At 43.5% G+C, this 60,948-nt stretch overlaps 1 protein-coding gene across 1 annotated transcript; it reads left to right on the forward strand.

Annotated features, from left to right (window-relative positions):
- Positions 1-18,292: 18,292 nt before the first annotated feature.
- Positions 18,293-60,218, forward strand: LOC131290086 (acetylcholine receptor subunit alpha-like 2). The gene is made up of 9 exons (XM_058319471.1): positions 18,293-18,517; positions 21,648-21,692; positions 24,094-24,203; positions 32,463-32,643; positions 53,603-53,762; positions 54,343-54,746; positions 56,064-56,245; positions 58,135-58,336; positions 60,018-60,218. The coding sequence occupies exons 1-9, from the start codon at positions 18,293-18,295 to the stop codon at positions 60,216-60,218; spliced, it is 1,710 nt and encodes a 569-aa protein (XP_058175454.1).
- The last annotated feature ends 730 nt before the right edge of the window (positions 60,219-60,948 follow it).

Here is a 60,948-nt window from a genome sequence, read left to right on the forward strand (position 1 = left end):
TACATTCGTCCAGCCCAGCGAAACCGTTTTCCGCCAGGAAGGTGATGCTACTCAGCAGCAGGTTTGGAGTTTTGCTACAATGTCCAAATGTCAAGATGGGGAGCAAAATATACAACGATATAAAACCTCCACACAAACCCATTATAATAATGGAGTGAAAATGGCAACGGCAGCATTGCTTTTCCAGCGAACTTCTTCCTCCGTCCTAAGAAAAATGGGAAAGCATTTAAAAAAAACCCACCAACGGTCGCTTTTCTCGTCAGCCAAAGATTGCGATTCCGAGAACCTAGAAGCAACAGTAGAAGCATGATTAATAGATTTGCACCGGGAGGCCACGACCGGTCCTAGCAGTGGCTCGAACCCGAAGCTGTCGATAGTGCGGGTTGTAGTTTTTATTTGTTGCCTGACGCCGCAGGTGGACAGCCAATAAATCATCGTGTTGTCGAAAAACATTGGATGCAAAATAAATCACCCAAACGAGATTAACAATTGAACGACCATTTTACAGGAGGTCAATGGCTTCGCTTTTCATTAGAGCTATGAATGCTTGCTTGTCACAACTATCCATTTTGGAGCAGTCTCTCCATATGGAATCATTATTTCAAATTCTTTGACCTTACAAAATCCTGCAAGATGGTAGAATCTCTTGAGTTTTGTGAATTTTTTGTTCTGTTGGGTAAAAACTTCATATTTATTCAATGTCAATGTAAGCTAAGTGATATGTAGAAAATTTGCTTTGTCTCAACTGCAATAATAAAACATACAGTAACTTAACAGTGTGTTTTGCTTAGCAAAGATCTCATTTACTAATAAAATCCAAATCATCATGATTATTAGTAGAGTAGATAATTTTCAAACTATTGATTTTTAGAACTGAACAAAATAACAACTGATCAAAGTAGATCTGCAGTGGAAAGTCGTTTTGCCACGTTATGAACCTCACCTCGAAATATAATCTTCTCCACTGGCATAATCAGGGTGCCTTGCTCTCAGTTTGTTGGATTAGTTCAATGGTATTGATATTAAAATTTGCAATTAAATCAGATACCCTATTTGATATGAAGAAAAACTGTCTCATTTACTAGTGATCATTCTGTTGTTTTCTTCTTTCTTTCATGGTTCACTGTTTCATGTCATACTGGTTCTAAATAAAATCATCAAAACATTACATATAAGTAGAGCTCTAGCTGATTATGTATTAGAACATTTCAATTCATTCAGCTATTCATTATTGATAACGAAACAATCATACCATTCTATCGCACATCGCATTCTTCAACAATATTTCGTAAGCTTTTGTTTCATATCGCTTTTACTAAAATGCCCAAGAATATTCCCATAATGGATTAAATTAAGATCACAGATAGGCTAGTTCATGTACAGATCAAACAAGCTTTTTCTTAGCTGGAAATATTAGCCAGTACCAGGAATCGGGGAAACGCCAACGACGCAACCTTAATACATTACCGCCAGCCAACTCGTATTTCATATGTTTCTCCTTGTGTCGGAACCGGAGAAAAATGCTTAAGCAAAGCTTAGCAAATACATAATGCTGCTCGCGGGAAAAGTAGCGTTCCCGCTGTCAGGCTTTAAGGAAAAACGTTTCCCTAGCCATTCGCGCGGCGGCTGGTCGAGGGTTCGTACCACTCAATCCAAACTGCTTCGGCAGCGACACGAAACCTTCGTCGTAGGACGGTGGCAGTTTGTTTTAGTACAAATATCCCTAAAGCACCACACATCTCCAGTCCGGTGACTAACACGCCCACTGACACAAACCATACACATACACGCACACACACACAAAAGAGCACTTCCAAAGCCAGGCACGCTTGTTTCCCCCAAGCAATTCCTGTAATTCATGTCCTGTCCTTTCACAACCTGCATAGGGATTCCATCTTTTCGTCCCCGCCAATGCTTTAGCCGCATCTTCTGGTAACCAGCATACCGATGTTGCCCCCCGGGCCATGGTGATGTTTCACAGCGATCGCAAAAGCATACCCGGGACGCAGGCAACCCGTTGGCCCTGTTAGCAGTTATGAAATATTCACGGAATGTTTCCCCCAGCTTAACGAAAGAAGGACGAGCGTGGAAACGGACTATCAGGTTTGGGGGCGAAACATGGGCCCCTGAAGAAGGAGGTAGAGCCTGGCATGAGCCAAGTGGTATTTTCCTGGAACAGGCGAGATGCGGAGATAGCGACACTGAAGACCGAATGCGTCCGTGGGAAAATGTCCTACCCCAAAAAATGGAACCAAACACCAACGGACCTTGTGTACCGAAATGTTTTTAAAGTCGAAGAACGCACTGCGAAAAGGCGGCAAGGAAACGATCGGGTCGGGTGCATAGGAAAAAGGTGACTAAAATGAAAGCACTGAAGTATGTTGAGGAACTAAACTCCTTGTTCGTTTTTATCGGGTCGCTCCGGAAACGTCGGTCGCTAGAAAATGAACGAAATGTCGCACGATGGAAGGGGTCATTGCATCGAAAGTCGCTCGTCCAAACTGCCACTTTCGGCATTTGCTTTTTGCTATCTTAGCCTAGTTATAGATCATCGAAGATCAAAAAAGTTGAGAGTAACCGGAAAGGCTAAGAAGGCTTAAGAAGTTTATTTACGTTTTTTCACATCATTGAGAATTTTAAACAAACTCAATAAACTGACATTCCCACAATAAACTCCATTCCCTCAAAAAATTATTAAAAATTCATTTGTAAGGGAGTTTATTCACAAATGATCAATTTGAACAAATGATAAGACACAAGGTCTACTCAAAATAAGTAAGAAGCAATGTTCAGTTTTTGCTGACATTTTAGAACAGTTTAGCGCAATTTTCCATCTAAATACTACTCAAACTTGCTGTCTAAATGAACAAAATTCTAATCTCAATGGTACGTAGATGTGCTGAGGTATAAAAAATAGTTTTCGGAACGTAGGTTTTCGTACGCGAATTAATAGCCGGAGAACTGAACAACCTAGTTTAGTATCAACCAACCTTAGAAGTACAAAGTAACCAAATAGTAATTACTAAATGATAAATACGAGCAAAATGCGACAAATCGATACCTCTGTTCTTCTCTGAACGCAAATTCCAGCATGTGCCAATATTTGCGGCACTGCTTTCCCCCTAAGCCCTTTGCGTATACATGCGTGCATTTCTAGAAGTTGAATGCAGTCATCATCCGTTCGAGAGTCAATATTTACAATCTCTTCGAAGCAGTTGGATTCACCGGGAATTATTCGTCACATTCCCCGGATACCACTGTTGGGTCGAATTCCGGATCGGTTCTTGTAAGACAAATCAACACATCATGCCGATTTCTCCATTTCCCTGTCGACTTACAGACCCTTTCAGTGAAATCCGAGCGTACCGGATACCGGATAAATTCATCCCTCTCCATCTAGCGATAGTAAGAAGAAGATTGTATGCTTCCCCTGCTAGATGACCCCATCCAAACAGGTTTCATCACCTCCGAACCGGACCAACTCGAACGACTCGAACGGTAAACTCATCGACATCGACCGGCTGGATCCGTCCCGAAGGGATTTTCATAACGCAAGGATATTAAAACCGCTTCGGAACCTGCTAACCAAACCACGCTAACGTCACACAATTTAGTCAAACTAAGCAAGATTGGTCCCGTTCCCATAACCCTTCGGTATGGCGAAAGGTTTTGGCGCCTGCTGATTGTGGTTGAAAAAACGTCGTCATACCGATACCGGTGTGTCACAACGTCACCTGCTAACCACGGATTAACGAGAGTCCTCTACCAATACCTGTCTCCTTTGGGATTTTCCTATACAACATGCGGAGACCTAGACTATTTAATTTTCCATACTCACTTTGGTATTGATATGTGTGTATAGTAGTTTTCTTTTAATATGTCGTCAAATTACTTTTAATTATAAATTGGAGATAATACAAACTATAGAAGAACCACGTAATACCTTGAGTAAAAAACCTTTGCTAAAAAAACCAAGATTTTTCAAAGTCTATAAGTAAGCGCTACAACGTATAACCAAATTTTGGTAAAACAATGCAAGAACGTACTATAAGTGGTAACCTCAACTAAAATCACAAAAATAAACGCTCTAACAGTGGATAGACTCTTTCAAAACAATAAAATTTATTTTGGCTTAAGTTTTAATTCATCAGGTACCCTAACGAAAGGATCCTTTCAATAAAAATTTAAAATAACAATTGAATGTTGCGTCGAGACAAAGTTTTTAAACATTCCATAACAGCTAAGAAAGGATGCAAATTTGAATGAAAATCTAACAAAAGACATTCTAGGTAACATTAAAGGCATTCCATCATACTACGTCGGTCTAATTTGCAAATATTTATTCCATTGTCAAGCTGTTGAACATTTTTTCTAGTACAATCAAAAGAAATACTTCTGGCAACAAAACCGACCCCTGAAGAGCGATTGTACAAAATGCGGGGCCTTAAAAGGTGTTAAACAAAAGACTCCAATTGTGCCCATAGTTTTATCGCACTTCCATTTGCATACTTCATGAGTTCTGTTTTAACGAATGAATTATAAGAACTTATTCTTCGCAGCATTTCTTCCGGATTGCGGTTGAGCCGAAAGATGAATAGCCAAACTAACTTTCCACCGGGAAACAATAAACGTCGTCGCAGCAGTAACCAATAGAACGGAGTTGGAAAAAGTTCACATCCTTTCTTTGCGGACAATCCAAACCCGGCGCGCCATAACCTCATCTGATCCCCGAGCGATACTGATAAGACTTTTCCGTTTCGCACTGCAGATGCCTCGGCTGACGCCAGAGACCGGCCTGTCTGAGAAGGAAAAACCTGGTCAGCGCGTGCCTGGCGGGACGAATTCCTGGGAGAATGGATCACGAGAACGAACGGCCAATTCGAAGTAAGTTGGAAAATTCTTCCGTAAAAATCACTTTACCCATTACCCGCTACCCAACGCCGGCGAGTCGATCCCAGCCGCCCCGCCCCCGGGGCTTGTACACACTCTTCATCAGCACGGAATGGAGGCTTTGAGCGACTGAAAAATAAAGAACTTAAATAAACCCAGCCTGTACCGGCGCTGGTTGACGTTCACCAGGGGACACATAAAAACGAGGCCTTACGAGAAAAACCCCATTTCATTACAGAAGAATATTTCCCCGTCGGCAATGCGGAACGTGTACCCACACACACACTCAAAGCCACGCACGTGTGTAAGAGGTTAGCGTGTGTTTGAGTGCATATTTCAGAGTGCGCCGTCATCGACCAACTTTGCAAAGGGAAACTTTGAACTGCCGTTCCATTAACAAATTGTATACTAGTTTCGAAGGCGAGCCCTTTTGAAAGTGCCTTCGACACCGATGAAACATCGTCTGCTGTGCGCTTCAATGGAAAGGACACAAGAAAAAACATGGAAGCTTACTCCTACGAATTCGATTCTGCACAGAGAATGCTTCTCAGAAGGGGTAGTAAGCCAAGCAAAATCGAGGGGAGAGTTTTTCTTCCCGCGAAGTGATGTAGTGCCGGTTCAAATTGAGCAAAACAATTTTAAAATAACTTTCACATACTTTCACAGCATTAAGGGGTTTCCATTTTGTTGGACCGATTTATTGTGGCTTCAATTATTGCAGTATATTGTAAAAATATTATGAGCATTGTTATTTCATTATAAGGTAAAGTATCACACGAATGATTCATGTTCTATATTGTTTTTAATTAATAGCACAGTTTTTAAACTACAATAAAAATTATTATTGTTTGTGTGAATTCAAAAATAACACTATATATCATTAGAAGTAAAAAAATGCAAATTGATTTAAATTATGTTATTCAAAGAGAATAAAAGTAATGAGCTCAGCCAAAAAATATGCAATATGCAATTTAATTATGATCCCATAAACGCATATACAACTGTTATGATGCAATAAAATAAACAATAAACAATTAGTTTTATTACTGCATTTTATCACCCGTTCTTGTTTCGTGCATAGCAACGTATGTAAATTACAAAACCTACACTTCACCTAGTACTAGGACAATGTCGTAACTACGTTTGTGTTAATACTTTCCTAGAGCAGAAAATAACACGATAAGCTGCAGCGTGGAGGCACTATGCATCGAAGTGCACAACTCGCAAAACCGTGCATAACTTTTTATTAGGCTTATGTGGTACATGCCCTCCGTTGTACACCGCCCCTTTTCTTTCCGGTATCGGAAAGTTTTAAGTTTTATCTCTGCATTATTTACGGAAACGTATCAAAGAAAACAGAACACGACCCTGCCAGCCCGGGGTGGCAAGGAGCCCGACCAACTGAACATCCAGCCTTCTCTCGAGGCGAATTGTGGTAACCGAAAGGCTACACCGGCCACCATACCCGGACGCGGTACAAAACTTCTACAATTGGATTAGCTTTTAATCTGTGGAATCGTAAATCAGGCCCCAGCCACGGGAGGCTCCCGCCCTGGGAAAGTCATTTCCTTTTGATGCAACGTGAGACTTTCCCAGCGCGAACCTGGCAGAAACTCTTGTCATGGATTTCGGGAAGAATTCCAAACCCATTCACATGAGAAAGAACCGGGATCAGGATTTTGCTATACCTGAATGTTCAAGCAAGCACTCGCAACTTTGTACAATTGTATTTGAATTTTTCGAAAATCTTTCATGCAAGGCGATATACGTGAAATATGCACGGATTAGGATTCTGATAGACACCAAATATGTGATATATGCATACATTTTTCCTCAATATATCCATAGAAATAAATATGTTTCACTTGATAATGCATTAATTTTACTTTTGTAGCCGGAGCTGAAATCATCAAACCGATCATTCATGATCCGATACGATAACATTAATGTCCGGGCCCGTGAGTCCAGCCAAAGGAAAATGGATCTTGATTAAGGAGAAGGAAATTATACAAAATGGTGGGGAAAGCGGAAAAACGGCCCGTTTTTGTTACAAACCAATCGGGAAAACAAAGTAAAATGTTGGATGTTTGACCAACTTCCTAAATTTTTTTAAAATTTTGGAGCTTGTAAAAATTCATTTTGACTAATAAAACGCATCCGATTTCCGAGAAGGAATTGGAATTTGAATAGTTTATATCAGGAGTCTCCAAACTACGGCCCGCGGGCCGCATGCGGGTAGACTAAGCATAATGCATAGCATAATGCATGCTGTGAGTTAGCTGTAAAATGCTGTCAGATGGGCAGTCAACTGTCAAAGTAAGCGAAAATCTGTTTTTCGGTCGGCGAGTGAAAAACAGATTTGCAAAAATTTGCGCACCTGGTATAGAGTGCCGGTGGATCGAAAATAGTTGTTTTTGATAATCTACAGTGGTTCTTGAAAAGATTACAGTGTACACAATACCTCTGTGCTGTTTTTTTTTTACAGTTAAACAATCAAAACAACACTGAACGCGCTTACATCTGCATCGGCGCACGAATAGCAACGTCTACACGAAGCGAAACAAAGTGACAGAAAAAATGATATTTTTGCCTTTGTTTTCGGAGTTTTGCGCCTCGTGTAAACTAAGCATAACAGAATCACTGAATTAGCGTCTTTATGATCGGTCCCGATGCGCTTGGTTCTCGGTTTGAAGTCACTAACTTGCCACGAATGTTTAGTATTTTCAGTTTGTCCACAAATATGAAGCATGAACAAACATATCGAAGCGTATTTACTTTTGACGAAAAGTACCGACAATTACATAGCATTGATTGTTACAGCAACCAGCTTGATTAGAGAAAGAGTAAAGATACTTGGATTAACAAAAAACTTTTTATGTTGAAATTGTGTTTTGAAGCAATTTAAAATTTTCGCGCGGAACCGGGCCCGGGCCATATGAAATACGTTCAATAGAGTCAAGCAAAAAAACATACTCGACACCGGGTAACTAGCAATGGTCCATCACCAACAGAAGTGATGGCGAATTACCTTAGAACTGTTTTCTCCAATACACGATTCTTCAAGTGCTTCGAAACACATACAAAACACAAATTCATATAAAATACAGTCACACACAAAACAAAAATATCGCCATGATTTACAAATCAACCAGAATGAAATCCAAAGCTCACTCCGATGGACAAACACGAGGAAACTGAAGGATCTAATTGATCCACATTTCTTAGCAATAAATATTTCAAAGCTTCCTAAGATTAATATGAAGTCGTACAATACCGATTTAAATGGTTTAACAAGTGACTTGGACGACAAGTGAACAAGTGATAACTGGACTTGGAATACAACGTTGAATGATATGTTTTGACTAAAATTTCATATTCCACCTCCTAAAAGATAGCCTTCACATGAAATATATTAATAGTGCCCGTGTAAACGGGCAAATAAGCTAGTATATATAAACAGTGATAAAAATGCATTTTTTCATGTATTGTAAATGTTCCGGTCACTTTCAATCAAAAGATATATAAAACCGTCCAATTTTCGATGTAAGAGCTAATTAGTAACAGACAGAAAAATCCATACGTATCTCTGAGTAACGGAAAAAAGGCAAGGAAATGCGATCAATTTTCCAAAACCCATTAAATCAGTTCTAGGCCCCGGAGTCGGAAGTCGGATCGCGTTTGCTCCGATCCTCGACGCCCACCAAACCGCGGTTTCATCCGGCTCACCAAGCCTTTTCCCGACCCTTCCCGAAAATGGCTGGCATTCTGACTAAACCAGCGCGAGTGAGTGGCGCTGAGTGGTTCTCACCGGCAGCTCTGCGGATACGTCGGCCGAAGTAAATGCGTTTCTGCGCTCTCCTACGTGTCCTGGACCGGGTAATTCGGTATGCAAAATGTACTGCTGGCTACTGCGTGACTAGAATTCCTCGACTCGGGAGCCTTATAACCCGGTATTGCGCTACACCAACACGCGTCGGATGCGAACGCAAGGTGTCAGAAACTATCGCAAGTCACTTGGCCACCCGGAGACAGACGGCTGCTGCTGGGTCGGCCGGGCACTGAGTCCTGGGCACAATTCGATTCCGCCACCGGCTGTTGACACTGTGTATCCAGGGGAAATGGAAGCGCTCTGGTGTTTGTTTGGCGCTGGCCTAATAAAACCTTTTCTTTTTCCCTTCCCAAAGCGACACATTGGCAATGCTGAAGAAAGGGGTGAGGGAGTGGCATGGGGGAGAGAATAAATGTTGCCACAAAAAAGCGGCTGTCTCCACCATCGATCGAGGCAACTTCCGAAGCAGTGCGCCCGATGAAAGTTAATTTTGGAGGTAAATTTAACAAACAGCTTCGTGCCGCAAATCAACAAGCAGGTTTGAGCAGGACAAGCGTTGAATGTGACCTCTACGGAGCGTCTAAAGGAGTTGAGCACGGGGCGGAAAACACTGGCGAGAAAATTAGTTTTTGCCCTTAGGGAAACCGTTCATTTTGGCTTTAACGAGCCATATCGTTGTGGAGAATAATAGAAAAAATTCTAATTACCAGACTATATATTATTAACAGTTGAATGTTTCTATTCGTACTCAAAATTGTTTTCTTGGTATCATCAAGGTTCACGATGTTATATATATTAAGATTTTTTGAATATCTAACCATGTCAAATTTATTTGCTGCATTTCCATAAATCTTTATGGTCCAAAGGTCATAAGCTACAATTTAAAACGTTACAGATGGAAGCCGAGCAAAACTTGTTGTTTTGTAGACCGCGTTGTACAAAACTCCATTTCCTACCATTGCAAATGGAAGAACAAAAGCCGAACACGAATGCTTGATTTCTAGCTCAACGACCTTACAATAAAATTTATCCACAAAGCTACGATATGCTGTGCAGTTTCCATTCGGCTTCCATTGTTTGTGATATTTAAGCTTGATGTAGCATGTATTCTACACAACCATCCTGTACACGGGAAAGGTTTTATTTACGCACTGCGAATGCCTAGAACAGGCACATTTTCTAACAAAACTGTCAAATGTTCAAACATAAATTTACCTCCTGATTGCCGCCCAATTGTCGTTGTGGGAGAAGTGAAATTTGCTGGAAGGGAACGAAAATGTGTGTGGCACCAACAAGAAGGATCGAAAAAGCTGGTCGTGACTATTTTGGCAATTCTTTTCAACTTCAAACCGATTGCCATTAGTTTCGCATGAGCTGTTTCTATTTTATTTTCAGTTTCATTTTTTATTTGCTCCTGAAAAAGGATGTACAAATGTGTGTATTTTCTTTCGCTCAGATGGCTTTTATTCAGCACGGTAGGACTGAAACCGGATTTTTCGCCAGCAAGCCGCCCTTTCCACAACAACCATACAGGCGTAGGTTTATGTTCGCTTTGCAAATTTTATACAAGGCAACAAATACTCACAAATAAATACTATGGAATACTGGAGAACTTGATGAGAAGAGGTTGTTACTGGGGAGTTATGCATGTACATGTTTTGCTTCTAAACTTTTTCCGCAACACTACGAGTTGTCCGGTGCGGGCAAGCGGAGCATTTTAAGCGAAAAGATAACCTAATCATGGAGAAACTTATCACCTAATGGACTCAGAATCGTGCATAACGACAATTTTGCTGAGATTCAACGGGCCTCTTATATCGGTATGAAAGCAAACTTTAGAAAGAAAGGCTGGAGCACATTTTCGTCATCTGGATTTCGTGAAAGCCGCATTATTGGCCGGTGTAAAATAGTTTTTACCGAAAAATGACGTGCACATGGCAATAAAGTGTCGAAAGTGTCCTTGTGGCAAACAGAATCAAATTATGTTCTATTTTGGCATTATAACTATAATTCATTTTTTTCTTATCATTCGTTGAACAATGTTTATATTACCTTCCTTATGTAATGGTCTTGAGTTAAAATGTTTTCTATTGTATTTTATACAACAAGGAACCAAATTACACATCTATTATAAGGTTGTCAAGCTTAATGATAATTTGACAAATTTTCCAAAATATACCTTTCACCCATCACATCAATTCTTGCAAATCATTTTCGGACCCTTTTAACTCTCATTATCCTTGAATACCTTAAACGATGCGTCCGAGATAGACAGAGAGCGAAAAAAAGGATCTTGCACATGTCGAATCCGTGCAAATCGTGAGCGTTCACGTGAAAGCTGTTGGCACGTTTTCATCATTATCTGCGGATGGCTCGAACCATTTTTCGAGCGCCATTCATTTCCCAGGTCCAAAGTGCTGCAGATAGCGATTGCTGGAAAGTTCACGGGTAAGAGGAAAACGAAACTTCGATTTGAGAAGCGGGAAAACTTCTCCCCGTTCGATCACTTTGTTCGACCTGCTCGATACGGATCTTAAATGTGAATGTTCGATTGTGTTTTTATTTTTTATCCCACTCAAGGGTACATCTCATGCCGACACTAGCCTTTCATACTAAATGGAATGGGTTTATATTTGATTTTATTTCTTACTTCTTTATTTATACTTTCTTTCACCCATATTTGCGTTGTTCGCTGTCGTTTGATGTTCGCTCGGAACGGCATACGTGAAAAAGGTCGATGCGAAAAACGAGGAGCAACAACACATTACAGGGTCCGCAGTCATACAATGGCAGGCCCCAACCGGTACAGGGATTCATGAACGTGCTAGGGGGATTGCCTGTACCGGTAGAGGGATATCCGCGGGCATATAATTGCAAACCGCGGTGGCTGAGGGGAATCAAGCTGGCGTATTGTTGCGATTGTCAACCGGTCGCAAAATAGTAGGTATCTGGCAACCGTGCATGATTCAAATGTGTCGCACAAATGACCGTTAGATGGCGTGCTAAACAACTAATCGAACACGTTGAAAGGAAATATCAAATTTAGTTTTTGATATAATATTTTTTCCGTAAATACTAAATACGAAATTTCATTTGAACGTAGTTTTTCGTCGTTTTTACTTGAAATCTAACGGTTACTCATGCGATACATTTGAGTGTGCGGTGCACAGCACCGCTCATGCACTGTTGCCAGATACCTACTATTTTGCGACCGGTTGACAATCGCAACAATACGCCAGCTTGATTCCCCTCAGCCACCGCGGTTTGCAATTATATGCCCGCGGATATCCCTCTACCGGTACAGGCAATCCCCCTAGCACGTTCATGAATCCCTGTACCGGTTGGGGCCTGCCATTGTATGGCTGCGGACCCTGTATTTATATAGTTGCCTTAAACCAAACGTTCCACTCAGGCTTGGAAATGTGCTGGTTATATGGGCTACGTGCGTCGGATGCGTTTCTTGCTTGCTACTGAAGAAAGCCTAAGAACATAACAACGTAAATTGCTCATCACTAATGGTACGCTGTTGGCCTTTCGTTCAACAAATGTTGTTCTAAAGTTGATTATTTTTATTTGTTTCCTTTCACAATATTTATTTGACCATATTCTATACCAAACATTAATTACCAAACATTATTTTTCAGACAAAGTAACAAGTAAGAATAACCAAACATTTGTAAATCTGATAGTATTTTAAATATTTTTTTACACCCCACTTCATTTGGACTTGTTTGATATGGAAATTTAACATTTGGGACTTGTTTTAAAAACTTTCTAAAATTCATGCAAAGAATTTCGTTTACTTTCTCTTTCTTCATCTGACGTAGGAACAATCTACACCATTGATAAATTATCTTTATATCTAAATTAAAGGAAGATTTCGAAAATCTGCTTTACCATATTGCATTAAATAGCTACTCACGTAGCTCGTTGCCTCACTTAATATCGCTGCATTTTTATGCAAACGCCGCTGGAAATATACCGGCGACAGATTATAATTAATAGCGCACACTCATTTCCAGTCTCATCATCTTCCGGTAGGGCGCTCCGGCTCCACGGTCCTCCAAGTGCCACTCAAACAAACCATTTATGGCGCATTCCATCCGCTGGAGGCGCGTAAATCTAGCGAGATATTAGAATAGAAATAAAAAAATCCTCGCTAACGCTTTTTACCGCGTCAAACGACAGAACCCGCCCGACTCCCGGGCAAAGTAAAGAAGACATCCGTTCTGGGGATTTATTTTAATTAAATTCGCAACCCCACAGCGAGGCACATCTCACGACGACCGGGCCCTTGCGGTACCGTGATGGTTGGCGACCGAGCGAGACCGATTGCTTCGGCGTTGGATTCAGGATCGTTGGGAAAACCGGCACTTTCCGGTGCGGGAAGCGGCTGTCGGTTTGGAGATGCAAATATCTTTCGAAAGGTTCTCACTTACCACCTTCAAGCACGGAACCGGCTGCAATTCCTTTCGTATTCTGCTCAGTGTTGGAATGACCTTCCGATTTGTTGGACCAACTCCGTTCTAACCAATGAACCGAAAGACCTCTTGATAAAAGCATTTGAACAGTAAACAAATTATCCAAGCCCACCGTTCGGAAAAGCGGACCAACCATAAGCCAACATTTCCGCAGTCCTCGACAGAAACAACAAATCGATTGTCATCCTGGCGGAAAACGCTTCCACTTCGAATCGGGTGTGGTTTGGTTGAATATTTCCTTACTTTTATGCTTGCACTGTTTGCAGAGCGTGACTGAATGACAAATGGCGCTACATCTGTCTGGGAGTGCGCCACAACGGCTCGCATTATATAAGCGTACGTCTCCCGCCCTCTGTTCATCATCATCCACCGTAAACAAATGGCAGGAATGTGTTTATATGAAAAATCAATTTTAATCCACCAAACCCGGACCGATACACATAAAAAAAGAATACCCAAACTCTAAGGACCCAGCTGGGGTCGAGGTTTATGTGGTGCGATTTGCATAACGGAATCAAACGACGCCATTTCGAACGAACCGGATACTGGACTGTGATTGCGGTGCGGTTTTTAGTAGTTCATAATTCGATCGCTTTATGCCCAGCATGACCACTGATTTGTACCGACGCGGCTAATATGCTGTTTATGGACACGGTTTACAAGTGATTTCATTACGTGCCGACCTCAACTGCCCCAGCCCACATCCCCGCGTGCGGCGGTCACAGGACTTCCGAATGATGGGCGGAACAGCTTAAGGCATCTCATGTTACATATTTTCATCCCACTCAGTCCGGTTGCGGCCAGCCTGCCAATATGGCCATACTTGATTGAGTTCACCCGCCGTACGGTGCTTGCCGGTGCAAGCCGGGGACAAATAATAATGAAAGCCCATTAACAACCACAAATCCATCCGTGTTCCGTTCCGTCATTTCAAGCCATCCCCGGGACGCCATGGCCATGGGATGAATACCAAACGCAACGTTCCTTCGTCAAAATCCCCACTGCCGTACTGAATGTATCGGCTTCATCCGTCGCCGCATTTCATTGGTATGCGACTCCGATCCGGCACGGTAGTACATGTGTGTCATTTTACGATTCATCAATCGGCGAAGCCGGAGCAAATGGAGGACCCTGGAGCGATCGTACATTCCGGATGCGTACACTTGCGGAGCTATTGGTTTTCAATATCGTCCGTCCGGAAGGAAGGAGCTTCATGTGGATGCTTTCATAACGGCGGGGCTTCTGGGTTAAGAATTTTCCCCAACGCTAGGCTCAGCAGAATTACATCTCTTGACACAACATTTATCCTCCTGTAGTAGGGCATGTGGGGGGTTTTTTGTCAGTGTTTGTAATTTAGACTAAAACTAATGTTTTTAGGTATCACCATGATTTAAAGCGGAAGCCCCTATTCCACAGTTTTAAACCATCGAAAGTTATTATTACTTCAATAGTACAACAGGTTGTAATAATGAAAGCAATAGTTTTGAATGAGTTGATAAACTTCAGTTCTGGTAGCACACTCACGTCCTCCTGAAGTTTGTCACATTTGAAAAAAGTAAGGAATAAATGCAAACAAAATTCAGAAACATGTTGGTTTTCTTAAAGACTTGGTTGTTATTGAAGATATCGTCAGATAGAAATTATCCTTTTTTTTGTGTTGTTGTTTTTAAATGTTACCAATTTTTACAAAAGGACCATAAGAACATTGATCTAAATCAATTGATTTGTATATACATAAATCAACATCGAATCGCGTAAGCATTAAATCGACTTCGTTAATTAAAAAAAAAATTGGTTCGTGATTTGAGCAAAATTACAAGAAATTTTTTAGTTTCATCGCTTTCCTTCATTGATTAATAAGTTAAATTCGTTCATTCCTGCAAAGGTTGTATGTTATTTGTGGGGATGCAGTACTAGCGTAACGAAAATACCCGCCTTTATCCTCTAATTCACGATTGTACACACCGTCAAAGGCATTTCAACGCCTTTCTTAATTCGTTAAGTTTTTATTTTGAAAACGAATAGTTTGAGTATGGAGGACCATTTATTTTTTTTTCTAAGGTAACCCATTACCCATTTCATTTACCGTATCTATGGGTAAACTGATGTCCTCCAAGGTTTGCATATGTTGCACCTCAATCATATTCCAGGAAAAATTACATACATACTTGAGGTAAGTGTATAATAGAACACGTTTACATATAAATTGCGAATTCACTCAATTTGCGTGAAAAGCGTCTGCAAAAATGTGCACCCTCAAAGGCAGTTCTCGAAAATTACATTTATTTATTCACTAACCAGCACGGTACATTACCCCAGCGCAACGAGGGGCGTCAAATATTCATGAGAATTGATTGATTTGCAAATTGAAAACGTTCGCATTACGTTCATAAATGGCTTTCATTATTCCCGTAACAGCAGCAACAACAACAACGAAAAGCATCGAAACAAAAGCGTTACATATTTAAAAACTTCCATCCGTACAGGGGGGCGCCTATTTTCACCGTGGGCTAATTTTTCCATCCCACCCCTTGGGCTCAAATTCAAATTCATTTTCCACGCTTTCCACACCAAACCAGGCTGCGACTCAATTAAATACTCATTACACGCAAGCCAGATGGTGGCCATTAATTTTCACTACACTTTATTTACAAAAGTTAGCTGTTCGGTTGGTGTCTGTCTCGGTTGTTTTTCCGCCGGGGCTTTTCCTACCCCGCATTTATTTCCTTTCGATTTTCGGCAAATTTCGATGATCACACTTCCATCCATCAGCCATCAGGGTACGTTGAGGGGGTGGGAGCAAAGAGCGTCAGCTGTTGACAGTTTTTAATCTATTTCATCTCTGTCGGTAGGAAAATTTTCACCAGCATGTCGAAACGATCGTTCGACCTGGTGGTGGTAAAAGTTTTGTGGACGCCACTCCACAGTATGCTCCGAAAAAGGCAGTGCGAGATGGGATGGACGAGCAAGATTGACCTCTGGAAAAACATACTGCGGCCTTACCTAATGATGCGCGAGCGCTCTTCAGAAGCAGATCGGCTGCTCGGCTGAGGGAGCCCACTCCCGGAAGCAATCGAAGTCAGCTTCCGGTGACCGTGTGCACGGTGGGCCAGGGCAAGAGTCAAACGTCACCGTCGCCACAAAACACACGAAGGTAATCGTGCATTAGGTTGGCGAAGGAGGAAAAGAAACGACAGAAAGAAAGCAACACACGACAACAACGAAAACCGCAAGAAACCAGCGAGCGGTTTCCGGTTTCCCAGCACGCTGTATTGGCCCCCACGTCGGCTGCCGGAAGTCATTTCCCGGCATTATGTAACACTCGCATGGTGGCTGCATTCATTTCCGCCATGCAGGAATGTCGTTCGCGTTGACTTCTACATTCCCGGCAGCTGTTCCGGCGGCTCGGTTTGGCTCAATTCATTTCGACCAGCGAACAAACGCGAAACCAGCGAACCGTTGCCAACCATTTCCGCCCGTCCGTCCTTACGCTCGGAGGCCCGTTGTTTTTTTTTCTTTGGTTTGTTTTGCTTCGTTTCATTTTTTGTCCACCGTCCATCCCACTCCCCACGGCGTCCGTTTTTCCCGCCTTTTCCCAGCTGCACGGAACGGCCAACCGACCGACAATAAATTAACTGACGGTGACGCGTGCACATCGTTCAGGTTCCTTTTTTCCCTTCTCCCTTTAGGTGGGTCCTTCCGAGAACCGTTATAGTACAACGCCACGACTACGTTATGGTACGTATGATAGGCAAGAGTGTGTGGTGGTGTGTATATATGTGTATGGCTCCGATTTCTGCTCGCGGATTCCCCGAAACGGGATGGAAAAGTTGACTCGGGCAAACCAACGTCAGCAGGAAAACATTGCCCTCGCGGGCTAATCCAGGCATCCTGGGCCAATCTCCACCTGTGCTTGATACCACAATCTGGAGAACGATGGCACTGCGAGAGCGATGTGAGCTCGAAGTGAGATGAGAGTGGGCTCACGGTGAAAAGCAAGGCGCCCACAATTTCTCACAGCCCAACGCCCTACACGTTACGGAGCAGCCGAAGGTTCGCCGAATCCTTCGGCAACATTCGACACATGCGCACGCTGAACATTGTTGCAGAGAGAACGGACGGCCAGATCCTTCGCCGAATATGCCCAGCATCCCTGCAAGGATGCGAATGGCGGCGGCAGCAGCAGCAGCAACAGTATCCTGTCGTGAGCGCGAGAGAAAGAGATCTCCTCCGATCCCGCGTTCTGAACTCGCTCCATCCCCGAGCGTCAACGGGGACAGCGGAAGGCACAGGTGGACGGGCGGGGGGTTGGTGGGAAAAAGAAGCACTTTCGACAGCACAAGCGACGCCCGACGACTGGTGCGCCTCTAGCGGGCAACAATCGAGCGAAACGTCAATTGCCGAGCGCAGAAAACGTTTGCGGACGTGTATACCTCGCAATGTTCGGTCCGGGCATTTCTAGAATTTGATGTACGATTCCGTGACAAGTGATCCGTACACCGTGTAGCACTGGAGACTGGAGAAATTTTCGCAACACCAACCTCAACGAGTGTGTGAAGGCAGCCGCGTCCCAGCATCCCCAGCATCGCAGCAGGCAGTGTTTGTTTTACATCCAAATGTCAAACGGTGAGCGCACGCACTTTTTCCGAACGTAATCGACGCGTCCAAGCAAGTGACAGATGAATCGAAGGTACCGCCGTGGAGAACCGGAGGCGCATCCCATCGGAAACGGGCAGCTGGCTACCGTGGCAGTGTTGTGGGTCTACTAGAGAAATACTCGTCGTCACTATGTGCCATGCCGGTGTTCGCTTGTGTGTGGTAAGCTCGTGCGTGTCCGGCAAATCGTGTGTCATCAATAATATGCGGGCAGCATCGGATGCTGCAGGTGATGGTGGTGGTTCCGCCACTGTTGGAGCCGCTTGGATGCAGTGAACCAAAAACAGCAAACCGAAGCAAACATTGAAGCAGAAGTGTGGGTGTACGAGCTGCACTGGATACACCTGGCCGTCAGTGTGCGACGGTATCGGCTCAGGAGTGGAAGTTGGTTGTGCTAGTGTGCTTACTCGGTGCTCGGAGGACAAGTGTTTTAGCGATGGGGAGACTGCCGAACTTCAGGCGGACCATCGCCGACCAGTGGATGACGATCAGCATCGTGCTGCTGTGCATGGTCATCGGAAGTGTTTGGGCCAACCCGGACGCCAAGCGATTGTACGACGATCTGCTCAGCAACTACAACCGATTAATACGACCCGTCAGCAATAACACCGACACGGTGCTGGTGAAGCTGGGCCTACGGTTGTCACAGCTGATAGATCTGGTAAGTGATTTACACCTCATCTAAACACCGCTGATCTAAATACCATATGAAGTTATATAATTGCTTGAGAATTCTTTGGAGAAACCTCATTACTTTTCACAGTTAAAGTCTGAGGGGAAGAAAAAAACATTAATTCTTAGAACTGACAGAGACGTATGCTACAATAGCGACCTTAAACTTAATTCCCGATGGAACATATCTCTATTGGAAACAAATCTCTTGCAACAAATAAACTTTTAACGGTTTGAAACAGTTTGAAAAAAAGTATTAAGTACCAAATTGTAAAAAAAATGATAATATTGTTTTAACAATCTCTTTGACATGAAACTAATATCAAAAGTATTCCTCTGAGTAACACAAAAGAGACTGAAAACAATGTCTCTGCAACAAAAGACTCCACTGAAGTTTAGTTGCGCATGAGCAGTAACATAACATTGCGCAGATAAGTGCTAAGAAAAGACTTACAGCTGCAGCACGGACTTCGATAGAATTTATCCGATCTGATGTAAACTCTCCGAAGAGTGTGTTTCTGTGACCGAAAGACGGTATATTATAGATCGGTGGTCAACCGTTCGTAATACCGGAGGATGCCAGACTCGAGATTCGATCCAGCACCTGTGGCGTGGTATTTCCTCGCGCTACCGCTGCGCCATGGGCGCCGTTATGGATTCGATAGGATTGATTTTATTAAATTCCGTGGTGAGGCTGTAAATATACGACTGACGAAAACAGTACGCTTACAGGCAATATAAACCCCTAGAATATACGGAACCATAACCATGTTATTAAGTATCAACAATCCAATAAAAACATTAACACTTATTTCATATTGTTACTGGAACACAAAACTGAGAAGATAACAATTTCTAAAGGCCAAAATAAAAATTTAAAGGTCTAATGAGAACTAAAACCACCTCCAAAATAAGTATATTTGCATTAAAAATAGAAGATACAACCTCGATCTGGTACTAATAATTAAAAACAGTAGAAAAATAATCAGAAAGTCCGTTTCTAAGCTTTAGAGAAATTGAAAAATTGTTGTAAGAAGGAGTTCTCCAACAGTGCTTCAATATGCTTTAGAAAATATATTTTAAGGAGACAGTTCAATTTTTTCCAATCCAAACAAGCGACAATAATATTCACTTCATATGCTTTTACTCATTTCGCGAAGCAATATACTGAATTGTGTTGCTAAACTATAAAATAAATTTATAATAAATTATGCCTGTTCGAACTTCATTAATTTTATTTTTTCATAATTAAAAGTCTTTTATTTTTGACTGTGCTTATATTGATATTTGTAACGCCTTCTTGATTTTTGTTTGACCCTCACCCTATTTCAACTCCCTTCTTGATGCCGAATGTATGATCTCATTCTACCCGATTCCTATTGAAACGCCAAGTCTATTGTAATTTTATCACTAGCTTTAACATTCTACATTCTATAATTTCAGTAAAGTATTGTACTGAATAGTCATATATTTAACTTAATAAATGTTATCATAAACATTAGCCTATGTCAAGGTGCTAAAACTCAACTTGTTCATGCGTGGTTATACTGTTAATGGACCATGTTATTTTAAAACATCAAATTCCATACTTGAACATGCAACCATTTTAGTTTCGCGCTGATAAACTGCACATGAAAACTGCATACATGATGACGTGTGAGACAAAGATCGTACAGAAATCTGTCCGATGCAACCCACCGTCCGGTTGCTGACTCGTTTGATTCGGTTGGCCAATTGAATGCACTACGAACATTCGGAAATGAAACCGATTCTCCGATTAGCATGATCTGATGGTGTATTTGCCGGCGCAGTCTCCGGTTTCTTTTACACACGCACGAAAGGATACGATTCCCATCATCGGAGGAGCCAGCAAACAGACGATAAGCCAGCACACGAAGCTCCAACCACGGTCGTTGGAACTCCATTGAGCGAGAAAATCTCAAATTTAATTTAAATCAACCACCCTCCGGCGTCGTTTATCCATCGGTGTCTGTCTCGAGCACGGGTTTTAAACTAAAGATAATATCGCCACTCCGCCTGCAGCGGGGTTTTCGCATAGGTACGGATACAAAGTGCTCACTGCCTGTGTCTGGATCGGGACACGAAGCCCAGTTCTTCGCTTCCATCTACTTTTCTAGCTATCTATCCATCCATCCGGTGCAATCTTTTTCCCACGCCCGGCACGGGGTATAGGTTTAGGTTTGCGGATCACTCCGGGACCGCTGATGCATAAGTAAATTCTCACCCGCACCACCATCCGTGCGCTCTGGCGCAAGGGCATACCCATACGTCGCTAGCGCCATCGCTTCTTCCTGCGGCGAACATTAGCGTCCGATAGCACGCCCGTTGGAAATCACTGTCCCATTATGCATGCATACACATTCCCACCGGGGCGAGTGTGGGAACGATGATGGGCACGGCTCGAAATAACGAGCAGAGAAAAATAACTACAGCTACCCCGGCGACAGGGCCCGGTTCCTAGCGCCAACAGAGCTTGCTTGGGATGGCCGGGAGGAGGGATGGGATAAAGCGATATGCACGCCCGAGACTCGCCCAAAACCGGTGGCCGACCGGTGGACGGGTCGGGAAATGAAATTCAATCCCTAGTTCCCCGGTAGGGGGGAGGAAACGAAGCGGATAGAAACAGTAATCTAAACGAACGACCGTACGACATTGCTGCACATCCCGTCACCATCCGAAGCCGCTATCTTTTACAATCAAATTGAGGAAATATAATTCCGACCATCTTCGCCCGCTGGATGGCCAGCGCAATGTACTCGAGTGTGATTGCGGTTGCATTTGCTTTCCATCGCATGCCGTCAGAGGCTCGGCGGGAAACTGTCGGGAAATTCGTGATGGCCATGAACGAAGGAGTGCAACCGGAAGCGATAGCGGTCCCGGAAACCAAAATAAAAGGTAAACTGCTCAAATGCTTCGTCCTTGGGGACGAGCTGATGCAGTCGCGAAGCGGGAGTGAAATGGATCAATTGCTGGCGCGTTGGAGTTTATTCCGCAGCACGCTAAACATGATCAATGCAACATCACCAACGAGCTCAAACTAACGAGATTTGTGGCATCAACTAACTCTCTTTACTGTATCTTTTTTCTTTCCTTTTCAGAATCTTAAAGATCAGATTCTTACCACTAACATCTGGCTCGAGCATGTAAGTAACGAAATATACGCAGAACTGCATATTCATTTACTTTTCTTTTTTATCTTTGTACGTCAACTTCATGTCCAAAGACCTTTCATTTATCTTATTCTATTATTTTGCGTAATGAAACAAGAAAACAAAACTTAAGCATCTAAAAAAATCATATTAAATTGATAGAGTCATATGAAGTCACAATGAGTGTCAGAATGATTTAAATAGATGCGAGAAGTGGACTAACAGCTTACAACAACAAGTTAAATACAAGAAGACAAACTAAACAACTAATTACCAAACTAACTAAACAAAAAAACAAATTAAAGTTATTTGTGTTGGTCAGAAAAAAGTTTCCATATATTTGCATTTATGCTAGTATCCCTCCTCGTATTTTAAATAAATTTACATAAAATTTATAGCATATTTCCATGTTAGTTTAATTAAATCCGGAAAAGCACAAACACAATAATGGATTGGTAAAATAATCATTTTATCGACAAACATTAAGTAAATAAATTTTAGATCGACAAGCGTTTCAGAAAGGCAACGTAACTTACCCTAATATTAATTTTTATTATAATAAAATATATCTATAAAACATTTCTATGGTTCAAATTGGGAAAGTAAAAACAGCGTTTCTCAACATGAAACATATTTTCAAATAGTTCCGGAACATAACCCGGTTAACTCGATGCAGACGACTGATACTTACCCTTAAACTTTAAAATCACGCAAGGCCGCTCGGAGTCTCATTTAAAATAATGTAGAATAGTTTATGCACATCGCATGAGCACATTTTATAAACTCTACTGTTGTAATTAACTTACGCTACGTCAGCCAGAGCCTAAACCGACGGGCGAAGCATTTCCCTTGTCGCAAGCACTAAACCAACACACCCATCATTCTACCGAATCGGAAGCACCCAACCCAGGCGCGTCCATTAAGGCTGGACGTCCCGACCATGTGTCACATTTCGATATGTGAAAAGTTTCCCAGGGTCAGCGAGAGCACCTATTGCTGCCGCTACACTTTCCATTCCCGGGCGGGGCGGACATTTTCCACCGGTAATCACGTTCATTAAACAAATTAAAAAGGGCCCTGTCCAAACAACATCCTCCCGAGAGTGCCCTGGGAAGCCTTCGACAAGGGATCCGTCCGAGCGTTTCGCTTTCTTTCGTGCGCCAGAAGCGCTTTTCCGGGATACTCGTCACGAGAAATTTGTTACGCAGTAACCGCAGAGCTGACCAGCCAATTTTGCTGCCTGACATAAGAGCAATGCTGTGAGAGAAGAAAAAACTAACGACATACAAAAACTCCACACTCGCGTTAAACACACGGCGACGTCAACGGAACGCAAATCCACCAGTGGCTGCGCTGTAACGATGGGGATTACATTTGTGCCAGAACATGCGTGTTACCGGTGGCACAGACGGTCGTCGTGTGGGTAGATCCAGATACTCTACGAGCAGATTTTCGAAACACTCTAAACACGCGTTGAAGGTAAACAAAAAAGGAATAACTAATTTCTCCTCAACCATCAACTCTCGCTTCATGGTTGGTGCGAAGTATGGAAAAGCATTTTTAGCCTCGGATGCTTAAGTGCCCTCTCAGAGTGATCCTGGCACCCATTAAGGAAGCGACTAAACCATCCAGTACATCCTCTGGTTGATCCGCAGACCAAGTCAGCATCACCGGAGATTCAAAGGGGTTCATTTGATGTGTCCAAAGTAGGTGAAAACACATCCTTCATTCGCTTCCATGGTCCAGTTCCAACGTGTTGGATGCTGCGTAGGCGTTAGCAAAAAACCAAATCATCAGCTGATGGCTTCCCGTACGGCCGGTCTAGGTGTACCACGACAAAGGGTCCACAAAAAAAGGATAGCAAATCTGAGCCACTGAAAACTGTACGCAGTGGCCACTTGGACCAAGTGATGTCCATTCTGAAAGTTTTTCAAATGGGTTCTGATATGTGTCGAATTGTCGGCAGTAAAGTATGATTCCGAAAATATTGGCTACAACTCATTTTTCGATTGTTTGAAGATTTATGACCTTTATAATTTTGTAAAATCAACACATCAAACACATGTTCAAATAAATATTTATACTTGAACACCCAAACGTTGACTTAAGCATGTATGCCTTTCAATTTACTGTGTTCGTAGAATTTCAGTAACACCGTTCCGTTCGAACGTCATGTGGTAGAAATAAATGAAAAAAAATTATACTTTTATCACAACACACTCAACAAATTCCAAAAGACTCCTTTGCCGTCACTCTATCAGCCATTGTGCGTTTCAGGTTCCTTTCATCATTTCATTTTTGTTTCCATTCCATTCGCAACACTCGTTTCGAACCACTCGTTCTGTATGTGATTTTTACATTCTCTTCTTTTCTCTTCCCCGCTCGGCCTCATCAGGAATGGCAGGACCATAAATTCAAATGGGATCCCGCCGAGTACGGCGGTGTCACCGAGCTGTACGTGCCTTCCGAACACATCTGGCTGCCGGATATTGTGCTTTACAACAAGTGAGTATCATCCGATGAGATAATCTAATTTCGCTGCTCGTTTTCCGTTGCCCCCGTTTTGTCCCGGGGCTTTACATTTTAAGCCAGTCGTTTTTCGTTCCTATGATTCATTAGCTGAAGCATTTAGTACACGATAACATGGAATGATATCTGGAGGATATTTTAACATATATTTTATTATTTGATGCCAGATTATCCGCAAAAATGCTCGGTGCTATGGTGCTGTAAATTCAATTCGTTACATAAAGTTGTGAAAATATGATGAAACAAAAATTATTCATCTAGTCATTCATAAAACCTTTTTCGATTCCCAATTATTGAAGGTCTACAAAAACGAACAGGCCAACAATGAAAACAGATCAACTCACTTGTTTGCTTTCATTACTTCGCTTGTCATCATCAAACGTCCGTCAATGGGATTGTTCCTCGTTCCACTCGCCTCGCTTACCGTCAAAGTGGAGAGGAAGAAATTCCAGCATGAAACGACTAGGGCGTATGCTAATAACGCAATGTCATCCTGAACCAAACATGTTGCGTATGATAGCACCGAAATCCGTACTCCCACGGTAGCATGACAAGTATCATTTGCGATAAACATTCATCAGTGGCATGATAATGATACGGAGGACTCGGTGAAGGATGTTCATTCGAATCGTCCCATGCAGTCAAGTTAATGATGCCCATCTGTCGAACCTGTTTACCCAAATTAGCTAGTCATTACTCTGCAAAAAAAAACGAAAAATCTTAACGATGTCTGTTTCGCTCATCGCGATGAGTTAATGCAAAGTCAGTTTAACTTCCCTTCAATTTGATCTAGTTAAAATGTCCAACACTTATGAACCAAAAAAAAAACAAGGAGTTACAATGTTTCAAACCTCAAACGGTTGCCATCAGTAGGCATTTGTTGACTCTCGTTCCGGTTCCATAAACTTTACAAAAAAGGCCACAACTCAACCCCGGTGTGTTTTTGCAACTGCCAGGTGAATATTTACTCCTGATGAACCCATCCTTGTCGAAAAGCGCAAAAAACTGCACATCGTTGAGTGGGATACAAATCAAAAGTTATCCAAATGTTTTTCATTCGAACAATTTATTTCAATTCCATCCGATCCGTACGGACACACACTCACCCTGGTGGGTTTCGAAAACCTCAACCCCTAGTGGCCACCTACATCTATGTACGTGTGTGTATCTTATTTACACCAAACTCTTACCACTCATCTCGCTCATCTCGACTCGTTCACCCGGTTGGACTGATTCGTCGTGGCAGGGACCGATTTGCGAAACTTATGTAAATGAACGGACCAAAATCAAATTATGTTCCCAGTCTCGTCGCCACGGGAATAGCCATGACCGAACAATGGTTGAGTTCAAAAAAAATACACACACTCACACACACACAAACACACACGTATACAACTTCTCGAATAAACGATTCGTTAGGCGAGAGTGAAGTAAATTTGGCAAGCCAAGCTCAAAACTAAATAAAACAGTCAACTTTTTTGCACAATAAATCAACGGAACGTAAAAGTAAACGAAAGCAGGGCTCGAATAAAACGAAAAAATTGCCTGAGCTTCGCGTTTTGTTTCACGCCGTTTTATTGGCTAAGGACTCAGGGGAGGGTAGAGGCTTTTCTTTGTATGTCATCCTCAGAAGCCTGCAGACAATGGGGTTATGCTTGTGTTTTGAGCACAAAAAACACTTTCATATTATTCTCAACTACCAATAAAACTTTGGCCTCTCTTTCTTCTCCTTTGCTGCTCTTCTTTTTAAAACAATTGTAACAATATCAAATTACTTGCTTTTAATGGTAGTATTTGGTTAGGGAAAAACAAGAAAACAGCACAACATTAAATAAAACTTCCACCCGCCTTTTTTACATCCCTTTGTAACATGTCTTACATCGTATCTTAATGGCGAAGAAAAATACTTTGTACAAATAAGCAACTTTCACCGCAAACAAAGGGAAACATTTTTAACAAACGGCCAAACCAGATAGCAAACTGTTCCGACCGCAACGCAACCAGTTAGCGATAAGCCACGTAAGCATTCGGTGTTTCGCCTTCGCCGGCTGGGACACATTCATAAAAATTCAAATGAACAATCTTCATACCGAAGTTATGATGTGCTAATATGACTTCGCGCGGTGATGGTCCTCGTGCGAGGTAAGTTAATTAAAATACACAACTCTCCGTCGGGCACTCGCGCTCGCGCCGTCCATCCGTCCGGTGTGCACCGGATCTGCCTTTTATTTATCCCTCTGTTTCCGCCGCGGATAGAGTCACCCACGAACCGGAGTGCCGTGCCTCTGCCTAATCTAGATCGCACCTTAACCCTCGGTAAATTATAATTAACACTTTTACGTTTGACCCAAACCCTTGCCGAGTGGCCGGGCGCGTCACTAGAATGCAGTGACGGGCTCATTACGGTTTGCGTTTTTACTGCGATTCTTTCGCTGAAGCATGCAAAACGTATTGTCAGAGCTGACGCAGTGGAATACAAGAGTGGCAAAGCACAGGAAAATGTAATTTAATAAGAGGCTTTATTATTCACTCGAAATTGCATGGTTCTGACATTCCATGATTATGATTTTTATAGAAAAAATGAAAATAAAACATGTCTCAGGTGAAAAATGCCAAGGCATCAAATTTCCAGTGAAGAATTTCACTGAGCAAATAATAATAATTCATTGTGGGACATTGTATTCAACAGAGCTTATCGTTCGGTTGCAATGTTGGAATAAAGTTAAGCTTCAAAACGAAATCTTAAATAGTGCAGCATTATGTAAAATTTACGGACAGTTCTCAAGAAACATCGGTCATAGGAGAATAGCACATTAGTAATTTGGAGTTACTTATCATTTTACACACACACTCAGCCGTTAGTTTGCGACGAAAACAAAGACACAAATCTTAATCGCAATTGCATCAATAGTATTATATGCATAGAGTTGTGGTGTAAACAAAATGTAAAAACATTCCAATAAAGTCCAAGATAAGAAATAAATAAACTGTGACTGCGCCTATAACACCGTCACCTTACTAAGGTCGATTCACAGGCAGTTGGATGGAAGGTAGAGGAAAATAACAACGCTGAACACGATGAAGTGTGGCATTTTGCTTCCAAGCGCTCCTTTTTCCATCATCCAACGCCACTCGTGTGCTCTCCTTTACCCCGAGCCACGATCGCAGTGGGAAAATTCACAACTGATTGGCTCGAACAAATATAACCGTCCGAATCTATCACAAAACTACCAGCAAAAGTGTTGCGAAGCACGACAAGTTTAACTAGTTGCCCGAACCCGAACCGGGTCGCTCGTTCGGTCTGAGGTTTGTCGTTGGCTTGTTAGGTTGCATGTTGGTCGAACAGTTGCTTGGACCGTCCAACCTCCCTCCGCTTCGCTCCGATGGCCGGGAGACGTACGTTCACACAACCCAAGAATCCAGAGTCCATGGGCCTGGAGCCCTTATCCGGCAGGGCCCAGAACACAATCCTGTCCCCCGTCTGGCGGGAGCACACTCTGACAGCTCTTTTGTAGCCTGGCAACCCGGGCGCCCCAGCAAGCATTAAGTTAATTGCGGGAAAAAGTTTAAATTAGTTTCGAAAACTGTTCACCCGACGCCGTACGCTTCAGCGGTCTTGCGAATGCGAAACTCTTTTCCCGGCTTTCCTCCCAGGGCAGCAGCCATTTGGAGGCGCCAACTCTCTTCCGACCCCAATTGGGGCGGCTACATATGGGGCTTCTCACCGGGCTTCCGCGCCGAGAGTGTGAAAGACGTTTGGCAGTTGTAAACCGAACCGTGTTGGCCGAGAACCTTCAATTAAATGGCGGTAATTTAATTCACTTCAAACGCCCGCCGTTCGAAGGACGTGTTCGTGATTCGGAAAGATTTCGTCCGGGTTCGGGGGCAAAGTTTCTTCCGTAGCCAGCAACCACAAACCGTTGCCCGTCGGATGCATTATGTCAGGCGTCAAACGCGGCGTTACACTCGTCAGTAGCCTATTTATTCGACATTCCACGTGACCGAATGCGAATCGCAGCCGGAGGCCGGATGAAATTTAATTTATTTGCTAATGTATGGTAATGGGTATATATTTGTGACGCAGATGACTATAAAGTGAGGAATACGAAGAGGCGGGGGGCAGTGCGAGAGAGTGTTACACAAAGCTGCTCCCGATGCCCTTTACAAAATCAACGTCGAGTTTTACGTTTCGATGGACACGTCCTTCGGTTTTCATCAGCTTTTCCGAGTCCATTTGCAGATCGCTTCCGAAGGCAAATGGCCGCCACATTCCTGGTCCGTTCCGTTTGACAGCACCGTTAATTAGGGTGTTGCTAATTAGTTCGTTTATTTACGACAATTCCGTATTTCATTCTACCCTACTTAGACAAAGTGTTCCAAAAAAAACAAAGCATGGACTTTTTAAACGTGTTGGTTGGGTTCCATGCATTATCGAAAATCTATGTTCGGAACATTTCTGTGTTTTCGTTTGGCAGAAGTTATTTCAACGAAATTAAATTAAAATGAACAAACAACAATATATAGCCCGAGCTGACTTTAATTTAAACCCAAAAGCTTTTTATTTTGCTTTCCCTCAATCGTCCGTCAGCGGGACAAAGTAAAACTGAATAGAATCTATGAATGAATGAATGGAATGTATGAACTAAATGGGACAAAAAACAAAATGACAATTTCACAAGCAAAACTTTGATTTGTATGCACACAACTTTGAGATTAGTTTGACTATAACGTTCTATTGAAAATACCTTTCCAAAGTTTTATAGATTAAATTCCAAAAACCCCTCGTCAGTCTTGTTATACGTTTGCTTCGGATAGTTTAGTGGTTTTAGATCTTCAATATTTTTGAATAACTTGGTTCATCACTGGTGATGCTATTGTCGGGCATTCTGAAAAAATGGTATCTGATGACGACATTCAGTTGCGTATCTGCGTGTGAAATGGTGCAGGTGTTTTCTCATACGTTGGTTTTTCAACTTTCTTCGGGGATGAGGAAACGGAAATAATCTTTTGTGAAGTAAAATGCTACACTTTTTATGATTGATAACCTATTAGTTATACAAGAAGTAAGTGAAATTCTTAGATTTCAAAAGATGTTTTATAAAAATATATAGGACTATGTTCATTCAAAAATAATTTTTCAGCTTAAATGCTTATATTATAATAATAATGACCCTGTAATATTTTTCCCGTAGTTATTTGTACATAATACTTAACATACACGAAGTTTTGTATAATAAACATACATGACTTTTCCGAATCTAATAGGATTACTGACCATTTGTTTTAAAGATAATCTCATTCATGGAAGTCTTTATACGAGTACTTTCAATCACATAAATGAGCAATCGTTCATCCCGCCCCAGTTGCTGCCAATACGAGAAATAATTATCAAACAGCATTTGCTTACAATGCATGACTTTTTCAACAACGACCATATACCACTACCAAAAGTGGAAAATCACATCAAACAAATCGCCACACTGGTTTCACTGGTTCGACTTGGAAAAAGAGTTTACAAACTGGCAAAAGAAAACATGCTTTACTGGCATGCAAAATCTCCAAAGTATCCGGCTGTTTGCCTTCAAGCGTCCATCCATGCGAACGTTCGGTAGGGCTAGCGGTTACGCATCCCTATTCACAAACCAGACCACACGGAAAAAGCATATAATTTATAGCTATCGATTATGCTTCGATGTACGCTTCCGTACAGTAAAGCCATACTGTGGCCTCGTGGAGCGCATCTCTCCCTGCCCCACCGTGCCCGGTTGCGAATGACATGAATGAGAACACCATATGGGCCACTGTTTTCCGGTGTAAGGATCAAACGCGTCAGTTTTCTGCAAACAGGACGAACAAACACAAACACGAAAGTTTGCACTACCGACGCACTGAACTATGGCTCTCCTTACTGCTGAGCCGAAACTAATGGTACAAAACTGGCAGTTTGCGGAAGCCACATTAAAATGTACCAACTTTTTCTGATCAAATAGCTTCGGGTACGGGCAGTGAAAGGATTTTGTAATTTGTTTGATTTCTCTGTTCGATTTCAAAGCATTCGTTGCGTGAATCCGTTTTCTCTGGGCTACGTATGTGAGCAGCGTATCAATAGGAATCATTTTCCATTTGTTGAATTTTTGCACTATTCAAAAATCAATCGGAAAGCATCATAATGAGTTGACATAAATTATAAATTTGTATATTTTATCACCAAACTAATTTACGTGAGAAATGCTAATTACCGCTACCAAATACTTACGCAGCACCACGCAGCGAGGCAACATATGGTGGAGGCCAGCCAGCGCCATTCCTACGGCTCATTAATCACATTTAAAAATCCGCAAACTAATCACATCCAATTGATGCTTAGCTACGCTCCTCCGAATAGCGAACATTAAACGGTGCCTTTTGGCAATAATGATTATCCAACGATTAGGTACAGAAATCCTATGGATCGATAACAACGACGTGCAATTGACACATGATTTCTGCCATTCGGACAATATCGAAACTGTTTCAGTTTAAAGGGCTAAAAATCTAATTTAATCAGCATGCGAACTGAATTCATCGCGTATCATGCACAAATAATCATATTTTTTTAAATTATGTACAAAGTTGTAACTATATTTATGTTGAATGTCAATGATGAAGTAACAGCAACGGTCACCGGATATCGAAACAGCTCCTGAGCATTTTTTTGTAGGCAAACATTTGCAGATACTTAACCTGGTTACCATAACTTTCCCAACGCTCAACGAAAATCCTACGATGCTGATTATCAGCCATCCTAAGCCGTCGCTGCGTAGCGAAGTGCACGTATACGCTCATGACTGAGCATATTTACTTCCGAATTAGCTAACTCGATGTGCGGGATCCCCTTCTTCCTTCAACCCTCCTCGCCCAATCCTTTTCACCTTATTTCAGCATCGAACTATGCTTGTTTTGTTTTAGATTATCGCACACACTAACAAACACGTAATGGCTCGATGAATATTTACCCATGCACTCGCATTTTTACGCAAGTCCACGAATGTGCTTCCAGTGAAACGGATACCAACGGATGCATAATGCCATTTTGCCGAGGAGAAATATTTCCAATTGGATATTTTAGCTAACCTGCGTCACACAGTTCGATTGAATGCCATTTGAAACATACTATACCATGTCCACCACAATTTTTAACCACTAACCGATCGTGAATAGATTCAATAGAATTCAATTTATTGATAAACATTTTTATTACGCTTTCGATAATATCATTAGTGTAGTATATTCCACGATTTCCGATTTCAGTTGCTGTGAATGATAAACTGGAATGGAGACGCCTAGTCTTTTGTAACTCATTGGTACGATGGAGGCGCATGGTCTTTGACTGGACATAAGAAAAGAAAGAACAAATTTTACAGCAAAATGAATATTGTTAATTATTAAGCTTTTAACAAAATTTATAAAACTATTGCAACCAGCATTTGTACAACATCACTGATAAAATATTACCAAGTTTAATTCTAAGTATTATGCAACTATACATATCTGCAAAACAGTAAAGTAACTAGATTCCTAGAAATGCCTCGGCTACCATGGATTCATATCGTTTTTACGTCCTATTTCAGTTGAATTGTGTACTTTTATACAAAGGAACAGCAAAAAAAAACAGACACTTCCGATTATCCGTGAATCCCCGCTGTCAAGCATTTTCAGATCCAGATTTTCATCGGAATGGTATCGCCTGATTTCACTTCCGACCGATAATCTTCCCCCTAGAGCATCTGCATCCCAGAACACATGGAGCGATTTATCTACGGCCGACGACCTCGTTACGACAGTTTTTGTCCGGAACGGTGTGTGCGTACGTGTCGGCTTGCTCCACGGGCCGAATGCACATGCCAGCGTGGAGATATTTATTTCGGCAAATGGATTATTGATTGTCGGGACATTCTCAGCCATGTTTTGCTACATAGGCGCCATGTTTTTCCCTACTTATCATTGTTCCGCATTCGATTCATTGGGCTGCATGTTGCGTTTATTTATTTTTTTTACTACGGTGCGTAGCTCGTTGACGGTAGCTATGAATCTGGAGGATATTTACCCACGCCTTTTTCCTGTTTCTGTCAAGCAGCGCGGTGAACCTATGTGCCCCACTTGACAGTTGGGAGGTGGTTTTTTTTTTCTTTTAACTGTGCATGGTTTGTGAGCTTATTTCTAGTTTTGTTTTTCTTGCTTCCTTTTTACTTTCAGCGCCGATGGAGAGTATGTGGTAACAACGCTCACGAAAGCCATTCTCCATTATACTGGAAAAGTCATCTGGACACCGCCTGCAATTTTCAAGTCCTCATGTGAAATCGATGTTCGGTATTTTCCATTCGATCAACAGACGTGCTTCATGAAATTTGGCTCGTGGACGTACGACGGCAATCAGGTGAGTCAAAACAGAACGAAAAAACGCACTCCGTATTTTATGGAGCAAAATCCCGGTTATTCGGATTTGGCGTCTGAAAATTTCATCTATCGTATTTTTTAAAAGACAGCCACACTTATACACGATGAACGATGCTTACCTGGGCCCGAAAACGGTGTATTTACCGAAAAACTGTATTTTCAGAAGCATAGTAATTTTATACATGAACCTACTGTTTAAACTGCCGTGTGCTACTTTTTTTCAGGGCCAAATTACTACGTCAGAAGTTAGTTAAAATTTTCTCGGCATCATTTTGAAAGGTGTTCGAAATATTTACTATTAACTTTGCCAAATACTAAAGTGAAACTTAATGTTTTACGAGGGGCAAATCATAATGCTTGTGAATTTTGTTTTGTTTGTAATTAATTGAAACAAGATAATCAAACCCATCTTCACGATTTCCGGAAGGTGTAAAATACAAAATCTCATCAAAAGTTTTGAAATTTTTTGACAACTGTAGTTAGATACAATACTTGTTCAAACATTATTTTTTTTAACGTTACGCACAATAGCAATCAGCATTCGTAAACGGATATCCGCCACCGTCCTAAACTACGAGAGGAATCTTAATTTAACCCCAAGCAACTAGCCTTGTCAACCTTGGTTAGTAGCAGGCAAGTCGAGAGCGTGAAGCCACAATATTCTCCTGTCTCTTGAAGGTTCATGGCTGGGGGATGAATTTTCTGCCTGCCACTACTACAGCTCTACCGTAAGAAAAGTCAAACAAAACCTCTTCATTTTCAAGGACCGTAAATTATTTGCTTCTCATTCTCTTGAACCTCCTCTCTTTACCTTTTCCATCAACATAAATTTCTTTAACTTTCTTTTTCCCTATTTCTTTCATCGAAATGAGAAGAAAGTCAGAAGAACAACTTAAGCACCAAGCAAGAAGAAAGAAGGTGACATGATTTATGCTCGACTCCTGATGCCCTTGCTTGCGTATTTCATTAACGTTATCCAGGCAAAAGCTTAAACTGAACATTAATTATGTAGTTTTCATCTGCGCGTCCCTACAAATACAACTAGCTATCCCTATTGGGAACAGCTTGGACCTTTCGAAGTAACTTACCCCCCATTCCACGCGTTTAGATCCTAGCAGCATCAACACTTTTAATTTCGATTTATTTTTTGACGCATCTTGAGTAATATAAATTGAACCTTTTCATTGAACAAGATATTTAACATTTAATATTAACTTTGAATCTTCCAATACACCATTCACATTCCGCCATGCAAAGAAAAGCTCTCGATCATGAATTCTCCACAACAAATAAAACATAAGAATTTGTTGTTGTTACTATCACACGCCTGTTTAAACCGCTTAGTGAGTGATATTTAAAAAAAATGTCAAAGTCAACAAACCCAATTTATGTTCACGAAACTTTACAAACTGTTCACAAAAGCTAAACTTCCGATTGAAATTACAATTGGACAAGCTAGACTCCCATGGATCCATCCTGGGGAGAAACAAGACAAGAGGCAACTAGATGAAAAAAGGTGACAAAACTTGCATCATTAATCCACGGACGCACCATTCATTCCACCCAGCTGCCCATTTGCCCGGTTTTTCTCTGCTTAACTTTTGCTACGCGACGATGAAAATAACCCGCCGGCGGTGAGACGCAGGTGCCTGGGGTGGTAGGGTAATGTTGGCAGAATAAACGTGATAGAAAGATAAGTTAAGCTACGAAAAACGAGGAGAAAAAACACGAACCAAAACAACATCCGGAAAATGACGATGATGAACTGGGTCGCTGTCAACGAGCCAATGAGTTTTGTCAGGCAAAATTGTTGTTTCTCCTAGCTGGAGCTTGATGGATGGATGAAAGTTAACACCAACCCCATAAGCAAGCCGCTCCCCGTTCACAAACACAACAAAAAAAAAAAAAAACCCGTAGGAAACCACGTTAAACCCTTCGTAGGCATGAATTTCTTACCACTTCTTCGTACCCGTCGTCGGGTGGACGGGAGGGGGGCCGGGGAATTGGCATGTTTCCCGTTTTTCTTCTCTCCCTTCGGGGTCACTCAACCGTTGCGAGTTTGTGTTTTTCTTTTCGGTTGGAAATTTGCGCTCCTCACCAGCCGCGCGGAGACGCAAGCGAAGGCAACACTCGAGACACGCAAGTGGAAAATTAATAACGGCGGTAAAAGCAAAAATAAACTTCTTATTTTGTCAAACAATCATCGCGCTGTAGCGAAGTGGAACGGAAAAGTTGATCTCGGGGCGCAGTCTCGGGTTGCTGTTTGTTGGTAGTTAATTTTCTTCGCCACTTGAAAAGCTTAGGAGTTGGAGTGGGTGAGGGCGAGCGGGAGGGGTGTTGTATAGCAGTATGGACAGGGTGGCCGATGAATGGTTGAATTGATTGGCGAAATGATTGCGTTGAACGAGCGATCGATTTGTACGACACAGCGCAAACGACTCTGTTAATAACGTCAACATTAACCACCGTGCGGAGCAGCGTTTCAGTGTCTGGGAAAATGCTGGGTTGGCTGAATTGTTTGGATTTGCCTGGTCTGGGTTGACAGTTCTTTACATTCGTAGTTTTTTTTTATTGACAAATAAATGACGACGAACGACAAGTGGCGGCTCGATTCGTGGCACCGGATGGGAAAATATTTACCATTTCCCATTGTATCACCATCGCTGTTCCACTTTTCCCACCCCAGCCTCGTTCCATCCGTTGTCGTGGTATTGTGAACTCCTTTCAATTCCAAAACCATACACTTTTTCGTGCAAACCCTCTTGATTTTGGAATTGGCTGCGTTTGTCGTCAGTGTCAAAGCACGCGTGATTTTCACTCGCTCGTCAATAAAACCTTCAAACAAATTGTTTGACAGGAACTTGATCAAAGTGTTTAACCGCATTTGGATTCCATGACCAATTATTAAGAAAAAAGGAAATGAATAACTGCGTCTGTAACATCTTTCTCACATAACTTTACGGGGAACAAAGTTAAACAATTGTCGTACCGCATGATTGATTGATTATTTTATGTATTCAACATCATCGTAAAGGTACATGGAAGGTCCAGAAATACGACTTGGCTATTCTATGATAGTGATTAGCAGTATCTCTACTGTATCGAATACTTCTCGAGTAGATCGATAAGTCACTTCGTCACACGAAAAAAGGATCATCAACTTTCCACCGGATAAGTGCGCGGTGAAAAATGGAAGATGAACAAAAAACATTACCGAAATGATAATGACGCAGCAAGGACCTTGGCCACCGGCGACGGTTACACGGTGGCGAATGAGACAAATTGACGAAAATATGATTTTTATACTTCTTCCGTTTATCGTGCCTTCCGTTTGCGCCCGGTTTCCGCGCAAGCCGTTGTTGTTGTGGCGGGCAAATAGATGCTCATAATAAAAAAAGAAATACGAAGCAAGAAATCATAAAACGATGTTATACGATAAAAACTCACCATCCGGACGGCCTGACGACGCCAACAGTGACGGGCCGCGCCTTGGGTCTATTGATGGGAAAAGTTCTCGACGCTCCACTCGGTGCACAGCACTTTATTTTTCCTTTTACCTTCCGTTGTTTCAATCGGAGCGATTTTATTCTGCTTTTTTGCACTCCACTGCGTTCAAGAAGGGCGTTCTCACTAGTGTTTCCCTCTTCCCTCCCCGCCCCTTTACCACCTCCTTTGTAAAGCGCCCTGTTTTGAGATGCTGCTTTATAGCATTTCCATTATATTCTCCTCCCGGCCTACGCGAGCACCGGGATGGCAATAAAAAGCAGCCGAACGGAGTGAAAATGTATCCACGACTGCAATGGAAACAAAAAGTGTACAATCTTCGAAAATTCCACAGAATTTCTCGCGCACCAACACACGCGCCCAGCACGAGAGTTTCGCCTTGATCGCCTGCGGGCGGTGGTTGACGATTTTCCACGAATGAACGTTCCAAAACCGAACCATTTGCATAGCCGGGATGCCATCGCGGGAGTTTTTCCTAATGGATGGGCTCTTCTTTTTTGGAAGATTTGAATCAATCCTCGTCCGGAAGGATGGAACAGGGGAAGATATAAAGCATAATTCCCGACGAAATGTAAATCAATTCACGTTTTAGTTCGCATGCTGCAGTTCGAGGCTCAAAAGTTGCAAAACGAGCTTGTAAAACGCTTTCGCCCGTGTTAATGTGATTTTTATCGAGACATTTCCCTGCGTTTGCATGATGGCGGGAAAAGTTTTTTTTTTTTGTTTCAGGACTATACTACTCCTCGCTTTCGGTTGCGTTGAAACACTCAGCCTGATCCCCTCGGCTAAGGTGCACTTTTGCTGGGTAACGAATTTTCACTTAAACTTACCATATTAAGGGCGAAATCAATTTCACTCGCATCTTTATGTCGCACTGAGTGACTTATGTCTTAGCCTAGTTGTTTTCAATCTTTTACCACCGATCGTAAAACTAAGTTGCCGGTCGTAAAAGCAGTGAAATGCTCCGTTCTCACTTTCAAGGCAGTGCTCAATCCAGGGAACTCAATTATCTGAATTGGCTGGCTTGGATGAAACAAAGAAATTTGCCCATCTGTTGGAGGATACTTTCACAAATCATATTTTAAGACGGATATCCATCAGTAGTTGCACAGTTGTAAAATATATTAGCGAGAGTAATTTTAATTTGGATAATTGAGACACAAAGCTGGTGTAATCAAAAATTCTTACTTAAAACTTAAAAATAAAATCAAACAAATATTCACTTCAAACACTTGATCAAAGGTATCATACCGAATAAACTAGAATAGAGCAACTTCAACAGTGCTTATTTGTAGAGAAGTAACCTAAATTAAAAGGGCTTTTTCTTTATTTACAGAACTATTAGGAAGTACATATGACTATCAAGATATAAATCAAGTTACTAGAGTTCTAGAAATTAAAAAAAAATTATTTATATAAATTTCTTTACAAGCCGCAAGTAAGCTATTCAAATGAAATAAGTTCCACATGGAATATACTCCAGCAATTGGAGAAAAGAGCTATAAACAATTCGATATCTTCGGGCCGATCTTGACTGTGGCGTAGGTACATGAGACACTCTTCTCCATTGGAGAATACGAGCGCATGGGCATGCACCGAGAAAATGCGAGCCAAAAGCCATTGCGAAAATTAAGATCAAACCATCCGAGATCTGAGCCATTTCCCACTCCTAAGCGCACCACTCATGAGTTAATTATTTGTTTATCTTGTAGGGCGACTCCATTAAGGGACCGTTTCAGTCGTAAACTACCGCCCGGTCCGGCACATCGGTTCAGTAAATTTGTATTATTGCCTATCACGCAGAAACGCAAAATGAGAACGAAAAGAGACAAAAAAAACATCAACAAACCGTGGATGGAGCCAAGGTTGGAGGGTGAATGGTAGAGGAACAACGATACGAGCAAAACAAAAAATTGACCTCACCGATATGGCTCCCTGCCCTATGTTTCAAATTAGCACCAACCGGAACGGCGGAACAATCCCACAGCCCCGGAGTGCTTTTATCTTGCCCGGTGCCATCCAGTCCGGCCTCCGCCGCCCAACTTTCGCTTATCGGAAAAGCGCCATTGTCATAATTTAATAAGTTTCGGCTGGCGCATTAGTTTCCGCCGCTGTTGGTTCGCTTTTGTTCCGGTTGTTTAAAAAAGCGAACCCACCGTTTATGTAACGTCCGCCTGCCGACGCAACCTCCTTCTTTCCTTTCTTCAGCGTCCAGCTTCAAGGGGTCCTCGAGCTGCCACAAGTCGATGATGGTGTGTAATTTGCACCAAGCGGACATGCTTGTAAAGAAGGGATGGTTCTCGAGGTCCCACAATTGTTAGAATCCGGACGTCCTTTGGCCTTTACGAGAGCGTAGAATAAAAAGTTCACGAACGCGTCCCTTGGACTTTTTTTTTAAACTCGCGAACCGTCACGAACATGAAACCTACACTGCTTAAAGTTATCGCGCCTTATCTCTTAGACAAACATATATAATTTCATTTTAACGTCTTCTCATGGGCTCTCCATTGACTGTGGTAGGTTCCACAGGACGTTGTTTAAGTGCTGTCCAAAGGTCTTGGAGGCGAGACTTGGATCTGGCGGGATTTACTGCCAGTTCCGGAACGGACGTACACGACGAAAAACGTCACTTGCCCCATCCTTTAACGCAAGGCACTACCAGCCCATTACCCTCCCCGGCGACAAGATATGCTTTCAACTCGCACAAATTTTTCCTCCGGTGGAAAGTTAGGCGAAGTAAACCAACGAATCGGTACCTCCAGCGCAGGTCCCCCAAACTTTTGCAGGAGTTTTGGAGCTGAGCAAACGCTTCACTGCAAACAGCACAGCCCACAAGCTCTGGCTTCGCTATGTTGTGCGTTGGAGAAAAGTGCTCGGATCTACTAACGAAACAGAAGCAGCTCCCCGAACAATCCTCTAGACGGCACGATGGTACTGCTGCTCCACGGAGATGCCTTTTGGTGGCCGGAATACTTCGTTCGGGGTTTTGCATCTTTTCCACCAACCACCGCTAAAGAATGCTACGATGCCCGAGGAGGAAAACTTTAGTTTGCCGCTTGCTATTTTCCCGGTTCGCTTCATTTCTGCGCCATCTTCCAAACTTCCAAATACCATGCAAACGAACAAGAAGGGCCTGCAGCATCGGGAGCATTATTTATGCTTTCGTGTTATCATTAAATTGCATCTCTTCGTGTAATTCAATTCACCGCTGGAGCGAAGCTACCCTTGAAAGGCGAGCACCCTACGAGAAGGGCACTCTTCGGAAGAAGTACAGGCCAGGTCGGTCCTTTGGTAAAAGGTTCTTGGTCCGGGCGAGGGCTATCCTCTGAACTGTTGACGTCTTTGTCTGCCATCCTCTCTGTTACTTTCTGCAGCATGCACAGCATTGCTCCTGAAGTCACGGAGGGCTAATACAATCGTAATACTGGACAAGCATCCCCTCGGAAGGGCAACCTTCCCCGAGCGCATGCAATATGCAAATTGTAACACATTTACTATATTGAACATTCATTGAACAAAACAAGGCAGCATTATTGGGGCGCTATCAAGGGATTTCCGGATGCCAAAAGAAGAATCAGGAAGAATGTATTCAAATACCCACTTCAATTGAATTTGACCCCCGCTGCAACGGAGAGTCTTCTAATATTAATGCAATAAAAGTGATGCAAACCGGTTCATATGGCGCGGCACAGAGGGGGCTTTTCCTCTACTTTCCATCGCGCCATGGAACCTTGATAAAAGCACATTCCGTGCAAAAACTCCCGCCAGTCAACTATTCCCAACACAATCCACTCCTCCGGTTTGGGAATGTTTTAATATCCACAAGATGGGCCCGGAGATATTCCCCCTTTCCCTTAGCTGGAGCTAATTTCGGCCGCCTCCTGGAGCACTCTTAATCAAATGAACGTCGCAGTCCTTCAACCTTCCCGACCGTATGCGGTCGCGGCATAAAACTAACACAAAACTTTCTCTTACTTTCCTCCCCTCCCCGGGGCCGGGTTGAGGGAGAGCGAGGTAGGGTGGAAAAACATAAAACAACACTAAAATCCACCTCGGTGCCGCCGGCGTACCGTTTGCTTCCCCTCTGACCGGCCACGTTGAAGGCTTCCGAAGACGAGTCGAGTTTACCACAATCGCTTCATTTATCAGCCTTAATAAATTATTGTTAAATTTTATTAGCACATTCGCGCGCAACTGCAGTTTTATGTACCACACAAGTACACTTTATTAGACTAACTTGTGCTGGGAGATATGAAGGGGCGAGGGCACAGAAGAACCCGGGTGGGAACTCGACCGTCGGCAAAAAAATACCAGCAGGAGGAGCCGTGTTGTTCTTAAAGGAAATAAGACATCATAAACCGTGCGCCAGGAACGTGCCGCTTTTCGCGTCTAGGCTGGATCCTTGTCTCACTTGCGACCGAACAGGAATCCGGACACTTTGTCGACGGGTACCACGCCACCGACCGCTTTGTTGATCGTGCCGAGTCCCTCGCCCAGGAACGAGCACGAAATCGACTTCAGCGCTTCCAGCTGAGCGCCCCAGAGCGAGAGCTGGCAAAACCTACGAGGAGAGAGGATGGTTGGTTGGTCAAAAGCAGGTCTCGACTTGTCCCGTGCCCAACTGCCTTACCGGAAGTCATTCTCGATCGAAATCTTTTCCCCGATCTGGACAAATGGTGTGCCCTTACTGGAGAAGCTCTTGAACACGTTGTCCTGGTGCATGTTTGTCATGTTGAGGTAGGCGAACTTAGCGATAAACGATGACAACGACTTGCGTGCGTTCATATCCTTCGGGGAGCTTACCGCAGCCGATGACACCGGGTTGCCGAAGAGGTCGTGCGTGTCGAACAGGATGCCCAGCTCGTCACCGTGAGCCACCGCTCCGGCCGGTGCGTCCCCAGAGCCACTCTTGGCCACGATCGGTAGGCCTGCCAGGAAGTCGCTACCCTTGGTATTGTCCGAGCGGTGCTCGAAGCTGTACATGAACGCCTTCGAGCCCTTGCTCCAGGCCTGGGCGGTAACGACGGCGGGCAGGTTGAAGATGGCATCGGTCGTCGCCTCGACCAGCTTGCCGACGATCTTCGTCACGTCCCAGTTGCTCGGGATCTGCAGGTACTTGTCGAGCGGGATCAGCCCGCTCACGGCTTGCAGACCTTGGACCTGCTTCTCCACGTTCAAGAAACTCTCCAGACCAATCGTCGAGCTCATCTTCTGCAGAAACCCGGTAGCTCCATTAAAGGTGTTTTGGATTTCCTTCACTGTGAAATGAGAGGGGAACAAATAAGTTCAAAACTGTTGGCATCAACCAACTAGTGATGTGTTATGGAGTTATGTGATTCAGACTCAGGTTCGTGAATCTGAGTGACTGTTTGCGTTTCAAAGATTCATAATTCTTTTAATGGAAGATTCATGAATCTCAATGATTCTTCAACTGATGAAAACCGATGAGCAAAACATGGCTAAAGAGACCCCTTTTTTTGGCGCATGATCCACGCCAATGGATAACATAAAAAATCATTCAGGTTTCTAAAGATTCATTTACGTTTGAAGACTCGAATCCCAAAAGATTCATGAATTCATACGAATGAATCTCGTCAAAAGATTCATAAGGCACAACGCTAGTGATGTGCGTTCCGGAGCGCACTAACGGCACAGGAGCATTAGCTCGGAGCTGTTTCTTAACTAGCGGTTCCTGAGTCGACCAACCAACGGCGCAAAACTTGCAGCTCCGGAGCCGGCTCCAAACTAAATTTTGATTTTGTAAAAAAACGTAGACATTGTTTTAAGACTAAAAATGATAAAAAATTGAAGTTTCGATTCAAAACAAGTTTAGTTACCGTCTACGATTGATTCATAAATTGCTTCATTAGTACGGAACCGGCCCCGGAGCTGTTAGTTCGAAACCGGCTCCGGGTTAATTCTGGACTGGCAACGGATCCGTTTGCTCAAATTCGACTCCGGAGCCGTTAGTTTGGTGCCGTTGGTTAAAAGACGACTCCGAAGTTGTTTGAAGGCTCTGGTTTTTGAGCCGCTTTTCTCATCACTAGATCACTATCCTACCGTCAAAGGCGTTGGCCGTCTCGTCCTTGGTGACACCGATCAGCAGCGGAATCTGCGGGAAGTCACCCATCTCCAGCATCGTTTCCGGTTTGTCCGTCAGCGCACCCGGCAGCCCCCGCCCGTCGTCCTTCTCCTCCACCACCGGGTTCACGCCGGCCTGCGGGCTCATGCCGTTCACGATCTTCTCACCACTGAATCGCTCCGTCTGCAGCTCGCCGTCCATCAGCACGATCTCCTCGGTTGTCTTGCCCCGCAGGCACTTGATTACCTCCGTCTCGCTGCCGGCCGCGCACCGGTGCTGCATGCTCGTCTCCCGGTAGGTGGCGACCGCGTCCCGCTCGTACGCGTTCGGTTGCAGGGACGACCCGGACATGGCCACCACTCCGGTGATAGAGCTGCGTGCCATCGTGGCGGAAGCGAGCACCATCGCCGCCGACGCTCCCGAGCCGTGGCCAACCAGCTTGATCTGGCCCGGATCGCCGCCGAACCACGCGATGTAATCCTTCACCCAGCGGATGGCCGTCGCCATGTCCAGCAGCGCCATATTGCCCGCGAGATCTCGCGAGCCGTCGCCCACCATCCCGAACGAACCGAGCCGGTACTGGATCGGCACGAAGATGACTCCGTTCGAGGTGAGTGGTTCCGCGCCGTACTGCGCGGCCGACCCGTACCGGTAGCCGCCGCCGTGTATGAACACCACCACCGGCAGGCCCGTCGTCTCGTCCGGCATCTTCGGCGTGAAGATGTTCAGCAGCAGGCAGTCCTCGTTGCCCACCACCCGGTACGGGTTGTTCGGCTCCGGCTGCGGGCATGGTGGCCCATTCTGTGTCGCGTTGATGTCACCCTGCAGGTTCCGGTACTGGGGCCGCGCGAACCGGTTCGCTCCGGTCGGCGACTCGGCGTAGTAGATCCCTCGGAACGAGTACAGGCCCGTGGACCGGCTGCGCTTACCTTCGACGCGGGCCGCGCGACCACCGGCACGGACGAACACCACCGGATCGTCGATAGGCGGAACGGCCGAGCGGATGCCTCCAACGATGCCCTCGCAGCGCCCGCCAAACAGCCCCAACACTAGGAGACCCAAACCGACGCCACTCAGCGCAAGGCACTTTTTGTCCAACATGATAAGAATGCTTCGTTTCGAGACCACTTCCGAGAAGCAACTGGTGCGGCTGACTGAGTTTTGCTGTTCGCCAGCGACCGACTGGCCGTCTGGGTCTCGCCAGCCTTATCGTTACGCTAATTTCCGACAGACGACAGAATCGTGTTTGCGTGGGCGAAAACATAAACTTGAACCGCTTCTTGCCGAAACGAGGGCAAGGAGATTAGCTCTTCTTCGTAGACTGTGAACGCAGCTGGCGTTCGGGGAAACGAAAGTTTTCATCTCACGATTATCAGCTCACAACGAAATCATTTTCATATACTCAATTCAGCCGATGTGAATTATTTTTCTCAATTGTTTTCTTCTTTGAATTTCTACTTTAATTTGGCGTTCGTAAATACAGTGTGACCCATAAAAAAATGCGAAAGTTTTTACTGCTTTTTTTTTTGAGTAGCTTTGAACATTATTTTTACCGTATCCAATGATCATGCCTTGATGGTCCATGTCCCCAAAAGCCAGGAAGTGGCCATCCACGGTCCACTCACACGCAAAAGGTCTTCAGATCAATGAGAGGTTGAGTGAGGCACAAATTGTATCAGATCGATCCAAAAATTATCTCAGGACGCCGATATTTCAAAATCTACCTTGCATCGGTTAATCAAGCATGACTTGAAATGTTCATCCAGAGTCAGAGTAAAGTGTCATCTTGTAACAGGCCGAATCATACAACTAAGGCTGGATCGCCGAAGAAGATTGAGAATATTTCAGAGAACCTGAAAATCAAGTTCACGACCAAACATTAGACCGGAGTAATCGATTTTGGGACAGTTGCTCCTAATAGCTTGAAAATATCTCCAACATTTATCAAAGATGGATTAAAATTTAATACCGGGGTTAACAAGAACATTTTGAAGATCACGTTCTGCCAGGGATGAAAGCAAACTTTGGACCACACAAATACGTCATTTTGCTATAAGACGAAGCACCGTGACACACCTCAACAACGACTCAAGCGTGCCTGAAGAAAAACGTAGAATTTTGGGAAATTTCACTTGACCTCTCACCAACCAGGACTTGAATCCTTTGGATTAAACAATATGAGCGTATGTTCAGGTCTGTTGACGTTCTAGCCCCATTGGTGGATGCCTGACAGCTTATATTGCCACGGATCTCGAAAACTGACTCATACATTGAGAAGGAAATCACTAAAGACTTTAAAAACGATTTCCTAATTAAAATTATATCATTTTTTTATCATTTTCTATGAAAAAAATATTTTAATCTAAGATATCGATTTTCACATTTTTTTATGGGACATACTGTATGTACTACATTATTTTATTATACTCTCAACTTTCAACACATTCTCGCGAATTTCTTTCCCGCTCTCGAACGGTTTCTATCCCATATCATCATTCCACTACGTCTTGTTCAGTTGTCTCGAACAGTTTGCGATAAAACGATCAGCTAAATGGCATCTCGTAAAACAGCCTTCTCTCGCTTCAACCATCCCGTAGCACGAGAACAGCTGCCCTCCGAACCTCCGTCGGAACGAACTGATAGTTAAAACTGACATACAGCACCACCAAAACCGGTACGGCACTCGCGAATCCGAATCGGTTCCCCGGTTCCGAATTGCACCCAAACCCAAAATGGCTGAAGGCAAATTGAACGTAATAAATTAGTCGCCGGTCGCGCACAGCCTCCCCTTTCAGGGTCGATAGCCACCGAGAACGCACTCCCGGACGAATGCAATCATGTTTTATTTACCTTGTTTAGTTTTCGGCGTCCCTCGGCCGACCCTCACATACCGGGCCCCCAACTCGACAGTGAAGATGCATGCCTTCGCAAACCATTTCGTGCCCTTTTATCGGCCACCCATCGTCGAAGGAAAACTATCTAGCCGTCTGCAACGTCACCGACGGCACCAGCGGTCCGGTGGGGTTGACTTTCGTGCTCGTGTTTTGTGGCTCGAAAGGGTATAAGTTTTTTTTACGAGCCTTCCTGGTCGCCATCTGTGCAAGTTTTATCGCTCTTTTTCTGTTTTTTTCCGTCAGGGACGGGAGGAAGGCCGCAGCGAAACCAAAACGCGAACCCGTCCGAATCGGTGCCAATGACATGGCCGCCGACGAACGGAACACAATTCGAGGTTATCGTGATGTGGACAAGATTGTTTGCAACCGTACGATTCGGGGCGTAGCATTTCCGTTTCCCTTCCCAGTTGTTCTCCCTGCTTTACTATTATTATTATTGAATTCATCGTGCTCCCGCTTGCCCGGCCGGAAGAACTTCCGCTACATTCTGGCAGTTTTATTATAGAATATTTTACTACTTTTGCTAACCACTCGGTGGGGGGGAACAAGGATGAGGTGGTTGTTGTGTGGTGTTTTCGGAAGCCGGTCGAAGATAAGTAGCTATTGCACTCGTTAAGCCGCCCGTTCGAATGTGTGCACAATTTATGGTGCAATCAGATAGCGCGGCAGTAGAACGGGCGGAAATAAAGTGACAAGCGACAGCCATCCATCCATCGATCTGTCCATCTGCCCATTTCGTTGGATGCTGTAAAATGAAATTAAAAGGATTGTCCTGAATGGCCAGTTTATATCCATGATTGTTTCGTGATAAACATATTTCGGTAGTTTTCTGTATTGGTTTTCAAACCATTGCTCCTAGTTAACACCGGGCAGCGTACTTATTTATTCGTATTTGACAATGATTTGATTAACTTCAAACGTGATAGAAGAGTTTATCATGAACAAATTACAGAATAATATTTGAGGGTATAATTTTCTGAAATATGGTAAACATGCAATTCTTTATTTTTAACTTTACAACATAATCAATTCACTACTCGTGCTGGTTAAAGATGGTCGGAAATAGGGAATTGAAACTAGTCTAGAAAAGAACTCATGAACGGACAGTATTTTCCGTCATGTTTATTCGTGTTTTCAACTTTTTTTATCAATCCACACAAAGGGAAACACAACTTCAATATAAATCAAATCAATATAACAAACATGAAAATCAATACAACAAAAGATAAAAAAATAGATTTTGAAGTTTGTCTCCTATAACCAGCGGTGAATTAGGCCTTTTAGGGGCCATACACTACTGTAGCAGGCTATACATTTTTCATTTGGATATTTACAAAACTTCAATCATCAATAACTTTTCAAGACAATCCGTAAGATAATTTTCTGTGAAGAAAATTTGTGAGTAACTCATTTTTCACTTTTCAATTAAATAACTTTCCAGTCGTTTTAAAACTGCAAGAAATATTTATTGTGAAACGTTGGAAAACTATGTTTTGAAATCAGCAAGATACTAATTCTGCTAATCCTCTTCTTGGCGTAACGACCTCTTGGTCATGCCTGCCCCGTTAAGGGCTTACGAGACTTGTTTCCCTGTTGTACGTATACAGTCAGTCCTCTCGTACAGGATAGGGCCCGGTCTCGGTTGGGATTCGGACCCATGCTGCTGGGATTCTGCTAATCCATGTATGTTCATTATCCTCAAACAGAGAATCGATCTTTCGTTCATCAAAACTAAATTCAGATAGTTTAGTTTCATCATTCTTTGAGAAACACAATCGACAAGTACCTCGACAGCTCGAGGCCCTAAGCAGCTACTTAGTTTGAGTACCCTATGATCCGCCCCTGACTATAATTGTAAAAGATCTCAAATTAAAACTTTAGTTTGTAATGGTAATGTGTTATTTTACAATATCATTCAAATATATGAAATATAAATTCCTCAAAGCATTAAAAATGAGACTTAGTTAGCGACTAAACAATAAACTTTTATCAACATTGTTTCTAAAACCTGTGCTTGGTTATCTATTCGATATTTAGATAAATTTCTGAATTGACTCCAATATTGAACTCTCCTTCCTTTTGCCACGCTTACGTGTATCCAACCGAATCCGTACCATTATAGATTCTGATTCCTATATCCGTGAGAAAAACTCTCGCTACCTCGTCCAATAGAACGCTCCGACCGTTACGGCCGGCCTACGAGAACGGAAGGATACCTCCTAGCTAGCAGCCGGGTGTTCGCGTGTTAATAATTCAGGAAGAATCCACACAAGATACCTCCCACCGGCCGGGCGTGCCCTGCATGGTCGCCTGCGTGGAAGTGACGCCGGTCGCATGGATTATTGGAAATCATTTCAAATCCAATTTGCCAACTGAGTACCGCCGGCTCGAGCAGGCGGCATTCTCCTGGGAGCACGGTCGAACACCCTCGATTTGTCATGATTTGTAGAATGCGAGCGAATCGAAGCGCCGACGAGGCCAAACGCAGCACGGCGCTTGCTGTGGCATTTCGGCGTCGCTGGCGGAATGTTATCGCCATGTGTACGTTTCGTCGCACGCCGCTGCCCCTTCCACGGCCCTTCGCGAGAACTTTCGTGCCACCGCTCGGTGCTGTCGACACATGCAGCCGTTATCGGAGGCGCACGGGTGACGCTCGGGAAACAACATAACTTCAACGGTCCCGCCGTATCGGTTGCGTTCACTTTCGCCAGGAGAGAGATTTGTTCTATTGTCGAACAGCTCGACAGGGCGGGAGAAAAAAAGAGACGTTGGCAGGGTGCTCTTGGAATCGGCAGCGCCCGGCTAAGATAAAGGCGCCGTTTCATATTCATGAAACTTTATGATTTCCGGACCCCGAACCCGCGTCAAGGGCGCACCCTCTGCCAAAACTTCTGTAATGCCGCGCTCGTTTCTGCTGCTGCGGAATTCGACCTCATTTCGGATGCCCACATTCCACCGGCAGCACGAAGGAAGCGGTACACGCCACCCCGCCGACCGCCTTCTTCCAACGCCGACATCGACAACCCACGGAGACGGTAGGGGAGACGATTTTCATAATTTCATATTTGTATGCATGGAAATTGGTTCCCATTCGGTGCGAAAAGTCCAGAGTTTGGCAGGACGTGCGGAATGCCAAAGGTCAGTTAGACGGGGGCGCTGTTGCTGCGCTGGCGGTGTGGAGACGGCGGCGGGATGTGAAGCATACGGTTTTCGGAAGCATAGTATACATTTATGAGCCCTCGGCGCAAACACATCCTGCCGTGCCTGAAAGGTGAGAGCATCTTAAACGCTGGCAAGCACCGAGCCTGTGTGCCCGATAGCTCTAGATCCACCATTCTAGAGCGGAGGAAGTGGAAAGCATAGAGAAGAAGGAGGCTTGGAGGCCATTCTTTTGTGCCATTCATGCGGAAGCACCGGCGAAACCGATACCGATATTTCGGCCGAAATCATTTGTCAGCACGCGCACCGGATCTCGAATAAAACACCAAAACGGAACCGGATTCGAAGGGGATTATCCGATACGTGTGGATGCTCTCAATCGATCGAGCCACTCGCAATTCTAAATCAGAGATTCGCAACCACAAACAACAACAAAAAAAATCACTTTTTCACAATGCAAGTTCTTAAATATGCAACATTCGACAATTTCATATTAATTTATTCTGGAATACCCATCACTTAAATTTTCAATGTCATAACCATGCAATAATCCATTGGTTAGATCATTAAAAAAGTTTTTTGAATCAAATTAAAGGAATTCTTTCATATTTGAGTTTCGATGACGTTCTGATAGAAACTACATAATATTTTTAGAAAAAACGAACTTCACTCATTAAGCTCCATCTGTTTATTGTAGGCTAATCTCATTTAACCATATAAATCTAATTTATATTCAATAATATTGTATTTACATTCATGTTCGGAAACTATTGAACTGTTTCAACAAGTGCAAAGTTTTGCGCTTTTTTCCAGTAAAATTCTTTTACTCGATTAACTTTAGCTCGCATGTATGACAAGTAAATTCAAGTGAGAAAGAATTAATTAGTAAATTTTAATGACAAAGATTGACTATCTCCCAGTACTCTGGTTGAGAATCTCTATCCTAAGTAAACGAAACTAAAAACATGCTCATGCTTGGGAAATCGGTATGGATTTCCTTACTACAACGCAGCAAAATATTATTCAAAAATGGAAAAATGAATACGAGTAACTCTTTCTTTGCTTCGAACCAGCCAGAACGAGTGGTAGGCGTGCTGGGAAAAATCATGTCAACATCATTCCTATCAATCGTTCTGGCAGCTGGAGATAGATAAAAATTACCAAAAAGGTAACACAAATGGTATTGACATAACCATAGCCTGGTCTAGAAAATTGAAATTGGAAAAGTTTATTTTTTTAACACAATCCACCCACATCGCACGCATGGCCTCTGGCTAAACAACAACAGTAAAAACCGGGAAGAAAAAAATATAGTACCGGACAAGACAGCGGGGCTAGAGTTGATGGGACGAGCAGTGGAGGAGATTTGCGACATCGAAAGCCCCCTAATCTGGACGGCTTAAAAACGATAAAATATCTCTCGGCCATCCATCAAGTGACGGGAAAAAGTGCGCCGAAAACATGCTTCCGGATTGGAAAATGATAACGGCAACGCTGTGAAACGCCCGGGACGGGTGGCAAAAAAAAGGCGATAGATTTTTCTTTGCAAACACAAACATCACGCTAGGGTGCGACAACATAGACAACCCGCACGGTAAAGATGACCCTTGTCGTGCTGCTTGGCGAGATAAGCAAAAAAATACCAAAAAAGTCAGCCAACTCCTCACACTGGACAGCCCCACACGTACACAAACACGGATACATGTGCAAACGCACCGATACTGTCCCTAAATCGTAACGAACCATAGCCGGAAGAGGTCTCGAAACGCATAATTTTAGGGCAATCCCTTAGGGAACATGCGTGTAAGTCGTTTTTCGTTTCGACTTCGGCGAAAATCTGCTCCATTTTTAACCTATTTTCTAAAGATTTCAAGTTATCCCCTTTGATCCTTTATTTTTTGCTCAACCCCTCGGGGAGGTTGTCCGAGAATAATGGAAGGCGGGAAGAAAAATGATGCCCTGTTACAGGGTAAAAAGAAAAGAAGCCAACCGAAAGGATAACACACTATCCCGGCTGGCCGTTAAGGAGTTGCCAGGAGCTGAAACACTGCAACAGTGTAAAACTGTTTAGTGTGAATTGGAGTGGACCCTTTGTCCGGAGCCGAATGGTCCGAGTGGGTATAATGTGTTTAAAGGACCCGGGAGGGAGCGAGGTTAAAAAAGGGAGACCTTTCGAAAGCTTCTTCACCGATTTCGAGAGCTTCTCCTTCATGCATCATTTTATTTCACTTTAAAATGGACAGAAATCCTTCAGGGTGGGGTTTTTTTTTAACTGCTTTTTTATTCCATTTGTTTTCTCCTTTTCCTTTACTCGAGCCCGCTAGCCTTGTTTCCAGCAAAAGTGTCCTGCTTGCCGACACCCGGCTCCTAGAAACAGCCAAGAGTCTCCGTTTGGCAGTCAGTTAAGGAACGACGGACGCCATTCTGGGACGGGGAACTTATGGTGAAAGATACGGCCCACTGATCCCATCCCTTCGTCCCGGTTCGTCGTTTCACTTTCTTTATGTTGCGTTTATTCGTGGGTTACTGTCTTCCAATGTGGCCCCAGGACTTCCTTTTGCTCTTTTGTGCCCCTCCCGTCGGTCACTACGCAACCAGGGGACTGCTAGAGACAACTTACCCTCCCGGGTTCACTCCCGGAGGAAGAGATTGAACCCAGCCTTTGCCCACTTTTCGGCCCACATTCGGTCCGGAAGGACTGGGATGAAAAGCGACGAGGGCGAAAGAGAGTGAGAGAAAAATATTCCGAGTCGCCTGCGCCAAGCTTCACAGATTGGACCATGTAAAACAAATAAAAGTGAAGATGAAATGGAACATAAAAATTTACGACACTCGGTAAATTGAATATAAATTCGAAGCTAACTGTACACGATCTGAAGGTGGCAAATGGCCTCCGAGAAGGCTCCGAAAGGCGCCGGCCGAGGAAGGCTGGACGGGAAGAGGGTAAAATAAATTGCAGCTCAAGATATCCCTTTGGATGATCCTTTCTAAAGAACACAACGTTTCGGGTTTCGTGCGGCCCCAGGAAAACTGGTCGTCCCCGTCGAAGGAGCCAAGTGGACGACTTGACTGGAAGAAATTCGAAAACACAATCACCTCCGGACCAAATGTTACCGAGGGCAGGGGGCACGAAAGTAGCAAAATCTCCGACCAAAAGCTCTTGGTACAAGGAGGCCACCGTCCCACTTCCCACGGTTAGTTTTTCATCGATCAATCACCTTTCGGGATCGGCGGGTTGTAGTGATTGCTTTCACTCCATTTCACTCGTCCGGAATCCACGCCACGTCGGCATTATTGATCCCACGCGCCGGTGCCCGGGCGGAGAGGTGGATGAAGGTTAATACCGCTCACTAACCTGCGCTAACGTTCCGCAGCATCGGCAGCTGATTGAGTGCAATCGTTTGCCATCGAATGTTTATCTTCTGCCGTTATCCGGTGGCACGTCAATAGTGCCAGCGAAGGAGACCCGTGGGAAGCTTTCGCCGATGTGGGGAGGGGGGCAGGGGAACTGATGGCCAATCAGCGGCGACTGCAGTAAACTGCACCGCCGTGTTTGAGGCAGCTTATTTACTTTCCATCCATCAGCTATTTGTCTTCGTTGCACATCATCGTCGTGAGCAGTTCTGTCAACGTCATTGGAATTACATCGTGCTAGCTGATGCAACGAGAAGTGAATAATAAATACTTCATGAGTTTTATGCTGTTTTGGGATATTTTTCAATTTCCAAATCGATTGCTGAAAAATGACACTATATATTTCTTTCTAATTGACAACTTGCTGGATTGGTTTCATCATAAATCAATCTTATGATGCGTCAATCAACTCACGTTACTCGTCTTCGAAATTCTTCGAACTTTGATACCTTCGAACCTGTTTATACCGTTCAAGTTCACTTTATATGAGGTATATGTTTCTTAGACGCCATAAAAAGATTAGAGTTAATTTAATTGTTGACAATATTTGTATCTCAAGAAATTTAAAAATGTATTGGAAGCGTTTAAATTTGTGGTAGTATTTTGTTTAGGTTTGAAATTGGTACGAAAATCATTGTTGTAAAAAGAAGAATTTCAATGCATTCAATAAGCGGGTAAGATTACAGAAAATAGCAAACGATTAAAAAACTAATTTTTACTGTTTTTTGTTTTGAATAGAATGCGGGCACACTTTTTTACACGGTGTAAAAAATATTATATTCTGTGTAAATATGTTATCATCCTTTCTATAACCACAGCATAGTTTTGAAGTTGACAAATATTTGTAAATCACTTACAATAGACATTGGATTAGGAAAATATATTGGTCTACAATACGGCACGCACTGTAAAGCTAGAAATAAAAAAAATTGGTTAAGATTGATGGTAATAGCCCTTGAATCCGATTTAGTTAAGCGTTTGTAAACTCAAATTATTTCGGCTACGTGAAATGTTGCATTGTTTCACATTGTAATAGGAGTTTAAAAGAGCTACTATACAACAAAGCTTGTTAGAAAATTCTATCTTGTCAAATAGCGTTTACATTTCTTTTTTAATTTGCCCAACATCCCCAATTCAGACTAGGCTTCCCTCCGAAGAGAATTACTATAAACGAAAGACGGTTAGTTACGGTACCCTCGTATGAGGGTGGTCAGCCGTTCATAATACTGAAGATACCGGACTCGAGATTTCGATCCCACACCATCAGAAGATAAATTTAGCAAACAAGTTAATGATTTTGAAATGTACTTTAACATCAAAAGTGTAAAATATCATTTCAGATTGTATGATTTGCTTTATGGGTAAATGTAAAGCCTCGTAGATAAAAAATCAATTCATTCATAATCTGGATGCTGGAATTGTTATTATCCGATATAAATATAAAAGTTCCAGTTGATAGTTTATTTTTACACATGGGGTATTCATGTATCATAGATGAAATTGACCGTAATGCTTTCATGATAGAGTCGTAAACAAATGAGTCAACACTGACGTAGATATTCAACTTTTTCCAGCGAGTTCAAAAGTGTTGACCAAAGAACTATTGCAGCTAACGTGGCTTTTTTGTTGCTTGACCATCGTACATTACCGCAAATTATAAGCTACCCTCGACAGATTCGCACCGTCCGGTTGTTCTGGCCGGACGTTCAGGTGATTGGAAAAGAATCGAAACTGTCATTGCATTTTTCAGCACCTCCCACCGTACGAGCGAACGATGGTGGTTTGCGACATACTTGCAATTGCAAACATAAATCAGTCGTGTGATCATTCGGCTCCCCTTTTATCCCGGGTTTTTTGCTTGTTTTTTCTTACCTGCCCGCCCCCAGATTGACCTGAAGCACAAAAATCAACTGAACAACACCGACAACATGGTGAAGATTGGAATCGATTTGCGCGAGTACTATCCCAGCGTGGAGTGGGACATCCTCGGGGTGCCGGCAGAGCGCCACGAGAAGTACTATCCCTGCTGCGCGGAACCGTATCCAGGTGAGTGGAATGGAGCCAGACCTTAAGGCAAAAGGAAGGAAAACGGCGTCGAGGAAACAACCTGCTAGCGGACACACCCGGGCGAGCGTTAGTCGTGGATGAGTGTACTTCCCAGCGGACCGTGGCCAGTTCATTCTTGGCTTCGTTCCACGTCCATTGGCACCTGCCAGTCTGTTCTTAACCCCTGCCCCGCTGTCCATTAGCCTTTTCGCCTTTGTTGGGATATGCCCGGGCTTCCTTTCGAGTGCACTTTTCTTCACCAAAGCGTTGTTGCGCTCGACCGAATGCATTCAGCTGCACATTGCATTTTTTCTTTCCTTTTGTCTGCCGGTGCTTCCGCTGTAGCATCCAATAACCATCGATTGTGAAATCCCCAACCCCCGCCCAGTAACACCCCAGCGTTCCATTCAACCCCGTCCCGTTCCTGCTGGGAAACTGCTGTGCAGCAGTGTCCCCGTCGTTCGCTTTCAACATAAACGTTGTCCATCGGCTGGTCCCCATTCCTTTGCTATCCATTTGGCACTTCATTTTCCGTCCGCATTTTCCTCAAGCTCTTTTTCTTCTTTTACCCTTTTTATAGATATTTTCTTCAACATCACCCTACGGCGCAAGACGCTGTTCTACACAGTGAACCTGATCATTCCGTGCGTCGGCATCTCGTACCTGTCGGTGCTGGTGTTCTATCTGCCGGCCGACTCGGGCGAGAAGATTGCATTATGCATCAGCATTCTGCTGTCGCAGACCATGTTCTTCCTGCTGATATCGGAAATCATCCCGTCGACCTCGCTGGCGCTGCCCCTGCTCGGCAAGTATCTGCTCTTCACGATGATACTGGTCGGGCTGAGCGTCGTGATCACCATCATCATCCTCAACATACACTACCGGAAGCCGAGCACTCACAAGATGGCGCCGTGGGTGCGGAAGTTCTTCATACTGCGCCTGCCCAAGCTGCTACTGATGCGGGTCCCGAACGACCTGCTGAAGGTAGGTCCGGGACGAGCCGGTCGCTTACACTCGTAATTACTTTCCGACACACCCCGCCCACCAATGTCCTGGCGCATGGCGATCGTGAATGGTCGCTAATGATAATTCACGTTTTCCATCAAGTTCTCCTTTATGTTTCACCTTTAAAATATTCTGATGTCGACGTTGAATTCAATCATTTTGTCGGTAGCATACAAAACGTGTCTCGTTCGTTATTGTAATTCGTATAAAATTTCTTCTAGAAGCGACAAATAGTTTCTTTTCATCCATATTTAACAACCATTTGAGTATGTATATTTTTCATCATACAGAACAAAAACAATCAGTGAAAAAATATTCCTAAAAATTCCGATTAAAAATTTAATTTTAGTTTCAACGATGAACATTTTGTGATATTTTCAGTTTTGTTTGATTTTTTTCACAGGTATTTTTCTTGAGTTATTGTAGTTCAAATCTTTAGTTTTGTTAACCTTATTTATCAACTTAGAGAACAATTTTGGGTTATTGACGCAATGGTGTAGATGAGAAAAACAGTTATACATTCGCTTGGATAACGTTTTGTATTTAATCTTACGTATTTTGATTCCGTTCCATGCTTATCTTAAATTTATTCATCAATTTTCAACTCTTACAAAAGCCTAAAAGATTTATTGAATCACGGAAGTCAACCAATCACAAAACCCCAAATATTAGTTATGTTTTATTGATAATTCTAGTTCAATTTGTACTTAAAGCGTAACGAGTGAAGCGTTGTAAATGGTTGATAGTTTCCACAATTACTTGTTCTATAATTTTCCGTGACAAACAAGATTTCAGACATTGTAGAAAGAGAAGAAAATGGAAAGTTTGTATTTTTTTGTATGACATATTCCTTCCCGAACAAGAAGGGTATACTGAAAATACACAATGTGCGATACATTTAGTTTTCCAATAATAGAAGATTCTCCATTATCTCTAAATGTAAGGGTTCACAATAGTAGTTTTTCATAGGATTATCATCTTACACTACCATGTGATGTTAAAAAGTTCAAGAATAATTATAGGGATTTATAATGACTATCTTTATGCTATTTCATTTCTCTTCTGAGTTTTCTTTGGCATAATACCTAAGTTTTTTTTTTCTTAATATTCCGACACAAATAGTTCCACAGTAATGGGAAGCACTCTTTGTACACAGTTCTGTGGTTCCCCATTGAAAACATGTTCCCTGTTCCACTATGTTTGTTGCATATTTAAATTTAATATGCGCCCGCTAATCTTATGCTCGCACAACGTAATTCCACCCTCACGATGTTCTTCTTTCTGCAACCCCTCCAGGAGCTGGCAGCGAACAAGATTAACTACGGGATAAAAATCAGCAAGAGTAAGTTCGGTGCAGCCCTGGCCGCCCACTCGCAGATGCAACCGAACTCGGGCGGCTCCAGCCCGGACTCCATTCGGCACATGCAGGGACGCCCGGGCGGATGCAACGGGTTGCACTCGACGACGGCCACTAATCGGTACGTATACCTTACGGCTTTTGCCGTACAACCGTCGGTTGAGTAAATGCAAAGAGGATTGCAGTGCCGCCTAATGCGCCAGCTGGAAACAGTTTGTTTTTCTTTTTTTCTATAGGATTATTGCTTTAGATGCGCTAGCCTTGCTTACGGTTATTTTAACTCTGAAGCTTTGCAGAGATGGAAAAAAGGCCACTTCATACAAATGCTGGCAGAATGCAGTTTTCTCTCCTTCTACAGCTACGTTATAAAAGACTAAGTGGAATTGTTCTGTTCATATTTCAGAGTCGTTTAAGTATGTTTGATCTTATTCATGAATGAACTAATTTTGCCTCTATTATCACTTTTAAAACAAACATTCCACTTGTAAGACAAACATTGCTTTTACGGGCACATTACGTATGCATTTAAAAAAGATTGCAAGTTTTAACGATTTTTCATGTAAAAACGAAAAACGCTAGCAACTTTCGTATGAAAACATCATCAAGAGTAGCATTTATTTTGTGTTCAGAACAAGTTTGACACCGTTATCATTTAAGCCCCCTTATGGCCAAAACAGTAAACCTACGGTTTACCTTATGGTTTGTTCGCTCTTCCATATTGTTGAGTGAATATGTTTGATGTAAAACACTTCATGTCCACTAAACTGTGCTAGCAAGGATATATTAGTATTCTGTCGCTTATCGAGGAAGGTAAAACATCTTTTCGAATCACCATCATGTATGTTGTAACTTATTTGAAGCTTAATGGCAACGACTGGGACAAAACACTATTACTCCATGCACCTTTTGAAGAATGCAACAACATGTATAAATCCTTTTGGTACCCTAACTTCCCCTAGAAGGTAACATTGTGACTTGAAATCAGCGGGAAAGGAATTCCAATGTTACTGTTCTTTATTTCTAGTCTTCCGACGTATGGATAGCGACGAAATGCCTTCCGGAACTGATACTGACCACAGTATCATGCCCAAAGATCGTTGGAGGTGATGAACCGATTAAATATCATCAGTAAACAGAACCCTGATAACCCCCGATTGTCTCTCAATTATCTATTCCTAGTAGTTACATCTTCCTACAAAATTTTTTAATCCCAAACGGATCAGCAGGTGAACTTGAAAGCCACACAACAACTGAAAACCATGCCAAACAGCATATTATGTGTAAGCTAACTACCGACTGGCCATTGGAATATTTTTACTAAGTACTAAACTGATGGAAGTTTAACATAAAATTTACTTCAATCGATTATCTTCTGTACTGGTTTTGTGCTATAGCGGACGACAGTTTGTCGTCTGCCCATTGTGAGGGCAGACAGGGCAAACATATGATGCCCTTTTCACTGCCTTCGATCGATGCAAGAAACACTCAGTGCCTTTTTTCCGGTTCATCTGGCGAAAGAGCGCAACGACAACGAACACTCCGAAACCAACCGACGTATCGGCACGGTTGCCCCGAACGGGATAATTAATCCTTGCCATCATTTTCCCATTCCCATTCCGAGCGAGGCGTGCGAGGCGAGGCATCAAATTGAGATATTGCCTGCACATGTGTGATCCCTGGCGCGGGAACGGATGCGAACCGTTACTGCACGGCGGGGGGGGCGAAGACTTAGTCGAACCGAGCACGCTACGTAGGATGCAATTACTCTTTTTATCCCGCGAGACAACCGGTCACGTGAGCCGGATGCTTAAGATCCCCGTCCCACGGTTGCCGGATCGGGTCGGGGCTTTTCTTCTTGCTCGTGCGAAAATGAAGAGATTATGATCGACCGAGCGTGGAACGAAGGCGCATGTCGCTCAATCGCTACCGTCACGAGTTCGCTTCCTTTAATTAGTCAATCTCAATCTTCCGTGCGTTCGCTGCGGAACACGTTCTATTTCGCTGCTGCAGGTTCAGCGGGCTGGTGGGCGCCCTAGGCGGAGGCTTAAGTGGGCTCGGCGGCTACAATGGGCTGCCGTCGGTCATGTCGGGCCTAGACGAGTCGCTCAGCGACGTGGGGACGCGCAAGAAGTACCCGTTCGAGCTGGAGAAAGCCATCCACAATGTGATGTTCATACAGCATCACATGCAGCGGCAGGATGAATTCAACGCGGTACGTACCCATGTTTTCCTAAACCCCATCTAACCCATATCACATGAATTTGGTTACTTTTACTTCAATCATTATTTAGACATTCAATGTTTATCAAATTTCTACAATGCTTAACACGTTTAACACACAATTGTCAATTTTAAAATTCTGTTTCGTTGAAAAATATCGTTTCAGAAAATTAAAATCAAAACAACACCCGCTATCTGTTCCATCCTTTTATTAAACCTTTTCTCCCTAGTTAAATAACCGTCCGATACTTCAAACCCGTAAAGATACGTTGAAATGAAAATCATTCACCAGTATTACAGTAGCATATTGTGGTTATAAATTGCGAAAAAATCAGTATCCGGCAAGCATCGGAGTGATTGAGAACACAAAAAAACCACCAAATACCGAACGAATGCGGACAAATCCGCAGTGTCGCCCCGAACCCACTGGAAACCATCCGCAAGACTAAAGCCCTTCCACATCCGCTGTCCGTTAGCGTATCCATCGAGACCGGGACTCTCGGGCAAAGTAATCCTTACTCGTTTTGGGGGGTTCACCGATTCGTTTTTCCTTCCTTCTTTTTTTGTTTTCTGGCTCCTCGAACTGATGTCCGTGCACGGTTTAAGTCGGCTAATCCGAGCTTTCCGATCCTATCGATGGTCTGCGCAATTTCGATATTCGGTTTTTCCCCTCCTTAGCTCCCACCTTTCCCTGGCCGTCCCTCCTCCGAACTGGTTTAGCCCTTGGATGTTTTCTTCATTTTTTTTCTCTGTTTGTTTTCATCCGAAAAGCGACCAATAACACTACGTAGTATGGCCGGACAGCGTCCTTCGGATACGGCCTCGGAAAGGTCCATTATCGTGGAAATTTATATCCACCCATTCATTTACTGCCTCCATCGTTACTGTCATTGAATTTTCCACTGCCCGTTTCCGATCCCTTGGTGGTACTCCAGCGTTGCGTTCCCGCACGCACACACACACACACACTCTCCCTCAATGAAAGAAATTTTCCTGGTTTTCCGCACCAGAACCCCAAACAACCCGATTCATGTCCGCGCACGAACGCCACCAGCCGATGCTAATGATGATTGTTTTTCTTTTCTTTCCATGCCTTCTTCTGTGTCCACGCGCGCTGCCTATTCTTATCGGCTTTCTTGGCCATTAAATTTATTCCCTTGCACGCAACTCCCACGCCAACTTGTCGTTCGATCGGTGCGGGAAATGTGGAATTTTTGAATTGAAAATCGTCCCGCCGCCGAAATCGGTTGGTCGGCGCCGGTTGGTCTCGAACAAAAAAAAAAACTAACGACAAACCACCGAAAATAAAATAAAACCCAACCGCACCCGGAACTCACCGTCACGCGGGTTGTCGTGGGGTGGTGAATAACATAAACTGTCGTCTCCGACATTAACCACAACACCACCCACACGCACCGTCTCGAACGACGGTATTGTAACGAACGAAACTAAACCAAAAAAAAAAACGACAACAAACAACACTGTTCGAAAACCAACAATCTTCCCTCAACACAATGCAAAACCAACGCATTAACGAATGGAACGAAAAAAAAATACAAAACCTTTCCCAACTACTTCCCGACGACGATGGCACTGGGAAAAACTGGGCCCCCTTCCGACAAACATCAAAACCGGGCCCCATAACCGCATACCAAAAAACCGGAAAACTGCAGGAAGATCAAGACTGGGGCTTCGTGGCGATGGTTTTGGATCGTTTGTTTTTATGGTTATTCACGCTGGCATCGTTATTCGGCACATTTGCGATCCTGTGCGAGGCCCCATCGCTCTACGACGACACCAAACCGATTGACATCGAGTACTCCATTATCGCCCAGAAGCTGTTCAATCTTACCGTCAAGGATACGCGCTCCTAAAGGCCGACGTTTGGTTAGCGGACGATTGGTTTTAATTTTTCCACCCAACAAAACACCCAGTGTGCCACGGCGATAGAAACCATCCCAGGCCCCCCCATGACGACGGTGGTTGGGTTATGGTACCGTACCGGCCACCGAATGACACCGGTTCGCGGATCTCTTCATTATCTGTGTTTATTCTTCTTTCGCTCCCTTAATGCTTAGTTACCGCCATAAAATCGACCCCAAACCAGCCAAGGAGAGGGGGGGGGGGGGAGGAGAGCGTCACAAAACTCTCGGCCCGAAAAGTGCAATTGGCCGCGAGGTGGGCCGAGGAAAATGGGTCGCTTTTTCCTCGCACGGACCGGTGGCGACCACAGACACGGCGGAGTCAACGGGGAAGGGAAGCTCATTTCAGTGGTTTTGGTGGTATAATTTAACGGTAGTTGCATTTTAGTGCGCGGACAGTCGGCCGAAACATGGCCCGGTACGCGTCACGCACGGATTACACATTAAGGGTTTACGTAGGCTAGGATGCACACGCACCAACACATTCACAAAGCGCCGGGGTAGTTCTTGAAGACAAGAAACAGACCCTTTCAAAACCGCATGCCAAATGGTTGGCTTTTGTTCGAAAAAAGAAAAACAACTATCAAGTGTAATTCAAGCGAAAGCCGAGCAGAGTCTTACGAAAAGACATCAGAGGTTTACAAACGATTGAACACACGTTGCGTTGAACGGCGTGCTAAGT

The sequence above is a fragment of the Anopheles ziemanni genome, chromosome 3 (genome assembly GCF_943734765.1).
Source record: "Anopheles ziemanni chromosome 3, idAnoZiCoDA_A2_x.2, whole genome shotgun sequence".
NCBI classification, from domain to species: domain Eukaryota; kingdom Metazoa; phylum Arthropoda; class Insecta; order Diptera; family Culicidae; genus Anopheles; species Anopheles ziemanni.

What these genes read in the sequence shown, in the direction of transcription:
- LOC131290086 (XM_058319471.1), top strand. Translation starts at nt 18,293, where the DNA reads ATGGGGAGACTGCCGAACTTCAGGCGGACCATCGCCGACCAGTGGATG. An exon ending in GGACGTACGACGGCAATCAG is followed by an intron (nt 32,644 to 53,602) that starts GTGAGTCAAAAC and finishes GCCCGCCCCCAG; the next exon opens with ATTGACCTGAAGCACAAAAA. An exon ending in CTGCGCGGAACCGTATCCAG is followed by an intron (nt 53,763 to 54,342) that starts GTGAGTGGAATG and finishes CCCTTTTTATAG; the next exon opens with ATATTTTCTTCAACATCACC.